Below are 60,948 nucleotides of genomic sequence, written 5' to 3'. Positions count from 1 at the left end.
GCATAGATGCTGGAACTGTGGATGCTGTCACACCTGTAGCCTTGAAGTGGTGGTCCAGCATATACAGGGTTTACAGTTTGGGTCAATGGCTCTCATAGTGTTCCAGCAACCCAGCCTCCAGGTGGTCAAGGTACATTGGTGACGAGGGCAAAGGTTAAGGAAAGCTCAGGCTGCTGCCAGCTATACTGTCCTACAGATAAATGAAGGGCTTCGGTTACCCGGGCTTTTGCTCTGGCAGCTTTCACATGGACTGAAATTCACCGTGACATTTCCTTTTTTTTAATTTAAAGAAGATCAGAGTCGGTGTTAAAAACACACACCCGAAACTAGACAGAGTTGAAAAATATACAGGATTTGTTTTTATTGAGCACCAAAGTAGGAGACCCTACGTTTCGAATGACAAGCAGCACAAAACAGGAGTGATAGTATTGAATGAGTCATTGGGCCAGATTCTCACGTTGTGGAGGTCAGAGCGGCTCCATTGAAGGCACCGATTGACACCAGCTGAGACCCTGGCAGCTCGCGAGCACTGTGAGCATATAACGTCACATGAACAGTTTATTGTAGCACCAGACAAGCCTTAAAATGAGACTAAACACACATATGATGTGTTATTTAAAAGCTAACATTACCAGTTTCCTACTGAGCTTTTACAATGTTGCCTTAAAACCATTTGTTTTCTGGGCAGCAGAAAGAACTCAGGAAAATTTGTCTTTCAATATATGGTGTTGTCAAAAGCAGTATGAATGTTTATATTGGAAACGTAGCCTTCAGATCTCCACTCCGGCTGATTTGTTTCTGAGTTTGACAATTTAAAAGAGCTTTTAAAAGAAAAATTAACACCTTAGCACCATTAGGTAGGCTGGATTTTCTACAGCATGCAGTAACCAGCAAACATTCAGCAGTACCTTATTTTATCAGTTTTCCTTCTTCTTCTTCTTTTTTTTTAAAGATTCATTTTGCAATGATTAAATTCCTGCTCTACAGCTCCTATCCAGGAAAGTACTCAGCCATGAGCTTAACTAGCATTGCAAAGCAAAATGCTCACCTCAAGTTAAGCATGTGTTTGAGTGTTTTGCTCAATGAGACCGGAGCCTAGGTGTCTGATCCTGCAAGGTCCTTAAAACACATAACATTGACTAAGGGCACTGAGCTCTGGAGCTGATTTAAAAATAGTAAAATATTTTGTACACATTTTTCACTGTTTGTTGGGGGGTGTGTGTCAGGAAGGAATTTCATTGGCAGAGACCCTGGTTGTTTTTTCTCTCCTTCCACTGCAGTGTGGGGCAGGGATCACTTGCTGGCTTAAACTAGAGTAAATGGTAGATTCTCTGTAACTTGAAGTCTTTAAACAATGGTTTGAGGACTTCAGTAACTCAGTCAGAGGTTAGGAGTCTATTTCAGGAGCGGGTGGGGTTCTGGGGCTTGCAATGTGCAGGAGGTCAGACTAGGTGATCACGATGGTCCCTTCTGGCCTCAAAGTCTCTGAGTCTAACACTGGAATGAAATTTTTTAAAACCTGACCATTTTTGCTGGTCAAACAAATAAACAGAAAGCAACTATGTAAAAAATGCTCAGTATTTTTAACTTTCCCTTTACCATATAGGGATTCCAAACTCTAGGGGAAGGATAAACATTTGCATATACTGTAGTACGTAAGGGAATATCAGACAGAGCACCATGGTAGACCATTTCCAGCCTCGTTGTTAAATACATAGATTACCTTGTAGACTAAGTCATAAAAGGATAGTTGTTCACTGGGGCAAATTCATCCTTGCTGTAGCTTCCACTGATTTCAATGGTGACACAATAGAGACACATTTGACCCATTTTCTTGAGTGAACATATTAAAGTCATTCATACTATTGTCATGCATAAGCTACCAGTCGATTCATTTCCTTATGGGTAAGAGACCTCTGAGTTCTGTTAATATGATGTACGTGCAGTATGAAAGTCACTGATTGTATTCAGCACACATATATTAGAAAAATCAAGCTGGTTGTTTATATCTAGGGCCTGATTCTAAACCCACGTGCACCATTTTTATACCAGTGTCACTCCTGAGTTACACCTACGTGAGCGAAATCAGACTCAGTCCCCTAATGTGCATTGTAGTGTGTACTGTGCTGATATAGATCTGAAATGAAATTGTGGATCAGACTGGTTATCTGTTCCAGTGGTAAAGGTGCTGCTCATAAACACTACAGCTGCCTTCAAAGGAATGGATTTCTTCCACTCTTCACAGGGCTGAGTTCTAGAATAGCTGCTCTTGCACCATGCAGGTCTTTTATCAACAACTTGCAGAGATCAGGAAGATGCTGAATAGCTGTATCTGGAGACTGAGGGCTGCAATTCATCTGAACCAGACAACTATTGGATATAGCTTTCTTTAAAAGCTCCTTAATAGTTAGGTCCCACTGAATGAAAATCAAATAATAAAAAAAAAGGAATTTAAATGTTTATCAGTGCTGTGGTGTTTGCATAGAACACATTCTTACCCAACCATGTAACCTCAGCAATTGGCCTCACATAGGCCGAATGAAAAGTTAACTGATTCATTTTGTCCCTGTTGTTTTAATGCAGCTGCATCTGATTCTGAAAGATAAAGACACCACCAGTGTGGGACAGATTGGCTGATAATGCAAATTCTTACATATGAGCCTGACCCAAAAACCGACTGAAGTCCCTGAAGGTCTTTTCACTGATTTCAGTGACGTTATTCCTGTGCCTAAGAGTTTGCAAGATTGGGTTCCAATGCAGTCTTCTTCTAAACTACCGGTCTCTGCGTTTTCTCATTCCGGATCAGATGTGGCTGCCTTAGACTTGGGCCCTAGATGGGCAGTATAAAACATTTGGGCATTTACTATAATTGTATACAATGCATGGACATGAATGTTAATCTTCGGCTCTATGCTGTTTTGAAATGTTTGAGAATCCCAAAATTCGGCTGCACGGTCCTGTTCTACATGGGAAAAGAAAACATACCAAATGTCAGAGGTTCTTCAGGAAACTGGCGAAATTTTGAGAAATCAAAACCAAATGAAAAAGAACCTGAGGAGAGGAATTTCACCAGGAATATTTTGCTGCGATCTCCCTGCAGCACAGACCAGCCTTGGGATGGTGAATACCATATCCCGTTTGTCAGCATATGCCTTTCAACTAAATTCACTTAGGGTACATCTACACGGCATTGTAACTCCAGGGCTGTGGGACCTGCGCTTGTGGACTTGATGTTTCCAAGCCCGTGCTTGAGCATCCACACTGCATTGTAAACCTGGGTTTACAATTGCTGGATCCAGGTCTCACAATCATGCTAAAGTGGCTACACTGCAGTGTGCAGCTCTTCTGACTGGAGTCTGCGGCTTCAGCTGCGTCCACACTGCAAACTGACCGGGTCTGGACTCAAGCCTCAACAGGGCTCAGGCTCGGACCCACCCCTCCAGCAGGGTCCACAGGCCTCAGTCCAGAGGAGGTGCTGACCTGAGTCAGACTGATGTATGTGTGGATGGAAGGGGGATTTGGATTCAAATCTGAGACTGAGCATGGGTTTATGGTGCAGTGTAGACATACCCCTAGAGTGAATTTCATCCCTGTGCAGAGGGCCAGTATAATTTGTTCATTCCCTCAGAAGCATCTGGGACTGGCCACTGTCAGAAGACAGGATACTGGGCTAGATGGACCTTTGGTCTGACCCAGTATGGCTGTTCTTATGGCCTCAGCACCACTAGGGCTTCAAGGACATCTAAGTGGAGCATATGCCTGATGCTACGGAGGGGTAATTTCACTCGTAAAAGACTATGTCTTTAAATCACTGTACATTGGGCAACCGTCATGCATTTTCACACATCCATCCCATCCATACCCATTCAGAGGGTACTTACCCAAGCTATCCTAAGTGCTTCTGCTGTTGTTTTATGTAGCCAAGTACGTTATTGGAATTACTCCCTGTAAAACAAAATTCTGCAAAATTAGGGTTTACGGCATGTCCTTTCAGTAATGAACGCTTCAGAAAGATTTCTAGCTGTATATTTTAAATGGTATGTGTCTTTGTCATAAACATACAGCTAAGGATAGCATAAAATCCCTCCTTTACCTGTAAAGGGTTAAGAAGCTCAGATAACCTGATTGGCACCTGACCAAAAGGACCAATAAGGGGAGAAGATACTTTCAAATCTGTGGGGGAAGGTTTTTGTTTTGGGCTTGTGTGTTCTCTCCAAGACAAAGAGAGAGACCAAGCAAGTAATCCAGCTCCTACTGAAATGATACATTTAATATTACAGAAATAGTAAGTAATAGCAAGGAATGCGTTAGATTACCTTTTGTTTTAGCTTGTGAATTTTCCCTGTGCTAAGAGGGAGGTTTATCCCCATTTTTTTAAAAAAAACCTCCCTGCTTTCCAAGCAGCCAAAAGAAAAAAATAAGTCCTTTTAATATCCTGAGATTTGTGCTTCTGGTTCAAAATGATCCCACCAATGCCACCATGTCAGGGTTCCCTCCCGACTCTGAACTCTAGGGTACAGATGTGGGGACCTGCATGAAAGACCCCCTAAGCTTATTTCTACTAGCTTAGGTTAAAAACTTCCCCAAGGCACAAATCCTTCCTTGTGCTTGGATTGGTACTGCTATCACCACCAAGTGAGTTAGACAAAGATTCAGGAAAAGAACCACTTGGAATTCCTGTTCCCTAAAATATCCCCCCATGTCCCTTCCCCCCTTTTCCTGGGGAGGCTTGAGAATAATCTACCAACCAAATAGGTAAACCAGATTTTTAAAAAACAGAACTTTATTATAAAGAAAAAAAAGTAAAAGAAGCACCTCTGTAAAATCAGGATGAAAGGTAACTTCACAGGGTAATCAGATTCAAAACACAGAGGATTCCCCTCTAGGCAAAACTTTAAAGTTACAAAAAAGACCAACCACCAGGGACAAACCTCCCTCTTAGCACAGGGAAAATTCACAAGCTAAAACAAAAGATAATCTAATGCATTCCTTGCTGTTACTTACTATTTCTGTAATATTAGATATATCATTTCAGTAGGAGCTGGAATACTTGCTTGGTCTCTTCTTTTGTCTCCTGAGAGAACAACAACAAAAGCCCAAAACCAAAGCCTTCCCCCACAAATTTGAAAGTATCTTCTCCCCCTGTTGGTCCTCTTGGTCAGGTGCCAACCAGGTTATCTGAGCTTCTTAACCCTTTACAGGTAAAGGAGGGATTTTATGCTACCCGTAGCTGTATGTTTATGACAGTCTTATTTTCCAGTTCTTTGGTGGGGCTGTTGTAGCAGTGGTAGGTTTAAATTACACCAGTGATTCTGCCTTTGGTTACTCCCAGGGCCTCAGTTAGGTCGCATAGGACTAACTGAAGGGAGATTGACCATTCCATTCTAGATCGAAGAGTGATCGTGATCTAACTAAGGTGTGGAAAACCAGCAAGGAAAAAAAAAAAAAGGTGCAAAGTAGTGGGTAGCTTTTCCTAGCTTTTCGCCTTCCAAGAACAGGATTCCTTTCCTGATTAAATCACAAGTGAAAATGAATTGAATTGGGTGTTTCCCATTCCAGAGGTGACTTCCATATCATAAACCCACCATACATTGCAGCACTGTTGGCAGTCTCAGCTCTGGAAGACGCTGTGGTAGGGGCTTTGCATATCTGCCCTGAGATGCACTGGCAAAGGTGTGCTGAGAAGCTTCTGACGAATGTCTCCCCACTGTGCCATTTCATAGGCAGCAAATTCCTTGTAAACTATGTGACCAGTGTAAAGCTCAGCAATACCAAAGACCCACAGAAGGTGTCTTACCAAAATACTCCTTGTAATATTTATGCCTTAGGTTGCGTCCATCTGCAAAACAATAAGATACATTATGATCAGGCTTGGCAGAATTTGATTTTTTAAAATAATTTTGACAGATGCTATCCATGTTTATTTTAAAGCATTTTTCTCTACTTTTTATTGATTTCAAATTGTTTACAGTTGTGCAAAATTATGGTTTTTAAGCAATTTTGTTGGCTATTTTCATCAATTCAAATTTTCACAGTCACTGGAAATTGGGATGTATGGGGGGGAGGGGTCAGACAACAATTATTTAATGACAGTAGGTGTTGAGATTCAAAAAGATAAAGCTTGATAACCATTAACACAAATTGTCAACGTCTCATGTCAAACTGTATACGGTAAATAGCTTTAAATCAAACTCTGACAGGTTCACAAGCAGGACTTTTCTTACTTCTCCTATCTGTAAATTTAGAATATTATTGACGGAAGTATTTTTCATCAGTTTTTGGGTGTATGGTGAAATCGAGATTTACTGATAAAAATAGAATCCGTCCAAGCCTAGTTATGATAACGTATCCAACCAGGCTTCGCTCTTAACTGCTTTCTTTGGATTAAATCCTGGTCCCTGTGCATAGCCTGAAAACTCTACAGGGAACTAGGGGGACCAAGATTCCTATCCTCAACAATTGGGCAGGGAACAGAGCATGCATCTTGCCTTCCCATGGCTGCAGCTGTGTTGTCTTGGTATCTGTAGGCCGCTATGTAGCTCCTACCAGTACCTTTTGGCCAGTGGATCCATGCAGTCACATCCTCCTCCTAAATACTCTGACCACTAAAAGTAGTCATGATCTAAATAATTAGTCTTTCTTAAACATAAAGCATTTATTAAAGAAAACATAGCTAGAATTTGAGACACTCTAACAGGCTTCCGCACAGTTCAAGTTCCAGCTTCCTCTCCTTTGTTTACCAGGGACCACACTGTGTCCGAAACTTTTACAGCTCAAAGAGACAGCGAGTGCATGAACACCATAAACACAGGTATATATCATTACATTAGTGACTAGAGGACATTTAAAAAGCCCTCAAAGACACAAGAAAGGCAAAGGAAGTTGAAATTCTGAAGCCTTTAGTCTTTATTACAGGAAAAAACCACAACAAAAGAGGGCTCTGGTTTGATACTTCTACTAGTTTTTATTGTGGTTACGTAGGAAAAGGGGCTGCTGATGTTTTTGGCCTGTGATGAGTTGCATCACAGAGTATATAGTCCATAAATCTTTTACAGAAGCTGCACACTCTTGTACAGATTGAAAACGGTCTCAGAAAACACATCAGCATGTGTGAGCTCCCTTATTGGCAAACACACCAGTGGAGAAAAAAAAAAGGATGATCTTTGTGATTGAAACAACAGGAGAAACTCTGGTCAGGTGACACAAAACAATTTCAATCTTGATTTTCTACTGTAGTTTAAGAACTTTACTGTTTGATATTTAAATAGAATGAGCTAAGGTTTACTATCGTCTGTAGATGGGAATAAATTCTTTCCTGTCCCAGCCAAAATGCAAATGCACAGACATTGATCAAATAAATTTACAGGGCCTATTCCCCAGCTTGTAAATTGGCTTAGCTCTATTGAAGTCAAGTAAATTAAAGAACTCAGTGGAGCTATGCTGAGAATTTGGCTTACAGTCCAGAATGTCATGTACTGCACACATGAAGAAAAAGAGAGAAAAGTGAATTGCTGCTCGGATTTATTTAGGGGCTGATCCCGAATGGTGCCGAACACTGAACTCCCTTTGGCTTCCCTGGAAATTGAGATCAGTCAGCACCTTTCCAGAAGCCCCGAAAGACCATGAGCTGTTTGTGTTGATTGTACCCTTGGGATTTTTCAAAGGCAGCAGTTTAATTTTCTCGTGTGATTTAAGGCGTTACACATAGACAGCTTTTAACTGTGCAGTGGTTCCCCCAATTAAATGGTGACCTATCCTGCATGCTCATAGTGCCTTATCCTTGAGTATCATACCAGTATGATCAAAAGAACACACAGTAAAGACGAGCCACAAAAACATATGCTCCAGATTCTGCCCCCAGTTAAGTAATGGCAACCCACTGTTCTCTCTGTGGGGTGGCTGATGTATAACTAGGTGCAGACATTAGCTCCCCCATGTTTATACAGGGTGTTCATCTCACTCGGAACTCCTTCCCCACCCCCACTTCCTCACCCCCTGAATTTAGCTCCCATATTTGGTCTTATGGCATTTTCTTTTAAGGCCAAAGCAATGACTTGATTGCCAGCACCATGTGCATGCGAGACTTGGGTTCCGAAGCATCCACTCAACTGAGACAGCAGGGAATGGAGAGGCTGCCGGGGGGTTGGGGTGGGGGGCAAGGGGGAGATGATGTTCAGTCTTGGGGGATAGCTGCCTGCAACGCAGCAGGAACATTTCCTTTGTCATATGGAAGTGTGATGGATACATGGTGGAAAGATCAGATACATCGCTGAAGAAACCCGGGATTAAAAGAGGGAGGAGGTGAAAACCCAGGAATGCTACTTAGCTTGACCTAACAAGCCCTTATCTGCCTCAGGGCAGGTGAGAGACCCCTCAGCATAGTCCCTACGTTGGACAGAGTAAGCGAGGATGGATGTTTTTGAATGAACTGACCGGGATTTCCTCGTAGCTTGATGCACTGACCCCTGTTGGGGATTCCTTCGGCTGTGTTGCCAGGATTGATGATGTGGCATTCGTATCCTGTAGGGCAATGCAGAGGCTCATCCCCATCCTCAGTGGTGCTGCAGGCCTCCGCTGGAAAACAAGCCTGCGTGTCATAAACCTAGATTTTATTAGGCCAGGATAACCGGAGAAGGATAATCCTGCTGTGTTCTTTGGAAGCCCCTCCCAGGAAAAGATCTCAAAGTGCTTTACAAACAGTAATATTGAATATTTAACACGTGTAGAGAGCTCGACACGGCTTTACTCCATTCAAAGAGAGGGGAGAATGACTGTTTCCACTAACTGGAGAGTCCCTAGCTAGCTGCCTTTCTGTTCTTCCTGCAGCCCTTTCTACGGGGTGTGTGCTGGGGCTGGAGACCGGTGGAAAAGAGGGGTGGCTGGCAGTGCTCTGAACAGTTGGTGGCCTCTCCAGGACTGTTACCAGCTGGCACAATTTAGAGCAGCCATCAAGCTGCTTTAACCAGCACCCGGGTTTAGATCAAGAACCAGGGAACTGTTACCAACTCCCTGGTAGTTCTCCCCTTCTTCTGTGCCCAGAGGTCAATGGGCACAGCAAGGAATGGTTCCAAAATATTCAAGATGCTCTACATCTATTAACTAATAAATTAATTCTCACACACGACTTCTGGAGCACTTCATGCTAACTGCTCCATTCAGCTGTAATCAAATAAAATAAGAGTCAAAAATAAATGGGGGGGCAGTATATTTTACTGACATTTGTACAACCCTAGTGAAGTCAGTGGAGTTGAAGGCAGAATTTTCTCATTAGGAATTGCCAGTCTGGATCAGAGCCGGCATCCATATATCCTGTCTCTGATAGTGGCCAGCCCCAGATGCTTCAGAGGAAGGTGGAAGGACCCCCACAGTAGGCAGATGTGGGATAATCTGCCCCATTTCTTAGATCTCATCCAGGTCTCTAATAATGACTGGCCGAAGCCTTGAAGCAAGACTGTCCGAGTACTTTAGAACCATTGATTAATAAATTAAACCTGCAAGGCAGGTCGTTTTATGCTCACTTTATACATCTGGAAATGGAGGCAATGAGGTTTAAGGCCTGATTTTCAGACTTCAGGCCTGCACTTACTTTAGGAACCTACTGTCTGCATGCTCAGCTGTGCATGCATGGGAAACACACATGGAACTGCATGAGCAACATCTGGAGTCTGCAAATCAGGTCCCCAAGAGACAGGCTTAAGGCCACCAAAGGTGTCAGGGCTGAGAATGACAATTCTCAAGTTCCTACTTTCCAGGCCTGTGCTCAGATCACACCTCCCTACTGAGGTGGGACTGGATAGCTCAGAGAATTTGTAATGGGATGTGATTTCATCTTTATTTAAGAGTTGACATGACCATGATCTAGAAGTTCCTACACAGGGAGAAGATTTCTGATAAGAGAGGGGTCTTTAATTTCAAAGACCAAGCCTAACAAAATCGAGTGGCTGGAAGCTGATACTATACAAATTCAGGCTAGCAATGATATAAAGATAATAGCATCTAGCTCTTACATAGAGCTTTTCATCAGTAGATCTCAAAGCACATTACAAAGGAGGTCAGTATCATTATCCCCATTTTACAGATAGGGAAACTGAGGGACAGATCAGGGACATGACTTGCTGAAGGGCTTGATGCAGGAATTTACTGTGTGAAATCCTCTGGCCTGTGTTATAGAGGAGATCAGGCTAGATGATCACAATAGTCCCTTCTGGCCTTGAAATCTATTAACCTAAAACTCATTTAAATAAAGTGCATCTCAAGCATCTGTTAGAAAACAGTGCAATGGACTGTGTTGGAGAAATGAATTATCTAAAGGGTAGAAAAATATAAAAGAATTTTTGCTTTTCTATGTGTCCCTGCTGATGCAACATTTCAGAGCTTAGTTATAACAGCTTAAGGATTGTGTAAACCATGAAACCTAGTTTGTGTGTCTTGCTTTGTAAAACCTTATCTATGTAAATAGCAGGGTGAAACAGAACATCATGAGGGAATTGTTAATTTCAGGTGCCCAGCAAGACAAGCAAACAAGCAAAAACCCAAAGTCACAAAAACTGACCAGTAAGATAAAATTAGATGGAGCCAGTAAAATAAACAGCAGAGAATACAAAGGAAATCAGTACAGAAGTAGACCAAAAAAAAGTTTTAACAGGGTAAGCAAAAATGTATTAGTTTAGGTTCGTTATGATTTATGCATAAAAATGTTTAGTCAGGTTGAGAATGGGTAGGTTCACAGATGAGGTAACTGAGCATGAGTTAAGACATGGAACAGGGTATAAAAGACAGTGGTAGACAACACGAGAGTGAAGAAGACACAGCGTAAGAACATAGCAGAGGCCAGAGATTTGCAAAAGAAGTCCTCCTGTCCCTTCTTCTTAGCGTTTACACAATGTTCCTCAGGTGGACCATGACCAGGATTCATCACTGGTTGGATCATTAGCTTCCAGGGCCCAGGCTGAGTACTGATAGGGAGTGTGCCAGGAGAGGTAACTTGATCAATTACTTTCCTGGTCTTATCTGTTTTTGCATGTATATGCAGCGTAGTTGTAGCCACGTCAGTCCCAGGATATTAGAGATACAAGGGGAATGATGTAATAGCTTTTATTGGACCAACTTCTGTTGGTGAGAGAGGCAAGATAAGATAAGAGCTCTGTGTGGCTTGAAAGCTCGTCTCTCCCACTAACAGAAGTTGAGCCAATAAAAGATATTACCTCACCCACCTTGTCTCTTTGAATGTATATGGCATTCATAGGTGGTAACAGCACGGTCTTAAAATGTACAAAATAAAGGTTACATGAAACTCTATAAGCTTGAATGGGAGTGGATCGCGTTGGTCACCAAATACAACACACAAACTAATCTCGCATTGAGTTATGTAAATCAGTTCTATGGAGTTGGGGTTATGTATTGGGAAGGAAATGACTCTCCCCTTTGCACTTGGTCCATCTAACCCAAACACCCATGCATGCAGAATGACATGCAATACTGTAGTGTCAGATTATGCTATCATGGCATACCCAGCTCTGAGGGCAAAATCTTCTTTTACAAGTTGCATTGGGTATATTCTTTGCTCATCCTGTTCACATCACTTTCCCTGACAATCAGATTTTCATGCACTAATGAGAACTGGTTATGCATCTGCATGGCAGATGGAAGAAGAGAATTTTGCCCCTACTAAAGAGGCTTTCAACAGAGCTGTATATTAAAAACAAATCTTTTGCTTTAGATTTGAAATACTGTTCACTTCACAAACCCTGGAGTCACCTTTCCACATGGGGTACGATCACAAATCTGTTATTATTTGGCCTTTTGCACTGTACATCTGTATCTCATTTAATGGACAATTAGTTTACAGGAAGTGTTCTTTCCACGCTAACACTGGGTCTGCAATGTAGATTAAGTGATGTTTCACAGGGGTCTGAGGCTCTGAACTGAAACCACAGTATTTACTATTCTCCCTTGAAAAAGGGCGGATTTATTGGCACTGAACTGCATCTGACTTGCATATTATTTTCCAAATCAGTGTCCTTCATCCAGCAGAATTCAACTACCCACAATGCCCAGGTGATTAAAATGCCGAGTTGCGCTCATTGTACCTTGTAAAACTTCCTCTGGTCCGTCTAACAACCAACCGTTTCCTCCAAGCCAACGTGGTTTCGGCTGCACCAACCAGTCTAAAACTATTAAAAAACCCACATTGTTAAGGATGAGCAGTCACAGGGCACATAATTACTTTCATGCCACTGATTTTCTCCAGTCCCTGATGATAAGGCAGGCGGAGTTCTTCAGGGAGGGTTTTACTGTGTGTGTTTCAGTGACGTATTTACGTTCGCAGTCATTCAAAATGTCCCAGCCGCAGCCTGATTGCAGCAGTCATAGCAAGGACCCCTGCAACATGGACGTACAAAGGGCCTAGGCCTGCAGAATGCTGAGCAACCTTTGAGACCCTGGTCCAAAATCCATTGACGTTAATGGAAGGACCCTCATTGACTTCCGTTGGCTTTGGACTGAGCCATGACTAGGCACCTTGTAAGATCTGGCCCAAACTGGATAGAGTTTCATTGAGTGCTGCTAAAAGTCAGAGCAAATCCCCCCCCACGGAGCATGCTCAGAAATTTCTTTCTTGCTCCCTGTGTAACCCAAGAGAAGTCAGAGTTCAATGAGAATGATGTCTGTGCCAAGTTTCAAGCCATTTTGACTGTCTCCCTGGCTATGTGTAAACTTATGTCGGCGTGTAGAGTACCGGCATTACATGTGTCACGACCCATGGCCTGGCAGACAGGCTGTGTCCATACATGCCACTGCAGTGTGTAGCTAAACATGGCAACGAATGTCTCTGGCAGCTGGGAGGCAACGGGAAAGGTTCTGGCAGTGGGGAGCTGATGGAGCTTTTCACCACTGCGGGAGCCTTTCACTGCAGTGGGGAAAGGCTCTTGCAACGAGACACTACATGGTTAAAAATAGCAATGTAGGCATGGTGGGTACTGCTTGGGTAAGTAGACAGCCATGTAGCGTGCGTACCCTGGGGGTTCAGGCATGTAGGGCACTTACTCTACGCTACTTACCTAAGCTGTGCCTCGCCAGCTACACTGTTATTTATACCTGTACTAGCTGGGCGTGCAGCATCTGTACATGCTGCCGTAAGTGTAGACCACCCATCTCTTTAAAAAGATGGTGTTAGAATTATTTCACAGTTGGAAAGGAATATCTTTCTGAACTCTCCCTTAACTTGGAAACAGAAGAAAGGATTTTGCTCAAACTTTTCAAATAAATTCATCTACAGGCAGAGACTAAATACATTGCAACACTAAGAGTATCCACTATAATAAAAGGAAAATGACTGTCCTAAAGCTAGTTCTCAACAATAATGAAAATCTCTGATTTTGGCAAGTAGCTGGTTAAAGCATCTTGGTTTTTCCTATAAAAAGGTTACTGGCAGAACTGGTTGAAAAATGCAGAAAACCTTTTACAAACATTTTTTGTCATAACTTTGAATTTTGGAAAAGTTCCAAACTGACTGAAGACCAGCAAAAAATGTACTCAGATTTTTTTTTTCAAAGTTTTGCAAAGTTTTCACTTAAATTTTGAAAATTCAAAAATTCTCCACTCTCTCTCATTACCTGCCATGCGGCCATGAACTTGGGTTAATGTATAATATAGCGAAAATAACTAATCTCGTGATTTCTGCCATTCAAGTTGGTGGAAATCTTGCCAAATCTTACAAATCTTGCAAGATCAACAGATGTGTGCAACTTCCTCTCTCTTGAGCCAAAAATCACACAAGGGCAGCTCTCAACTATTCGCCACAACGGAACCAAAGATTAGTTCTTGATTCAGGCTCAAACCCCAAGTCCTATTTTAGACCTAATTGTAGTGAGGCAGTGTAGGTCCCTGCCGCCCCAGAGAGAGACAAGCCCCTCTGGACACCAGAGTGGGTGGAGCCAGGGAGCTCTGAGCCCGCCACCCAGAGGGTCAGGTATGGCACAGGAAGTATAAAGGCCAGACCCAGAGCTCCTTGAGAGGAGCCGCCAGGGAGACCAGACTCATCTACCTACCTCCTGGTTGGGAAGCCCCAGCGACCTGCAGTGGACCCAAGGGCTGGCCGGCTACCCGGAGGAGTTGCTGAGCCTGCCCCAGGCCAGCTACCCGGAGGAGTTGCCGAGTCTACCCCTCGCCACCTATCCCGAAGAACCCATGGTGCTGGACCCCCCTGAGGACACCACCCTAACCCAGGTACCTCAAGAGGGGGAGTCTGGAAGTAGCCCGGGGCCCTGCTAGACCTCTTCCCGAACTTAGTGAGTCGGTGGGGGTCCCCGCCTCCCCAGAGAGAGACAAGCCCCGGCTAACCTCTCTACACTAATATATATGGGGATACACCCCCCATTTTACAGCCTACCATTGTTATTTCAGCTGTTTCTGTTTGTATCTGGGCAACATCTTGGACATTTCTTTCTGAGGCAGTTTGATCTCACAGCCTACCATACCTGGAGGTGGCTGTACTGATTCTAAGCAGGCATAGATGCACCCATTGTAGCAACAACGCTTGTGTCTTTCACATTCAGAATCTGAACGGCAGCTGGGCACCTCACATGCTCGCTCTGGTAAAGTCTGCGGGGGTGGAGGGCAGCGGTCATTCTTCTGGTAGTGGGCGCTGTGAGAATGAAGAGGGTACTCATAATCCTTGCAAAAAAAAGAAGAAAAGGGAAAACACAGATTTGGCATAAGGGAGAACATTTGGTCAACATTAAACATATTGCAAAGTGACATAGCTGGAGTGAGCATTAAGAAGTGACTGACTTCACGTATTCATCAAGGAAGTGATACCACCACCCTGTGCCTCAGTTTCCCCACCTGTAAAATGAAGATACTAATCTGTTGCTACCTTAGCAAAGTGCTTGGAGATCAGCTGATGAAATGTGTTACCTAAATACCAAGTACTACTATTTATTTCATTGTTTTAATGATGTAGAAGTGTTCAGGAGTTTAATTTTTAAATCCCTAAAATGTCCATTACACTTGTCTGAAAGAGTAAGAGAGAGAGGCAGTAGGCACTTCAGTAACCGGTGCCTTAAAAATACTCTAGCGAGAAAGAGAGGTAAGTTGAAATGAAGATGATGATAGAGAGGCCTTATTGTTCCTGTGTTTCATAATTATTCTGTGTTTGTTGTAAGTGATTAATGCCAGCAGCCTTTTACAAATTTAAAACCTTCCTGTAAAGTGAGATGGCCACTATGGATGTAGAAGCCCTCTGCACCGACATTCCACACAAAGATGGACTACAAGCCATCAGGAACAGTATCCCTGATAATGTCATGGCAAACCTGGTGGCTGACCTTTGTGACTTTGTCCTCACCCACAACTATTTCACGTTTGGGGACAATATATACTTTCAAGTCAGAGGCACTGCTATGGGTACCCGCATGGCCCCACTGTATGCCAACATTTTTATGGCTGACTTAGCTCTCGTCCCCTAACACCCCTACTTTACTTGCGCTACATTGATGACTTCTTCATCATCTGGACCCATGGAAAAGAAGCCCTTGAGGAATTCCACCATGATTTCAACAATTTCCACCCCACCACAACCTCAGCCTAGACCAATCCACACAAGCGGTCCATTTCCTGGACACTACTGTGCTAATAAGCGATGGTCACATAAACACCACCCTATACCGGAAACCTACTGACCGCTATACTTACCTACATGCCTCTAGCTTCCATCCAGGACTCACCACAAGATCCACTGTCTACAGTCAAGCTCTACGATACAACTCCAATCCCTCAGACAGAGACAAACACCTACAAGATCTCTATGAAGCATTCTTACAACTACAGTACCCACCTGCTGAAGTGAAAAAACAAATTGACAGCCAGAAGAGTACCCAGAAGTTACCTACTACAGGACAGGCCCAACAAAGAAAATAGAACACCACTAGCTGTCACCTTCAGCCCCCAACTAAAACCTCTCCAGCACACCATCACAGATTTACAAACTATCCTGAAAAACGATCCCTTACTCTCACAGATCTTGGGAGACAGACCAGTCCTCGCTTACAGACAGCCCCCCAACCTGAAGCAAATACTCTCCAGCAACCCCACACCACACAACAAAAACACTAACCCAGGAACCTATCCTTGCAACAAATCCTGACACCAAATCTGTCCATATATTTATTCAAGTGACACCATCATAGGACCTAATCACATTAGCCACGCCATCATGGGCTCGTTCACCTGCACATCTACCAATGTGATATATGCCATCATGTGCCAGCAATGCCCCTCTGCCATGCACATTGGCCAAACCGGACAGTCTCTACGCAAAAGAATAAATGGACACAAATCTGACATCAGGAATCATAACATTCAAAAAACGGTAGGAGAACACTTCATGCTCTCTGGTTACTCAGTAACAGACTTAAAGGTGGCAATTTTGCAACAGAAAAGCTTCAAAAACAGACTCCAGCGAGAAACTGCTGAGCTTGAATTAATATGCAAACTAGATACCATTAACTTGGGTTTGAATAGAGACTGGGAGTGGCTGGGTCATTACACATATTGAATCTATTTCCCCATGTTAAGTATCCTCACACCTTCTTGTCAACCGTCTAAATGGGCCATCTTGATTATCACTACAAAGTTTTTTTTCCTCCTGCTGATAATAGCTCATCTTAATTAATTAGCCTCTCACAGTTTGTATGGCAACTTCCAACTTATCTGTATGTGTATATATATATATATATATCTTCTTACTATATGTTCCATTCTATGCATCCGATGAAGTGGGCTGTAGCCCACGAAAGCTTATGCTCTAATAAATTTGTTAGCCTCTAAGGTGCCACAAGTACTCCTGTTCTTTTTGCAGATACAGACTAACACGGCTGCTACTCTGAAACCTCTGTATGAAATGTCCAGCTTTGTACCAGAAGCTGCAGAGGAGGACACGTGGCCATTTAATACTATGCCAAGTCAAACTGTATTTGGATATGGGGAAAATACGGCCTATTCTTAATCACACATAAACGATGAGGAAAACTCTCAAGTAGAATTAGCAGAGCGTGGTACTTTCCCTGACAAGCATAAGCAGCGGCATACAAAGTAACATGATTCACAAAGATGGCATTTGGATGAGAAGCCAACTCCCTGCGTTCCACAGAAATTGACAAGCGGCTCAAGCCTGATTCATACTCCCCATGGGCCAAAGCCTTCATCCCTGCGCTCAGACATGCAGTGTGAGGCAGGGGAGTTCTGTGGGAAAGGGGAAGGAACAAAATTTCCCCACCTCAGGCACTCTGCAGACACTACAGCTGACTCAGCTTCCACCTGCCCTGGTGGGGGGGGGCTGCATATGTGGATCAGCCCCACCCACCGGCCATGTTTCTCCTCCTGTGCTTCCCTCCTCATGGCAGTGCCTATGTGACCTTCTGAACATCAGCTGTCTGTGTGCCAGTCCCATGGTGTCAATTAGAGCAACCTGGCAGCTGCTATCATTTGCACTAGCTGCCAACTTCCTTAAGGAGCTAATATGGGGAGCCCCAGGCATGCCCTTTCCCCTTGATCACACCCCTTTTCCCAAGGGGAAAAGAATAGGATTGGGGTCCACCCTCTTCTCAGTGGCTGGGAAGCTATGCAGAGGGCTGGGAAGAGGGTAGCCAAGGATCAGATATAGTGACTCTAGGCCACAACAGGTGGCTCTGACAGATCACGGCAAGCATTCCCTGGCTAGCTACGTCAGCCTTAGGGCTGCTTTGTGTTGGTGGGACAATGCAAAGCATCTTCAGTGCAGGGGAAAATCAGACCCATTGTCTAAATAATACATCACTCCTTGGAGGAATGATTTTTGATTTCTGAATTTTTATGTTCCTCAGACACAAAGATTTCTTGTCTCTTTTGCTATCTAACTATTACCATGTGCTATCAGCAAAGTGTCTATTAATGCTCTGGAGTATAAAAAAAATAACTTTTGTTGGATTTGCAAAAGAATATGGTGTCAGTATGTGTGAGCACATGAGAGAGACAGAGAACCTGGGGAATGTAAGTGAAACTAAGCTAAACTGAAGAGAGCAAACTTCAGAAATAGAGATTAGAAAAGTTTGACTATAATCAAATATTGGGATCAAACTAGACTCAGCTCTCATGAACACAGGTGTAATGCCAAATAAACTCCACCAAAGCCAAAGGAGTTACTCTGGATTTACACCCTGTAACTGAGATCAGCATTCAGCCCAAAATGATAAAGCTGCAAATGGAGACAAGAAAAGAACTTGCTATCAGATTGTTTGGTTTAAGACTCTACCTACACTCTCGTAATGATGTCCAGCACCCTAGCATTTGCAAATCAGTCACAAAGGGGCAGATTCTCTACTGCATTGCACCACTCTAGTCAGGCCACTCTCAAGAGGGCATCATCAGATTACAGAGGAACTTGGATTAACACTGAGAGATTCTCCCCATGTCTGGGCACTGCTAAATCATCCCTGCCAGAGGTACCTTCTCCCTGGGACTCAACAACGCCTCTGGAAAGCAAATGTTTGTCTTTAGGGTACAGCTCATTGAACTAGATGTTGAAAAACAAACTTCCTGGGACAGGATACCGATAGGATCCCCTGCAAGACCTTGAACTCACAAGCTGGATACTCCCCTGTAGGAACAACACATCCAGTATATTTCTCAGGTACAATGTATAAGCATTTCCCATGATTTGCATCTAAGATAAGCCTGCTTGCCAAGAGTTTCTGCTTCTCTCCTTGGGCCTGGTAATGGTTATGTGTGGGAAACTGCTTTTCTTTAAATAAGAACGCAAATAGATTTTCCAATCACTCAGTCTTCTCCTTCCCAAATAAATGCACACAGCAGGCATAGGTTAAGGGGGGGAAAATTATGGGAGCCCTTCATTCAAATATTGTCATTACATCAATGTACAAGGAAACATTTAAGCAAGATTTTGAAGGCTTCACTGCAATGCTTTTAGATTCCTCCAGATGGCCTCAGTTTGCAACTATTGAGAGGCAGTGCACAAATAACTGGATTTATTAACTTTGGGACTGACTGCTCCTACTATGGCCTTGTTGTTATGAATGAGTGGATTGTAATCAGTTATTTTAAAATGTAATTAGGAATAACTAATAGTTCATTTCATAGGAAATTGATGCAATTCCGTTCAACGTGATAAGGGGAAAATGTTGTATATTATTTGTAATGCTGACATGATAGATTTTACCTCCACTTTCTCTGTAATGAATCATGCATAACATATAGTGACAACGATGTGATATTTCTTTATTTCAGCCAATCTCATACATTTGTGCAATGACAAGAACCAGCCTTAATAATAGGAAACATTCCCAGATGTCTGAAATGCCCTCTGATTGAGATGCATCCAATATATTATGTGGGAACTGTAGTGTAAACCCACCCAGGTTCTCAATTGTTCTAACAAACAATTGGAGCTTGTAGATCATGGGGTATGGTAGGGAAAATCCAGATGATGATTGGTTTTTAATTTGTTGAGAAGTGAGGGGAAAAAAGCCTAATTCACCAGTATTTCCACAAATGAAAGCACCAAGTTATATTCACACTGTCAGGTTCTAATATGCCTAATCATGTTGACAAGCACCTTATTCCACTAGCAGTCCATGTATTTAACAGGCACTTATGGAGTAAGGTGCTGCTCAAAGTAAGGAAGAGTATCAGAATTTCTTCCTATGCATTGATGAGTCACATTATTAATCATAAAAAGAAAAGGAGGACTTGTGACACCTTAGAGACTAACCAATTTATTTGAGCATAAGCTTTCGTGAGCTACAGCTCAGTTCACCGGATGCATACTGGCTGGATGCTGGCTGGATGCTGTAGCTCACAAAAGCTTATGCTCAAATAAATTGGTTAGTCTCTAAGGTGCCACAAGTACTCCTTTTCTTTTTGCGAATACAGACGAACACGACTGTTACTCTGAACCTGTCACTATTAATCATGAGAGCTCTTTGATTTTTTTTTAAGTTCAATATTTTGATTTCAAAATGTAAAACAACAACAGCAACAACAAAAAGAAAAATTTTGACAAAGATATTCCCAATTCCTCCCTTGGCCCCATTTTTAACCAGCGATAGAATTGGTCAGAACACTAACTTCCAATTTTTAACTTTTAATTTAAAAAAAATCAAAATTTTCAAATTTTCTTTTTGTGGAACCAGGTCTATCCATAATTCATAATCCAGTCCAAACACTGCATATCAGTGAAAATGTTCAGGAATCCCAAAAGTTCCATAGACTTTAGCAGGGACGATCATTCATCAAAGCATTCATTTTGGAAGTTCATTAGTTGTTATTCTCCTATTTAAAATGTTATTGTCACTCAACCCATAGTCTGAAATGTATTTACCCAAAATATTTAGCAAATACAGATGGGTAACTGATACTTAAAAGAAAACAAATATGATTGATTCACTAATTGAAAGGGCAAAATTCATAATGAACAGTTGACCATAATGAATGTGACTTCCCTTTTAGAACAATAAAAGTTCTAAGGCCAAGAATTCCCGGAGTAGCTGTTTCCCTACTAAGTTTTTGCCTTATTTTCTCAGTGTTCCTAGTGTTCTGATATCCCAGTACTTAAAAATTCACTGCTGTACAGCATGTTTGCAAAATTTAACTAATCAACATGCTGCCGCTGCTTTGGGTATCATAAGATTTTTAGGAAAAGGGGGGGAAAGTAATTCCCTCATTTACAAAGTCTTGTATTACTGCTGTCTTGGAATAATGATTTCCACGAGTGCCTATTTAATAGCTTGGTAGGATTTACATTTTGGCTGTGAGCATGACTTGGATTTTTAAATATTATGGACTCTGGCATGTCTTAACATTTCTGCACTTGAAGATATTTTTCAATCCTGGAGGCAAGTTGCAGTTTGTCTCAGGAGACTCATGAACTCATTTTAATGGCGATAGCTGCATTAAAGACTTCCAGAAACTAGTTAACAGCGGAAAGTTAAAAGTTCAGCTGAGGAACCTGGAAAGCCAAGTCCAGAGTCACTAGAAAAAAATGGAATGAAGCCTCATTACCCTAAATCACTCACTGTATTCCCAGACTTTCAGTAACATCTGAGGGATCTGGCCTGCCTCATAAAAATTCCATCCATCCTTAGATTTTTCATGTCTACAAATGAGAACCAGTTTGCCTCTAAGCACAATGCTCTGACACTTGTAATATCCTTATGTGCAGCAGAAATCTATTTAGATTTCCTTGGAGTTCAACACAGAATGGATCCGGTGAGACATATTTCTAGCTGGGGTTCCTGTTGAGAGAGATTTAGGGCCAGATTCTCATCTGGTGTAAATATGCACAGCATCATTGAAGTCAGTAATGCTACACCAATGTACATCAGATGAGGGTCAGATCCTTTAAGTTCGAGGCTGGCTTCCTTTCATTGTTCCAGATGCCTGCCTTCGTGAGACAATGCTTATGGCCCAGTCTTGGCCCACTATAAATCAATAGGAGTGTTGCCATTGATTTCAGTGTGTGCCGTGTGATTGGTGGGATTTGTTTAGTTAATGGCCACCAGTCATCTTTCCTCTGAAACAATAAAGAATAAACATCTTGTGCGTGATGTGCATATTCATAGAAATGGGGGATAAGGAATACCTGCTGGATCATCATCTACATTTTACTGCTACTGCTGGATCTTTGGAAACTTCTCCCACTCTCAGTAGAGGTTCCCACTGGGTTACATCCTTGGCCCTCGGCTGTCTCACTAGGCCCTATCCCTCGGGACTCCATCTGATTGCACTTCTACATTAATACCGCACAAATCTGCTGTTCCACTCCAACCTCTTCCCTTTTGGCCACTTTTGTATCACTGACATCCCTTCCATCAACTGAAATCTAACATGGCTAAACTGAACGTCCCAAATATTCCCACTCCTTCCTTTTGCTGCCAGAAGCAAGGGATCTGAAACACCATCCTGCATTCATTCTAAACACTGTTCTTGGTATAAGCAGGGGGCAACAAATACATTAGCTTGGGGGAGGTCAAACAACGGACTAAGAACAATGTCTCATTTGTTCCCCTCTTCTCCAACAAGACAGACCTGTCGGATGAGATGTGAGGGTCTAGGTGGAGAAAGAACAATGCTGATCACAGGAGCATTCCCCACTCTGCATGACTCGTGTGCATTCAGCAAGGCATGGACGATGCAGCACATTGGTGTGCAGAACCATACACGAGACGTAGAGAGAGCCCAGGACCAGTGCTCTGGAAAGGGAAACGTCAGACATTGGAACTCCGCTTCTTTAAGCGTGCAAGGGAAAGGACAGAGAAATGCAGCTTCCACCCCCTCCTAGAGAAAGTGATTACTCTTGAGCTTGACAGATCAGTAGCACCTGGATTAGCTGCTGCCAGAAAAACAATCCTTTGAAAAGCCTCTGGTTCAAGGAGGAGGGCATATCCCCAAGGGAAAGGATTCTGTGGCTTAGAACAAGCTATCTGAACATCAAAACATAGGATTCTATCTGTCTGAGTCTTTTGCTTCATAGTTTTTGTGGAAAGCAGAGGATTGCAGATTTTAACTTCACAATGGTTTTGCAACATGGCAGAATTATTATTGTTACTAATAATGGTATTTTTCCAGTGCAGTTATGGAGATTTAGCAGACCAGAACTGCTCTTTGCTCTATATTATTAAATAATTTGCAGCCTCACATGTTCACAAAAGAATGCTGAAATCCAGCGAATGTTCTTGAACTCCCCAAAGTGAGATAAATTTGACAGTGAAACATCCCATTGCCTTTTCATTGTCCTCACAATTTTGCTGCAAAAGGTTCATGAAGTGACAGGCAGAAATTTTGCACCCGTCTCCGATTACCCTCCCTCTGTTTATCAGGTGTGTGAACCTCACTTCACAAAACACCTGTCACGTGCACAGAGCAAATCTGTGACTGAACATGTCATTGTCAGCCTCATGGGCCATATCCCCTGGCATTTGTCTTCGGGGCCCTTGATTGTGCCTGCTAATGTGAGTTTCCAACCCCTCGGTGTCCACAACCCGTTCTCTGTGCTCCTCTGCAGTGGCTGGGTGCCTTCACCAACAGTGAACACGTAAACAAGTTTAGCATCAACTTTTGTGGGCCCAATCAAACCTGAGCATTTGGAAACAGATGCCAGCTTAACAATGGCTGAAATTTTGACCCAACATATTCAGGAGGCAAAAGGCATTGGCCAATGTTGGCTTTTAAAAGGACACGGTCAATCTGAATTTTTTTTAATTTGCTACTTTAAAAAACAACAACTGGTTTTCTGAGATCCCCTTTAACTAGCATGCCTTGAATTTTTAACTGTTATATTCACACTGTCAGGAATTTTCTTTTTACAAAAATATGTATACTTTTTACCTCCTACTTGTTGATGTCTAGAACAGTGTTGCCAACTCTTATGATTTTGTCATGAGTCTCATGATAATGATTGTTTTCCTTAAAGCCCCTGCTTCTGGAGTCAGGTGGATCTGTGATGATTTCAGCCTTCATGCTTAAAGAAAAAGTAAGTTTCTAGCCCTTGTGACTGTGGAGAAAGCTTCAAAATGTGACACCCCCCACCTCCAGTGCATCTAAACCACAAACCTAAAGACTCAAAAAGCAGAAGGCAAATGAAAAGAACCCCAAATCTATTGTTTTTACATAATCTTGTGATCTTAAAGCCTATCTCATGATTTTTGAACCTTTGGCAATACTGAGAAAAATCTTTTGGCCCCAGAATATTTTGAACTCCAGAAACATGCTCAGGCCCAATCCCTCCCCTTCTGTTCTGTGTACACAGAACAGTTGCAGCTTTTCTGCCACTGATCCTGACGGACAACCTCTCAGACCTGGGACACTGTGGTCATAGTGTCCACTACCACTTTGGAGACTAGGCTAGTTTTCTCTTTGCAACACACTAATTAGCCACAAAGGGTTTTCAAGCACATTGCAACTGGATTGCTGGGCAGAAGACCTTTGAGCCTTGCTAGAAAGGTGTGTTGTGCTTTTGCAGGAAGTTTCCTGCATTTCACTGGTTTGTTCTCAGCTATAATGGCCTGAAGGTAAGAGTGACGCTGGTCCTAGATGATGGCATGTCAGCCAGAAACCCACGCCAGCAAGCAGTGCTAATGAACACCTGTCAAAAGTCTGGGGAGGCAGAATGGAGGAGATACTTCCAGAGAATAGTCAAGAACAAATCATGTATGCAGTGTTGTTGTAGTCATGTTGGTCCCAGGATAATAGAGAGACAAGTTTTCGAGCTTACACAGAACTCTTCCTCAGGTCTGGGAAGTGTACTCAGAGTGTCACAGCTAAATGCAAGGTGGAGCAGATTGTTTAGCATGAGTTGTTAACACATATTTCAAGGGATCATTCAAGGTGAAGTGGCCCATTAACACCTCTCTAGTCATAGGGGGAAAAGGAAATTTGTCTTGCTCCCCAACAGAAGTTGGTCCAGTAAAAGATATTACATCACCCACTTTATCTCTGAAGAACAAATGAAGCCAAACCAATCTAATTTCCTTCGTTGATAGGGTTACTCTCCTAGTGGATAGCGGGCAAAGCTGTAGCTGTGATATATCTTGATTATAAGGCTTTGACACAGTTCCACATGACATTCTCATAAGCAAACTGGGGAAGTGTGAACTAGAGGAAATTTCTAAAAGGCAGTTGAAAGAACTATGCTCAAAGAGTAGTTATTAACAGTTCACTGTCAAACTGAGGGGAAGGGAGAGGCATATCTAATGGAGTCCTGCAGGTGTCTGTCCTGGGTCTGGTACTATTCAATATTGTCATTAGTGACTTGGATTATGGAGTGGATAGTACACTTATAAAATTTGCAGATGACACCAAGCTGGGAGGGTTTGCCAGCACTTTGGAGGACAGAATTAGAATTTAAAATGACCTTGAAAAATTGGAGAATTGGTCTGAAATCAATAAGCTGAAATTCACTAAAGACAAGTGCAAAGTACTACACTCAGGAAGGACCCGTCACATGTACAGCTACCAAATGGGGAATAACTGGCTAAGTGGTAGTACGGTAGAAAAGGCTTTGGGGATTATAGTGAATCACAAATTGGATGAGAGTCAACAATGTGATGCAGTTGCGAAAAAGGCTAATATCCTGGGGTATATTAACAGGAGCGCTGTATGTAGGCCACCAGAGGTAATTGCCCCAACTTTATTCGGCACTGGTGAGACCTCAGCTGGAGTACTGTGTCCTGTTCTGGGCAGCACACTAAGAAAGATGTGGACAAATTGCAGAGAGTCCAGAGGAGAGCAACAAAAAGGATAAAAGGTTTAGAAAACCTGACCTACGAGGAAAGGTTAAAAAAACCGGGCACGTTTAGTCTTGAGAAAAAAAAGACAGGGGCGGGGTGGGGGTTGGGGACCTGCTAACTGCCTCCAAATACATTAAAGGCTGTTATAAAGAGAACTGTGATCAATTGTTCTCCAAGTCCACCGAAGAAATGGGCTTAATCCGAAGCAATGGAGATTTCAGTTCAATACTGGGAGAAACTGTCTAACTCGAAGGATAGTTTAAAACTTCCAGTGATGGGGAGTCCACAACCTCCCTGGGAAGCCTATTCCAGTGCTTAAGACCAGGTTAGACAAACACCTGTTGTCAGGGATGGTTCTAGGTATATTTGGTCCTGCCTCAGCACAGGTGGCTGCACTAGATGACCTCTCCAGATCCCTTCCAGCCCTGAATTTCAATGATTCTATAAAAGGAGGCCAATCTGAGAATGGATTCTCCCTTGAACTACTTGCTCCAGGACAGGAACGACCTCTTTATATGTATATAGTACCTTTTCTGTATGGATCACAAGACACTATTGTTCATTAGCTAAATGTCACAAAACCCTTTTACATATTTATCCTCACTTTACAGTGGATGGGTAAAATGAGTCACAGAAAGATGAAGCGACTTGCGCTAGATCACACACACCAAGCCAGTGGTCGAGGTGGGCTTAGAACCCAGGAATTCTGACTCCCAGTTCCCCCACTCTATGCAGTGGACCATGGTACTTTCCTTTTGGTATTTTATGCTAGCACTTCTATGCACATTTATATGGGTTTTGCACTTGCAACCACAATCTCCTTTTCTTCATTCAGGTTTCCCTTCTCTAGGGTGACCAGATGTCCCAATTCTATAGGAACAGTCCCAATTTTGGGATCTTTTTCTTATATAGGCTCCTATTACCCCCCACCCCCTGTCCCAATATTTCACACTTGCTGTCTGGTCATGCTACCCTTCCCCAGCCTCTCCCAGTGCAGAGCACCTCCTTGGGCTGTGGCTATGGCATGACAAATTTATTTTTCAATGTATAAAGTGTGCCCTTATCTGTATGTCTCATGTTGCAGAAAATAGGTGGTAAAAGTTTAACACAGCCTAGCAAGCTTAAATGAGCCCTCTTACAAACAGCAAAAGCGTAGGATTCAAATCCTGATCATTCTCAAAGGACACACTGGACACACCATTACATACGCCTGCCTCCTGCTAGTTCACATGCGATGTCCCCCCTCAGCTAGGTACTCACATCATACTTCTCGGCCAGTTTCAGGTGGAGGGCACGTTTCCAAAGATTCTTTGCCAAGCCGGATTCTGCGAGTAAGACTGAGACACACAAGGCTGTAGTGAAGATCTTTTTGCAGAAATGCAGCTTGGGCCCCAGGCTATTGCTGCTGGAGTCCATGTTCCTGATGAGAAATAAGAAAATACGGATCCCAGCTTTCAAGGCGCCAGACAAATCAGAGGGAGGGAGAGAGCTGACTGCTGAAGCAAACGACTCTTTGCTGAACAGCTTCTGGGAGGCAAAAAATAAACAAACAAAAAAAGTTTTGGAGCCCAGAATCAGGAGCCAGGAGCTGCTGTTGAACTTTCTTGTTCAAAGACAGATCAGGTTCTCCCATCTCGTGTACCCACGAGGCACATATTCCCCTTGAATGATCACTGGATAGATTATTTTTAGACCTTTGTTCACAACATCTGGCATTCTCAGGGCGCTCCATTCAAAGCCAAAGCATGGGATCAAATGGCAGCTGCTACAGGGGGGAAGAAAGGTCTTGGAGGAGTGCCCCGAGCAGCTTCTAGCTGCAAACTTTCCAAGAAAACAAGTACGCTCATTGTGCACCCTCCCCCACCCCCCCAAGTAGATGCCCTGATCTGTGGGTTTGTACCCTATTTCTACAAGGTGGTTTATTCTCTGAGGGAGGCTTCGTTTCCAGAAGGAAATTATTTAAAAACACACGGATGTGGTCATTAAAACAAGTTGACTTTAGCTGTCATTCGAAGGTTGATTTAAATTAGAGGAAGAGGGGGCTACTGGGGGAAGAGGAGCCCGCAAGCGCTGGGAACGAGTTGGAAATGCTGGGCCAGGGGAAAGGAGTTTATTTAAGGAAAATGGGATGAATAGCTGGCTTGCAGTGCCATGCAATGCGTGGAATTGAGCAGGGACTGGATTTGAGACTGTTATCTAGGATAACAAGATAGGGCCCTATTTTCAAACTTGATTGAAGAAATCACTATTTAGGCACCTAAATTCCTGTTTTTAGCCACTTAAATCCAACCCTAGGTGCCTCCAGAGAAGCAGGTAGCTGCTGGTACCTGAATTTAGGCCCCAATCCTGATGCACCTGCATTTGAAGACTGGATTCACAGATGACAGTGGAAATCCATGTTTTATGCACTCTGTGGTTTGGGTGCCACACAATAATTATGGAACATTAAAATGATTTCAAGTGTTTGCCACAGTCCATGCACTTAGGGGCCAGTCCTGGTCCACACTCTCCCAACAAGCACAGAACAAGTGCAATTCCATTGCCCCAGGTGTGGGGACAGGATTTGGGGGAGCTCTCAGGGCTATGTGGAACCCTGCACTTTATGCAGCCCAGCTCTGCAGGGGATACCTGCACAGCAGTGTCCAGGGAGTATTTGAAGGTGAGGCCTGGGCAGAGGATCCCGTGCTGTATAACGCCTCCCCACCTTGGAGTGCGTGAGTTAGCGTCACAGAGTCTAATCAGGCCATTAGGCTACTGTGTTGGTGGATCAGTTTTACTGCCATAGCTTGGCTTTGGTGGGGGGGACTCACTCTTCCCTCTGCAGATCTTCCCAGAACCCAGCTAAGATTCTAGGCCTGGGCCCTGCCTGGCTCTGCCCCTTAGGGACAAATTCTGAACTCTTTACTCAGTCTTAACTCAGGCCAAATCTCCAGTGAATTCAGTGGAGCAGGAGTTACAAAGGGCACAGATGGGGCCGGTATGTACGCCCCATGATACGCCTGCCCGATCTGTGCTGCTCGTGCACCACCGTGAGCTGTTGATATGCAGGACACTTGTTTTGCCTGGTCTGTGACCAATGAAAGTGAAACAGTGGAGTTTTCAGCCAGAGGGGGGACGGACCTCTTGTTACCCCTCTCCTCAGGAGAATGACCGTAACCACCTGCCTACAGAGGCCAGGGTGAATGGGTGAGTGGTCCAGGGGAGGAGACATTATTGTTTTAACACCGGTCTATCTCCGGAGGTGAAAAGCAGAATGCCAGCAGTGGACACTGTGAGCAGGCCTCCCTGGTTGTAGATCGTGATAGTGGGACCCCATGGAGCAGCTCCCCTCCCAGCATCTCGGGAGACGTGCTCCTTCTCTGTCCAAGAGGCTTGAAAAGTATTTGGAAACAGATCCCCAATATCGCGCTGCTCCTAGACACAGGCCCGTTCCTATTGTGTCACTTCCAGGCCTGCCTTATCTTACGCTGGGCACAGGCCCGCCAAAAGCAATTCTGGGCCCCGAGGCCAGGGCCATCCCTAGCGGGGTGCGGGGCCCAGGGCGGAAGTGATGAATCCTTCACTGCTGGGACTGACTGCGCTGGCCAATCATGTCGGCCCTTGGGGCCCCCCAAAGCGTGGGGCCTGGAGCAGTCACGCGCACCTCGGAGCCCTGCGTCCCTCCCGGGTGATTTAAAAGGCCCCGGGGCTCCCGGCCACCAATGCCGCTACCATGGCAGTGGGGCCCCCGGGCCCTTTTAAATCACCTGGGCCCCTGAGCAATTCCCACCCCCTGCCCATCCCCGTCAGCGGGCCTGGCTGGGCCTGCTGTTGGCCTAGGATCATGAGAATGCAAAGGTGCCTTAACCCCTGTTCTCCCACCTTCCTAGTTGTGATGTATGCATCTTAGCCACAGCCGAGGATCTGGGCCCTTCTTTTCCATGGTTCATGGGAGGCTCAGTCTTACTGCTCTGATGAGTCTTTAGGGCTACGCTGGTACGGATGTACACTGTTGTTGTAGCCGGGTTGGTTCCAGGATATTAGAGAGACAAGGTGGGTGAGGTCATATCTTTTATTGGACCAACTTCTGCTGGTGAGAGAGACAAGCTTGTATAGCTCGGAAGCTTGTCTCTCTCACCAACAGAAGGTAGTCCAATAAAAGATATGACCTCACCCACCTTGTCTCTCCAATGTGCTCTGTTAGACCCTTCTAGAGAGCTCTTCCTTCTCTTTGGGAAGCAGAGGCATTACCACCTAGGTGGTGCTGAGCACCTAAGGGCTGGCCAAACTGGTTTTCCTTGAAGGAAGCTATTTGCCACAAAAGCCTTCACTGCTTCCTCTGTGTTTAATAAGGCCCATCTCACGGCTGAGGTTTTGTCTAGCAGGTTACTTTCAGTTACCCCACTGATGGCAAAGGCATCAGGCCCATATTCCATGTCTTTATTGTCAGTGAGGGCCTTGAACTGACCCGCTTCCTTCCCTGGGAAATTGAGCTCCACCCTGGGCAGTTCCAATACCAAAGTTCAAGCTCATGATCTTATGTCTCTTTACAAATCACCATCACCTCTGCCCCTGAATCCTAAATTTCGACTGAAATCAATCACCAGCATAAATTGGTAGTAGTGCCGTGATGGCTCAGATATCTCAGTACCTCCAAAGACACATTCATCCCTCATATAAATCCATCAATCGTCTTCTTGTGGCTGGCTTTAGTTTCTGTTGTTGCTTGGAAAGCTCGAATAGCAAGATCTGTCTTGAGCAGACATGATTATATGCCTCAAACTGTTTTCATTCTTTTTAGAATGTGGTTCCTCCTTTTGGTCCTGTTAATAATAAAGAACACTTTGATAAAGCTTTGATCATACAGAATTGCTAGCATCTGAGTATTCTGCCTATTGTGTGTTGCGTGATAAATGACAGGACCGAATGCTTTAAACTGATTTTCATTAAAGTATTCCCACTTCATCTAGATGCTTGAGTAGCTATTTCTCTTCATCTCTGAAACCAAAAACTGCATTGCATGACAGTTGTTCACTATAAATCTCCCTGATTTCATTTTTTTGTTGAATGCATGCACATGCCAGATTTGGAGCTACTAATTCTAGAGATTAATGGTCAGGGTAGAAACCATTTGCTGGCCCTTTTCTTGGCAGATATGCAGCTTTGACACATACCCACTAGAAGTAAGGGCACATGTGCTACAGTTTATAGAATGCACACTAGGGAAGTAAGAATTTCCTTGCATTACTAAATATTTAGAGGTGGTTAAGGGCTCAGTTTAAAGCTGTCCATGTCATTGGCCAACACATGAGGTCTAAGAAATCTTAACACTTATCTGCTTGGTAGTTTTCATCCTAAATTTGCAAAGCATCTTACAAAGCTGTGGGGAGCATTATTAACCCCACTTTACAGATGGGAAAACTGAGTCAAAGAGAGGGGGTTGCTTTGGCTTTTATTTAAAGTGACTTGCTGAATGTCACAGGGTAGGTTAGTAACAGAACTGGGCATGGAGCTCAGATTCCTGACTCCTCCCCCCCATGCCTTAGCCACTTAAATTGCTAAACACTGGCCTAGTGCGTGAACACAGTTCCACCTATTTTAATCAGTTATACTGTACTCTCTCTCAGCTGCGAATGCCTCACACCAGTCCCACCTCACTCCTCATATGACATGGCTTCTATTCTTTGCAATAAGTTCTAGCAGAGCCAGAAAATCCCCCAAGGACTCAGAGGACCCAGCCCCTTCATGCTAATTATTTTAGAATCTCAGAAGTCAGAGATGGAAGAAAACCACTCGGGCAGATTCACCCTGGCTGGGGCAGGGTGGGACAAATTATCCTCTGAGAGGGTTCACTCAAGGGTAGTTTGCACTTTCTTCCTGCCTTGGAAACTGTGGCTTTAATTCTGCTGTAGACTCAAGAAGAACACACTAGCTGGTGCAGCTTTGTTCCCCGTTGCCATGTTTTGTCAAGTTCACTTTTACACTTGGATTTAAACAACCCATTCAAAAAAAAGGAGCTTTGACTTGCTGAAGAACCTCTAGTTTAACAAAGTAGTTCACAGCAGGTTTATGGCTCCCACAATTGGTCTAAAGGATTTTGGCAGGCTGTGATGTAATTATCGGAATCAGGCACAAATCCTTAGCAAAGAGAGGCCCTGGCAATCATTAGAAGTTTAAAAGGAATATCCTCTAACCTTCTTTATGATTTGTTGAAATCTTTAGTTTAACTGTCTTTACTTCTCAGCAGAGTTCTGAACTGTATGACTTTAACGGCTAAGTATTTAAGAAAGTATTAAAACAGAGACTGCAACATTGGGATTATGTTAAACACTTGTTCTGTTGAATTAGGGTTTATCTGCACACAAAAGTTGTACCACTTTAGCTCTACGGGTATAGTTAAGCAGTTCTTGTGCTCAGCTTGTGGCTGGCCTCTAGAAGGGATGGGAAACAAGGGCAAAGAGAAAGCTGGCTGTAGTCACTTGTGGAGATCCCACGCTTTCATACTCTGGGGGGTTCATGCATTAATGCAACTTTACTGGTATATTTAAAGTGTTACAATCTTCCTTGGGGGGACGCAGTTCAGAGGCACCAATTCAGATATTTCCTGGGGCGGCGGTGGAGGGCGGGCAAAATCTGGTTCCCACCAGTTTCCATGTGCCAAATCACATCATTATTCATGGAAATCTGGCCCAGACATCTGTCTGTACAGAGGAGATGCTGGATCAAAGTTCAGTGGTGTTGTGATCACACAGCTGGAGAGATGCTCCGGACCATTTTGTTAGCATCTGTAGTAATTGAGTATGGAATCACTGCTTAAAAATGGCTGGACTCTGACCCCCGCTGGCTCGGCAACCTATGGAATTTTGAGAAACTGCAAAAACCTTTGGGGGAGGGGAGCAGGGGGCTACTCCCCCAGGAAGCCCCCAGTTGGTGCCATTCATGCAGTTATACCATTATAAAGATGCTTATATCAGTATAGTCATTCCCACATGGGAAAGGGAGTCAGCTATCTTGGTATAAGCCACCTTTATACGAGTATAATTGCGTGCACATAAATATTTACACCAGTATAACCCCAAAGTAAAAAATCACCCTCCTAAACAGAAAGTTATACCATAAAAAAGAGGTGTAGACCATGTCTTAGACATATTTGATAAAGCCAAAGACTGTCTTGGGCTCATTTGTAAAAGATCTTTCCCGTAATAACATATTTTATTCCATATTCTTCTTATTTGTCAAGGGACAAAACATGGGTATATGCCATTCTGCAATGACTCCAGTTTCCCACACTCACAACATGTATAAAAACCATGGGACAGCTGTGGGGCTTGGCCCTTATGTCTTCATGGCACAAAACTCCTATTGACTTCAAAACTGTCAGATGAGGAAGTTTCATCACCCTGGCTGAGTATCCCGAAACATGGAGAGTCACATTCCTCCATGCATAGGTCAGTGTAATTCTACAATCGACAAATGTATAAACAAAGTGATGGGCCAGATCCCACAGTGGTGGAAATTGGTGTAGTTTCATTGTGGTCATGATGATACACAGCAGCTGAAGCTTTGCCCCCATGATGGGACGTAGAATCTATCCAATGACACAAGCTTGCATCTAGTCCCAAGACCTGCGAGACATGACTAGGAGCTCCTGCTGCATTATTCATTATAGAGAAGCACAGGGTGATGGATCAGGTTAGCAGCATCTGGATGGGAAGACAACTTCGTAGGGCTTGGAGAACAAAATCGCACTTGGAGGCAGACTCTCACTGTTGAACCAGAATAAATTAATTAAATAACAAGAAAAAAATGTTCTCAGTGAGGCTCCAAATAGAACTCAGAGGGTGGTTTGTGCAGCCACGGAAAAAATGCCATTGCTCAGCCAAAAACAGACTAGGTTGGCTATGCAATGCCAAGATTTCCCCCTGTCCCAGAGGAAAGATCTGGCTGTTAGGGAAAGGTTAAGTCAGGCTGAGTGTTTCCTCAGAATACATGGTTCTCATTCCATTCTGGAGGATAGGGTAACTCACTCTGGCCAGACTCAGTCACAGTTCCTTCATGCCAGGGCTCTCGCAAATTCCCTGCACTGAGAGCTTGCAGCCCTTCTGTTTTCTCTGCCAGCTGCTGGATGAAGTCTATATGATGAGTTAAGGGGCAGTAGTGAGGCTGGGGGTTAAGTGAGTTTGTTATGCTACATTGCTGATGACCAGGGAGGTGGTCAAGTTGTCTGTAAAAAAATAGGCCATTTATTTGTGGGATAACTTGCTCATTAGGGATCTAATGCTTTTAGTTAGTCATATATGGCCTAATCCAAATTCCCTTTACGGCTTTTTATATCAGAGAATACAGGCGTAAGTGCACTTACTGAACTATGAGTGGAGAGGATTCTTCAACTCACAGAAACACATATGGATTTCAGTAAAAACTGTTTGTGTCACATGATAAAGTATGCAGCTGGTGGGGTATTCTTACAGGAAAACATAACCAAGAAGTTAGCCACGCTGACAAAAGACTAACTGAATATTATGGAAAAAGTCACAACCACACAAAATTCCCTCTTGCTTGGTCACTTTGAGACATCTTCCGATGACAAAAGAACAGCCTTCAATATTATCATCCAGCTCTAGGTTCTGTTCTATTAGAGCAAGGAGATAGGCACACAGAGAAGAATGGATGGGAGGAAATTGAGCTAAAATCTACCATTATTATTTCTTCTTTTCTTCTTCTTCTTCTTCTTCCTGGCAGACGAAGCCTTATGATCACAGCATGCAAATCTGTACACCTGATCCTGCTTTCCTTTGTCACCTAGCAATGCCCCTGAAGTTCTGTTGAAGTCAATTGGAAATTTGGACCCTGCTCCTGGGATGCAAGACAGGTCGTCTGAGCTTGTAGAATAAAAAAGCCACTACATCATATCCATCACTCCACTTAACTATTATTAGCGTTATTATTTATTTCTATTATGGCAACTTCTAGGTGGTCAAACAGGTGAGTGAATCTGACAAATGGGGGAATGAGATCACAATAAAAAATTATAATCAGTTTGGCCCCTGGTGGAAAACTGCCCACTAAGAACAGAGCTAAACATTGCTCATTTCACAGAGTCCAGATGACACCTCTCTCCTCTGAGGTGGTGGTTTTAGGCTCAGTACCATCAGAAGATAATTAATCTTGCTTTTGAATATAGATTCCTTCTATGAGTGCAGAAAGCTGGCTGCTGGGTTCTGTGCCAGATGTTTGTTACCAATGGGTGCAGGGAATTTATTGCATGGAATAAAAGATGAAAGGGAATGTAAAATGCAGGTAGGTGATTCTGTTTAAGCATCTAGCCTCAGGCATCACAAAGCCTCGCAAAGGTCAAATATAAGTGGCCCCATCCCTTTGGAAAGCACTGTAAATGGCATATAAAGTGTTTGTTCCTCTTAGCTAGTTTTATGGTGCATAAGATATACATTAGGCAACTGAATTTGATTACGGAAACACTGTGTCCTGCTAACAAAATTAGAAGGAAGCGTCGACATTTGTGTTCAAAACATTTTACCACTTACAAGGGGGAAGTTTACAGAGACAAGGTGGGTGACGTAGTATGTTCTCTTGGACCAACTTCTGTTGGAGAGAGAGGCAAGCTTCCGAACCACATTTACTCAGTCTGGAGAATAATTTTGCTTTTTTCGCTACAATGAGTAGCTTTCATTATTTCAATAGGCCCTTGGAAGAACTTTTGGGAAGCCAAAATAGCTCCTGTGGGCGGGACTGTCCCCTGCAGAACTGTGGGTTTCCCTCCCCTTGGGTCCATTTCCTCTGTGGCAGTCTCCCCCACCTCTCCATACCTCCCAGGAGAACTTTCTGAGCATTCAAAATCTGCAAAGGGGAAGGAGGCGAAGACTAGGTAGGCTGGTGGAGCCAGTCTGACACTCTGTGCCCTCCTCCTGCCCTGTGGAGACTGCTATAATCTTGGGAGAGCACGATCTTTACCCTAGAGCCCTCACCATGTTGTGGGTAGTCAGAGCTCCACAGGGACAGTGGGGGATAGAACACGGAGCCGCCCCCTGCTCTGGAAGCCCAGAGGCCTGGATCCTGGGTCGGCTGAGTCACAAACAGGACTGAGTTGGGCAGTTTTCTGCATGGACGTTTTAAAGGGCATCACCCCGAGAGCTTGAATGGTGCCTACGTGTAATTCAGGAGACAAATGATTCCCTGCTATGAGAGTGCTCTATGGCTGTATAGATGTTAAACAGTTATTAGATAAGGGGCTGGGAGAAGAGCTGCGGCTCCCAGGGTGGGGGTGGCGCAGACAGGGGTAAGGGGGTCTCAGCTGGAGGTGGGTCTGGGGCAGGAGCAGGGCCAGGGCTGGGGCTGGGAATGAGGGCATGGGCGGAGCCATGGCCAGGCCGCGGTTGGGGGCTGAGGCTGGGGGTGGGGCCAGAGCAAAGCTGGGAGTGGAGTGGGGCTGGATGGCATTCCCTTCCCATCTCCTGTGGGGACTGGCCGGGGCCCTGCTGCACCCCCCTTCCCCCCGAATGTTCCTCTGTGCCCCCCTAGGGGGGCATGCCCCACAGTTTGGGTATCTCTGCAATAGTTTGTTGTTCACTGCACTTGGCTTCCTTTGTGCAGCTCTTTACACCAGCTCGCAACAAAGTAACCACCTCAAAACAGTGTTTGCGTCTTTCGTTTTTTGTTGTGTCCGATGAGAGGCACTGGGTCACTTTGGCAGTGGCTGTGAGCAACGTGCCAGTCCCCTCTTGCAATGCAAATGCATGAGGATGTCTGTGAAAATGGGAGCTTTTTGCCTCAGCCCGTCACACTCTCTCCACAGCAGTGGTGGCTAAATCATTGCCCTGGAAGCTGGCAATACAGAACTTGAGCCATGCTCCTGACATACTGTGGCCCCCGTGCACTGAAAGAAGCATGTAAGGGGGCTGTTAGGGACTGACACCACGGCAGCCAGTCACCCTTGCAGGGGAATAACGGCTGTCCGGCAAGGATGCTTGTCGAGGATTTGTTAAAAAACACCTAAGCATTGTGGGCCCTGCGAGTCATATCCAGCTGTATCATCCTATTGGTTAGATGAGGAGTTAGCTGATCTGTCTTCTCTTCTCGTACCTTGGAACAAAGATAACGAAAGTCTCTTTCTTGCCTTTGACCTTCATTTAACACTTTCAGAGAAGGCCGTATCTAAACCTGGTTGATGACCTCTCATGGTAAGTGCATAACTTGTCCCTCGGGCTGTGGTATTTTGAACTGTTTGTGCCTGGACTTATATCCTCCAGTGCCTCTTTATGGCTTGAAGCAGGACGCTAGCATTGCTAACCCTCCGGGATTGTCCTGGACACTCCAGGAATTAAAGATGAATCTTTAATTAAAGATTATGTCATGTGATGAATCCTCAGGAATATGTCCAACCAAATCTGGCAACCCTAAGGGGACCTGGAAACCAGAAACTGTTACATCACATATATTTCCTTTATCCAGCTGTTCCTTTCAGTCCTTGGGTTCTCAGTTATGTCACGGTTTTGTTGGAATCTGCTAATGCATGCAGAACTCCTGGATCTGATTCTGATATCATTCTCCATTGACTTCAGTGGACTTACTCCAATTTTACGCTAGTGTAACTGAGATCAGAATCTGGCCCCCGTCTTTGCAGTCTCACTATGCAGTTACTCTATTTGGCACATGCAGCAATCAACAGGTGCCATCACATAAAAAGAAACCTGGCAACAATACAGCAATGGTGGAAAAGCTTCCTGAAGAAGTACTATGGCTTCCAAACATTATGCAGCTAGTCCGCTTTAACCCATACTGCTGAGCACTGGTGGAATAGCTTTCCTAAACAAGTGGGGAATGGGCAGAAGGCCATCTAGCTGCAGAGACTTGAATGTAGGCAGCTAGCAGACCTTTTATGAACATCAAATGAGGTGGGCTAATGCAAGATCCCCCAACCAGTGCCCATTTTGAATCTGTGAACCGATAATTAAGGGGATGAGTCATTGCTAATCTGGCTGTTGGCTGATATAACTTCCTCAGCTGCTTTCAAGTCACTTTTTTTCGGCCCTCTCAGTCATAGCTTAGTTTTGTGCAGGTTTTGGAAGAAGCATAAATATTAGGGTCTCAATCCCATCAGTATCTCAGTGTGAGGTCTCTGTGTCACTGGCTAGAACAGAAAGGTTTAGTACTCCCGCTGAATTTCTTATGAAAGTTCTGCAGGCCCGGAAGTGTATATTGACGATTTCCACCATTTTATCTGTGTGTGATGGGCGGGGCCTTGCTGGTCAAGCTGGAGTGCCCCCGTCAGTCCAGTATGGGGGTGGCCCGCTCCGCCACTCGGCCGTGGGCTTCCCTGGTAAGTGGGTGATTTCTGCCAAGTGTGGCCCGGCCCCGGGACGGGGTCACCTAAATGGTTAATCCATGGATTCTGAGAGGGAAAACTATCAAACAGTCTGTGGCCCTGCAGCCTCCTGGCGAGGGGCAGGCGATAGTTATTGGCAGCAATCAGGCTGCTGCCCCAGGGCGGGGCGCGATAAGCAACAGTCTGTAGCTCTGCAGCCCCCGGTTGGGGCGGCAAAACAGTCTGGGGAATTAGCCCCCTGGTCAGGGCTAAGCAGCAAGCAGGCTGCGGCCCCTGGGTGGGACAAAATAAGCAAGCAGTCTATAGCCTGGCAGCCTCCTGGCTTGGGAAGCAAACAATCCAACCGTCTGGGGAATTAGCCCCCTGGGCAGGGCAAAGCAGGGCAACCCCAGGGCGGGGCAAGGCAAGCAAACAATCAGTCTATAGGCCTCATGTCTCTCTGGGCTGGGATGTAGTTTCAGAAGGCGGCGGCTCGGCTTCCACGGTGGTCTCTGCAGCCGGCGGGTCATCTGGCGGGCAGTCTAGGTCCCTGGGCTTTACCACCAGGGGTGCTGCAGGTACCGCTGCAGGAGCCAGCAGCGTACTCCCTTCCTCCTCTGTTCCCCCCACCCCACTCCCTCCGACTGGCCTGGGCTGCCTCCTTTTGTCGGAGTTCTCCACTTGGAGCATGTGCAGTAGGGAAGAGGAGGCGTGGCCTCCTGGGCCAAGAATGATTGGTCCACCCCGGCAGCCCAGCGCAGGGCTGGAACACCCCGTCACACTGAGCACAAAACTTTCCAGCTGAATGGAGTCCCGTGGTATAACTTCCCTACTGAAGTGCAGTGTCCCCGGCAAGTCACAGCTTTTAAGCATGGCAGACCTTGAATTTTCCATAGGTGCTGTCTATTGGAGATCTTCCTATTCCAGAGATAAAGGGGAAACATGGAAATACTTTGGACGTACTGTGCTGTAGCCGCACTAGTTGATGTTTTGCACTCTCAGTCACGTTCAGTTCCCTTTTGTGCGTCTGCTGCGAAATATTTCAGAGACAAAGGCTTTGGCTACATGTGCACGTTATACCGCAATCAAGCCTCCCGGAGCGCTCTACCTTTCTCACTGTCCACACTGGCAAGGCATGTAGAGTGCTCGGACTCCTTGGCTGGAGCGCTCCTGGTACTCCACCTCCCCGAGGGGATTAACAGCTGTTGCGCATGGGCTGAGATGCTCCAGCTCCAGTGTAAACGGGGAGTAACGTTATTACGCCCTGATTGACCTCCGGAAACTCCCCATAAGCCTTTTAACTGAAGCGTCCTCTCTTGTTTGGTTGTGAACTCCGGACGCGGCAGTGCCTTTTCAAAGTTCCGCTTCGGGGGCTGCTTATTCAAAAAACAAACACATCCACTGTTGGCTTTGACTGAGCAAGAGGCAGGCAGGGGGCTCCGTTTGGAGTGCCGACAGCTAACGTTTGCTTGAAGAGAGGGGCGGCGGGGTGTGGCGGGGGGGATTGGGGTACGTTTCAGTGAGCGGCTGCTTATCTCGTCTATGAGGAAAAAAAGAAACAGCTGCCATTGCTTTCAGTGAGTGAGAGAGAGGCAGGGGAAGGAGGGGGGCCTGTACTTTCAGGACAGCGTGTTGACATACTCTCTGCCCCGCAAAAACCCACTCTCTCTCCCCCCACATACACACGACACACTCCACCCCACCGCCCCATTGGAAAAGCACGTTGCAGCCACTTGAATGCTGGGATAGCTGCCCATAATGCACCACTCCGAATGCAGCTGCAAATGTGGCCACCACAGTGCGCTGGCAGCTGTCAGTGTGGACAGACTGCAGCGCTTTCCCTACTCAGCTGCACGAAGGCCGGTTTAACTCATAGCGGTGTACATCTGTAAGTGTAGCCAAGGCCAAAGGAAGATTTGGAAGAATCAGGGAACTGTTTACATCATAGGAAATAACAAGAAAAATGACTATATCTGTATTGTAAAGCCTGAATGAGAGTATATTGTATATTACACAGAGGGATTAACAGTGGACGTTACTGCTTCAGCAGGAAAACAATCTGGTTATCATTTGCTGAACACAAAATGAAAAAAACCAAGGATATCCTACTGGATCTGAGCTTGGATTAGGAGCAATGCTCAAAATCAGATTGCATTACAGATCTGTGTAATGCCATTTCCTTCCGAACTGATGAATTTGTACAAGCTCTGGAATGCAGTCGCAGCTGTAACTCTGAGGAGAGTACACCCCCAACTCTCTGTGGAGTAGTTTCTCCTGGCATGTGTCATGTGAATTTAATGCACTGCAAAGTATGTAGTTCAGTTTTATTTCAATGTATTTGGTTTAAAAAAAAAAAAGACATTCATCCCTAACACATTCCTGATTCCTTCTCCTTTCCTGAACAAAATTCACAGAGAAACCTCCTAACGTCTCTGTATTTGGAGGACACTTAACTTAAGTAAAAAAGGAAATATAAGCTAAATACATCATGTAAATTATATGTTGTCCTGGGTGATCTCCGTGGAAACGTTGGGGGATCATATTGCTCCTACCTGCCCTCAGTCAATTCCTGCCTCTCCTCCCGTACACATTCCTACCATGGAGACCACCATCTGCAGAGTACGAGGAAGAAGGGGACAGTTCTGTTCTATATAGGTTCTTATACTATACCAGTGTTTCCCAAACGTGGGACGTCGCTTGTTCAGGGATAGCCCCTGGCAGGCTGGGCCGGTTTGTTTACCTGCTGCATCTGCAGATTTGGCCAATCGCGGCTCCCACTGGCTGCGGTTCGCTGTGCCTGGCCAACGGGGGCTGCGGGAAGCGGCGCAGGCCGAGGGACCTACTGGCCGCTGCTTCCCGCAGCCCCCATTGGCCGGGCACAGCGAACCGCGGCTAGTGGGAGCCGCGATCAGCTGAACCTGTGGACGTGGCAGGTAAACAAACCGGCCTGGCCCGCCAGGGGCTTTCCCTGAACAAGTGGCGTCCCAAGTTTGGGAAACACTGTACTATACTTATCACTATAATATCTGTAATGCTGTGGCCATGGATACCCTCATCACCTACTGGGAGGGGACATATCCAGCACCCATCTGGTCCTACATAGCAAAAGTCTGCTGCAGTTTCCACGGTATGCATCCGATGAAGTGAGCTGTAGCTCACGAAAGCTCATGCTCAAATAAATTGGTTAGTCTCTAAGGTGCCACAAGTACTCCTTTTCTTATAGCAAAAGTTATAGGGAAAGTTAGAGAAGTCCAGGTTTAGTGGATCATATTTTAGCTGGTTTCTTAAGACTGGATGAGACAAACACAGGCTGACTTTGCATGAGTTTCTGATCCCATTCCATGGCTCGCTACTTTGAGGGTCTGCCAGAAGCTAATTCTTTTGTGCCACTTCAATTCCAAATGATCATTCTTCTCTGCCCAGCCCTCCTGTAATTTCTGCAGTACTTTTTTTATGTGAATTACTTATGTGGCTACAGAGGTAATTGGAGAACACAATAAAATTCTCTCATCTTCTCTGGAAAGACTTTATTGAATCTGATTTTGTCCCAACCTAAATCCAGCAGGCTGGAGATTTTTGCCAAACCAGAATCCCAGATGAGGCCTGATTTTTTAATTGCATTATTGGCAGCCTGGAGCATTCCTTTGTAACGTACTTGGTCTCAGTCCCCCAAAGAGTTGGAAAAAAGGGAGGACAGTGGAATAACTAAATCATAGCTTCTTGTGTGGTTAAATTCCAAGTCCCATCTTGTCCCCTCATGAGCCATGGATGGAGAGGGCAATGCCTTACATAATCGCCCCACCTACGCTAAAGTGGGGACTCAGCCACTTTCACAATCAGTTTTCTTTCTTCAGACCCCCATGGAAAGTGTTTGATTGGCCTGAGGTCCACGTGTGGGAAGGGGGTGCAGACTGAGCCAGCTGAGAGAGTAGTGGGTGAGGGGCTGCGTAGCTAAGACAAAAAGGATCACACAGCTTGGGGCTGGATTATGTTTTCTGTGGAACAACTTCCATTGCAGGATGTCCTTAGTAGCGCAGTCACAATGGACCTGCTAGAGCTGGTGCAGATGCACTGGGGCTTAAATAGATCTCTGGGTTTGGGGGAAGCCCCCACAGTCTTTTCTGCAAGATGTATGTGTGGGGGAGCAATCCCCACCTCTCAATGAGATAATGGAGAAGGGATCTTTGTTATGTTTTTAGTTTTAGATTTTTCAAGAGAACCTGCAGTTATGCAAACTTTCTCTCTGAATTCAATAGGCACTTCAGTCAAAGAATTGTGTGTACATTGGGTAGATTTAGTGTATTGGATAGATCCATGCTACTGCTGCACACAATGAAAATACATTTAATTTTCCGAAAGCCAAATTTTCCAGATTCTCAACTAAAGAGCTGCCAGCACTGGTAGCCCTTGTCACAGTTACAGGGTTAGCTGCCCCGCTGGCTCCTTCTCTGTTTTCTCTGAGTGAAACCCCAAAATTATGAGGTCTTGTGCCATTACCTCCCAGGGATGGAATCATACAGTTCTCCCCATTTAGACTGGATTTCATGCTACAGCACCCTGGGAGTCGCCTGTGCTTACCCCAACAGGTCTGAATGGGGTTGAGTATCTGTGGATACTCTGCGAGCTTGTGACCAACGGTAAATACAGTGACCCAAAGGACCTTTCTGAAATCAAAGTATTGTTTACTCTGAACAGTAGGAACAAAGCAGAATATAAGAGAAAGAGGGTTTTAACAATAAAAGAGCTATACATGCCTGTCTTGCTAAAGGTTCACCATCCCCTGAAGCCTAGGAAAGCCTATCTTTGGCAGCCCCCCAAACAGCTGTCTGTGGGTCAGTCTATGCCTTTGCAACTGCCTGACCTCTAGCCAGAGTCCTTTTAACTCTTTCTGGTCCTTTTGATCTTTTGGTTCTCAGCATTGGCGAACCAAGCTGTGTAACTTGGCTGGAGACAAGGAAGTGCGATCTTCCCAGTTAATGGCTCAGGCATTGTCTTTGAGCCCCGAGGTGTCTTAACTGGAGCCATTGTCTTGTGTTCCCACTTGTTTTTCCAACAGCCTGCTATTAAACTAAACCAACATATTCATACAGGTTTCAGAGTAACAGCCGTGTTAGTCTGTATTCGCAAAAAGAAAAGGAGGACTTGTGGCACCTTAGAGACTAACCAATTTATTAGAGCATAAGCTTTCGTGAGCTGTAGCTCACGAAAGCTTATGCTCTAATAAATTGGTTAGTCTCTAAGGTGCCACAAGTCCTCCTTTTCTTTTTGCATATTCATACAGTAAACATTCACTGTCCAGGTTGTTAGGGGGCTTATTCCTTCACCCATTTCCTTCCCTGGTCCTTCTCGCATGAACAGAGAGCAACAATACCCGAAGTCCAAAGGTGCAAACAATTCGATGTTTATTGGGGTGAACTTCCAGCAAGCTTGATTCCAGTTTCCTTCCTTAGTGTCCCCCTTCCCAGCTCTGACACCACAGAGCCTTACACCTGTGTCCTTGTTCCCATTCCTGCCCTTAGCCAAACATGATTCCAATTTCCTTACCCACATTCTCTGTTCCCATTTCCCCCTTTAGCAAAACATGATTCCAATTTCCTTACCCCCATTCCCTGTTCCCATTTCCCCCACCCGCATGCCAACCCCCACCCCCCTACTTCCTGATTGACTGCAGTTTATATAGTAAAACTTGAGTTCTGCTTTGCTATACCTTAACCAATCATGTTCCTGAAATTTAACTAACCAATCCTAACATATTGTAACATGATTATGTAACCAATTATATCCCACCATCTTAATTAGTTTACACCCAGCAAAATTAATTATACAGCAGAGAGAAACAATCACAGAACCAGACAGAGATTATATAGACAAACAATAGCAAAGTGGGAACTATAATGACAAAACAATACAGAAGTGAGGATTTCACATCCCAGCTATTGATAAGTGAGTTCTTGCCAGACAGGATGCTATCAAACTAAGTTTCCTTTTACATTTTCGAGGCACTTCCCTTTCTCTGGAGGCGATAGGCACTATCAGGACAGGATTGTATTCCTAACAGCCCAATAGCACCTTCTTTCAATGTGACTAGTTTGGAATGTGAGTATATGACCGTTCGCTTCCTAGCTTATGGCTGCCTCTGTCGCTTAGCCAAAGGCCTTAGCCTAAGAACAGGGCCTCAGACTGTCACAATAAGAGAAGACCCTTACACCGGCAGACAGTGATTTTGATTCTTTCTTTTATACCTCTAGAACTAGCCAAATGATAAGAATACACCTAGATTCTTAAAGTACAGGCCTTTGCAGACAGGCCTGAATATCTATATCCTAACACAGGTCACATACAGTATTAATAAGTCATTACAGATACCTCCACCCGGTCCTATCAAGGGAAAGTGAATTTGAACCCAACTTCCAAATCCATAGCAGGAAAATTAGTGTGAAGACTGCTTACTCCTACACACTGCTCTGCACAGATGGACCCCTGCATCAATGCAAAGCCGTTTGCAGAATCAGATCAGAATCAGATACATCTGTTTGTATCCACTTCTTCTAAAGCTTCTTGTCAACCAGCATTCGAGTTCTCAGTCTGCGCGTCATCACGGATGCCAGGTTAATTTAAAATTGGGTGCACCATTATATCACACTTTGCAAATTACTCTTTTGCTAACGGCCTGATCCTGCTAACACTTAAGAATGTGAGTAATTGTTTACAGAACCAGGCCCTTTATTCTGAGAGCTTGTTAGTGAAACGTATGTTCCCTCTGGGCTGATGAGCCAAATGCAGATTCAGGAATGCATACACTAAAGCATTAGGCACAGTCTACCCAGTGAAGCAGGTTAAACAAAACATTTAAACAAAACTGTCACTTCAAGAGATGTACAGGAGTATGGAGACATGGTGCTCAACTAGGTGGCTACCCAAAAGTAGGGTGGTTTATTATTAGTCTCACTTCTACCCAGTAATGTCACAGGAGGCTCCCTTAAAAAATGTCCATCTCACGCTATGTCTAGAGTTAGCGCGGAGATGTGATTCCCAGCTTGCATAGACACAGGTGCTAGCTCTCATCCAGCTAGGATGCTAAAAATAGTAGTGTAGCGGGGGTAGCATGGGCAGCAGCGAGCAGTGGCATGGGCGAGCGGTGCAGAATACAAACCTAACTGAACCCTGCGGGTACCTGCTGCCACTTGCCATGGCCTGTGCTGTCCTGGCTTCACTACTATTTTTAGTGCAGTAGCTCAATGAGAGCTAGTGTGAGCATGTCTGTGCGAGCTGGGAACCACGCCCCTAGCTCCAAGTGTGGGCATAGCCTAAGATGGTGGTACGTGGCACATTCCCAGGATAAAATTCTTCTCTTCCCTGCCCAATACTAATACGTTCCATCAGTTCCATAGCTCCAAAAGCCATCAGTTCCCCCTACCCGAAGTTTTTACCCAGTGCCTTTCATTCAATTTAGACACTGGAAATGGATTGGTCGGCTTCACTTTTCAGCAGGGATGGGGGTGGGATTTCTAGTCAGTTTCACTATCTCATCCTCATGCACTAGTCCAGTGCTGTCTGGGCTCACAGTTTGAGAGGAGAATATTTACACATAAAAGCATAGATTAGATAGATAGATTAGACAGATCGTTTCACTGAACCATAAGCAGTGAATTTTTTATTCAGAATTTTGTAAACCAGCTCTTTGCAAACTTGACGTTTTGAGTCTATGGGAAAAAACCCACAAAAGAGGGGAAAGGGCTCATAAAACACTAAGTGGGTGTCCTAATTATTGTCCTCCAGGCTCAGTTACTGGCCGAACCACAGGGAAGTGAAAAGGGCAGGAGGTGCTGCCTAGAAACAAACTGGGCATGAGTTTCCACTTGGATTCTTGGCTCCATCCCTGCATATCCTGGGACATGTGTCATGTCTGCACTCTGCTTCCTGTTCTGGCCCCACAGCTGCCAGGCAGCATGGCCAGCTCACCACCCCTCCCTTTCTCCCTCCCTCCCTCAAGGGTCTGATCCATCTCCCATCAATGACAATTGGCATCTTTCCATTGAACTCAATGAGAATTGGATTGGCCCAACATGCTCCCATTGGCTATCCTTTCATACTCTCCCTCAGACTCCTACTTTGAAAGGGGGTAAAAACCAAATATCAGGACATCCAGCTGAATCCTGAAATCTTCACTGACTCCTGACACAGGCAGAACTCGTTGTTAAAGCAAGGGAGTAAACACTGAGTAGCAACTGATTGAGGTCCTGCATGCTGCAAGAAGCAACATTCATGTTAAGTGGTAGTTTGTTGTGTAAAACACAAGCCGTTGATTTTTGCATTTCTATCATCTTGGGCCATGAAAATCAATGAAGGCCAATTTCAAGGGACATCCAGAGACTTTAAACTGCCACTTCTGCCTGAAAACGTTTTACTGCCTGTTGTTGAAAGTATTATTATTTATATTGCCACAGGGCCCTGGAAGTCTAGTCAGGATCCCATTGTGCCCAGTGCTGTTCAAACAGAGCACAAAAGATAGTCGCTGCCTCAAAAAGCAAGTGTCACCCAAGATCTCTGGAACTGATCAGGAGTGAAATCCTGGCCCTTGAAACCAACAGGAGTGTTCCCATTTACTTCAATGGGGCCAGGATTTCACCCTATATTGAAATAGAGTTCCCTATCTTTTCAATTTACTTTGTGCTCAGGACAGCACATTGGGCCTGATTCTCATTGATGCGTCTTTACATGGCTCTGGTAACATAAAGGTACCTTAAGGAGTCAGTGTAGTGTCTTGGAATAACTGTGTGTGTCTAGTAGTCTAGTAGTCAGTTACCCCTGCTGTCCATGTGAGTCTTTTACAAAATAAACAGGAAAAGAAAAACATTTTTCTTTAAAAGGGAAATGTGATTGTAAAATGAGAACATTTGGCAATGGGAACTCAAGATCCTGAAATGACTTTTCACTCCTCGTTTGAAACAGGCTAGGTTTTCAAGTCGTGACTTTTAGTTACGGTCAATTTCACAGTAAGGGGGTCGATCCTCAGCTGGTATAAATTGTCATAGGCTCATAGAACTGTATAGTGAAATCCTGTCCCCCCTCAAATTAACGGCAAAACTCCCATAGACTCAAGTAAGGCAAGAATTACAGACTCAGTGCTGAGATATGTGGGTTTTAAGCGCTACAGGGGAGTGAATACTGGCTTTCAGCTAAGTTTTCATTGGGAAGTTTGTGCATGGAAACATTCTCATTAGTCTGAGGGGGCATAGAATCTCCTTTCAACAAAATTTTAATTCAGAGCCAAGTTTAAGTTGGTGCTTTCCCTTTCATCATGTAGATTGTATGATGTAATAAATAAAGGGCATTTTATTAAAAGCTTCAAAGTGATCTCACAAGGGTTAAGACAATCAGAAATATGTGAAAATCCTGACTGTATTGTATTATATCTTTGCAGTTTATGTATAAACATTAAATTTGCTTTGTTAGACCCTTGAATCTGGAAGAGATTACAGAATAAAAGCAGTAACTGCTGATGAGAGATGAGGAGCAGTCTCAGATTAGAAAACACTACAGAGAATTGACACTCCTTTCATCCCAATACAGCTGAGACACTGAGGGCCTTTTGTTTTTAGATGAACTGCCCCCAGAGATTAGAAGGCTAAATAGTTGACCCAAAAAACAAAAGTAAAGATGGTGTGTTATTTTTTTAAATTACTGCAAATATAAAGCCCACACACAGAATGCAGACTTCCATGGCCTTCTCTAGGGGAAGACATCATGCAGAAGCTGGGGCTATGCCAAACAGTGTATACAGTCCATTGATGTGCTGCTGAAGACCACCACAGAGCTGTTTGGAGTTGGGGCCAACATATGCAGTGACTTGAATGCAAGTGTTTGAAGTAGAAGGCAGGGGGGCGAAGCAAATGAAAATATCCTTCCCATCCCCACAAGGATGGTGATTAGCTCCAAGATTCTTCCCACCCCTCTATATTTTTTTAAACTTCTCTCAACATTTTTCTGATCCCCTCCCCTGAAACTTTTAAAAACTTTCCCCCAACTTCTAAAAAAAAGCTAGTTATCCCTCACCCTCACTCTTGGCAAGCTTTATAGTTTGTTGGCTATCATAGGAGGATGGCTTAGGCACCGGTGCTATAAACTTTAAAGCAGAGACCCCTTAACTTAGGCACTGATCCTGCTATGACTTACATGTGCATAACTTTAAGCACATGTGTACACTGATCGAATTCTTCGGAGGATCGGTGAAAGAAAAGTTCTCAGGCTGTTTCTTTTAAGGAGCAAATGAAAACAAGCTGCTTGCGGATGGCCAATTAGCATTCCTTGCAAATAAAACCCTTTGTAACCAGGCCAGCCAGCTCCCAAGTACCTCTTGTGGCCAGAGATCAGTCTGCAGCAGCCCTACCTCAGTTTCTCCAATCTCCTTCAACTCAGGGCCCCTTAAATCAACCTCCAAAAACAAAGACATTTTGGTTTTGCCAAACCCTTTCCTGGGGCTGGATTTATCAAGTAAAGTACCCAAATCAATCCCAAAACAGAGTTCTCAAATCTCCCACAAGTCCACTCGTGTAATCCTTCACGTTGGGGCCTCCAAGGCCTTCTCTGCCTGGAGTCTTTTCCCAAAGACTGCAGTCTGCTCCCTCGCAGCAGTTAGTGTATAGTCTCTAGAGTCTCTCAGTTCCCACCTAATACCTCAGAGCCCCCAGCAGAAGCCTATTTACTCCTAGCAGCCATTCCCTGCCTTAGCAGACTTCATCTGAACCCTCTCACCCCCCAGCTTAACTCTTGTTGTTCCTCTCCCTAAACATCCCCGGTCCCACTGTTCTTTCTCAGAGCATCATCTCCTTTAGACCCAGCTGGTTCTATTAACTAAACCCCACCCGCTTTCCAGGTGTGGCAGGTAGGGCTAATTGTACAGATCTGGCTGGTCGCCTCCAGGCTTCTAGCCCTTAAATGGGGTGGCCACCCCACTTCACTCATCATTTGTTCCTAGTCTCTCCAGTTTCTATTGTGTGGGATTCTAATTAAACTAAATTGGACATCTACCATGAATGCAACAGCAGCTTATTTCTTTTACCGACCAATCAACCCTGCATGCTGTCCAATAAGAAATACTATTCCATAGTAATCAAGCAATATTATTCCATAGAAATCAAGCAGAATAGAATATTGCACAGGAAATAAGTAACTTGTAGGGGTCATTGGGAAAAATGGGGCAAAACATGAGTTTTAAAAAAACAAGTTTAAATTTGCCAAAATTTCATCCTTATTTTTAAATTTTCTGACCAGTTCGAGTGATTGTGTTTTGATCAGCCATGTGTCCTGTGTTCTAAGGGTTTCTCTCACAGATTCTGCCTCCCAAAACAGTAGGAAATATGGAAGATTGTCTGAAAGGAAAGTTTCCTTCTGACATTGACACCAAACATCTTATTGATCTGTAATCACAATGGCTTGATCCAGAGAGGTGCTGACGTGCTGTGACTTCAGTAGGAGTTGCAAGTGCTCAACATTTACCAGGAGCTTCTCAGTCTCTGGCTGGCTCAGCCCTTTGTTGCTTTCATATTTCACTGTCATCAACCCAGTTTCTGAAGGGGAGGAACTTTACAGCGTCTTTCCTATCGCTGCTTAGCACACATTTTCTAGTTCATTAAAGCCCTGATAGATTAATGGCTGTGCGTGATTTCAGAGACTGGTGCATTGAACTCCTGCAGTTCAGGCCTCGATCTTGTTAGCATAATTTCCTAAAGATTAGCAAGCCCTGCTTCCATTGGAAAGCCTTGGGGAAATGTTGTTAGTCCCCTTAATTTCTTTTGACTGGAGCAACAGTGCATGATTGTGGAAGCTGCCTGCTGGGTGGAGATGGGATTCCAAGGAAAGGTTTTTCCTTTAGAAAAACTGCATCAATTGTGATTCAAACCCATTAGCAGGTTTTGCTAATGCGCCACGGAGTCAGACCCTTCATTTTTCGAAGCATGTTGGAACGCTTGGGAGGTTTTCAGAATAAAAGCATCTCCTTCAGCCCACCTCGGGCTCACTTCAGCTATCAGCTACACTTGTAAAAAGAACAAGGAGTACTTGTGGCACCTTAGAGATGAACAAATTTATTTGGGCATAAGCTTTCGTGGGCTAAAGCCCACTTCATCAGATGCATACAGTGGAAAATACAGTAGGCAGATATATATATACATACACAGAGAGAACATGAAAAAATGGGTGTTGCCATACCAACTGTAGTGAGAGTAATCAATTAAGGTGGGCTATTATCAGCAGGAGAAAAAAAACACTCGTGTAACCCCATATTAACTTCAACAGGCTTGCCCAGTTCTGAATCAGAGTGGAATGTGATTCAGCCAGGGGAAGGACAGACTGTATATTGTAATACAGACGAGCTATATATTATAATACAGTGGAAAAAATTAACTACATCATTCAACCTCCTAGCTACCAGGTGGAATGTTCCAAGCATACTGAACCAATTCCAGAACCAAAATTTACATAGAGAATCATATACCGTAGCTCTGCAGTGGAAATTCCTTAGAAAGAACAATGACAATTTTGTGTAAACTCTTGTCCCAAAGGGGAGTTACTCCAGATTTATGCTGTTTTACTTCAGTTGAAATAATACAGCACCAAGAATAATACAAGGGTCAAAATTGGTGACAAAGAGCCTAATGCTGCTCTCGTCTACACTGGTGTAAATCCATAGTAATTCCACTGATTAACATGCAGTTACTCCAGATTTATGCTGTTGTAAGCAAAGGCGAATCTCAGAGGCAGTTAATCAGCCGCAGCTTGTATGTAAAGGGCCCTTCTAAGTGACCAGAGAACACATTTTTTGCATTATGCTATTTTTTTTTGGTTTAAGGTACCGAATGACAGGGATCATGAAAGCTCGAAAACTGGCAGCAAAGAATCCCCAATGCAGAGGAAGAAAATGTAGCTGCTGTGCGTACTGCCCTTCTACTGACCTCAGCCTCTCACTAGGATTCAGTGAGGGAGAAAGATATTTCAGTGCCCATGCAGGCTCAGACGGCAAGGTCACAGATTGCAACTTAATAGAGTATCAGGGATACATGAGGACAGGATTTCCCACCGTTTCAAAGGCTTGTCAGTACCAAGAGTAAGTAAAGACCATGCCAGCTGTTTATGGATGAAGGATGTTTTATTTTCAAGGGGGAAATGCAACCCACCCTGAAATTTTCCCTTTTGTGTTCTCAACTTTACAATGGATCCTTCAGACATCTTGGATTAGATTCCGTTTGCTCTAATTTTGGGTAAGACTATACATAGCTACAACGTGACGTCTTTTGAAAACAAACTATCCACATGTGAATGAATTACGCTTCTTTTCAAACCAGTTTTTTTTTTTTAAATCACTTCACGTTTTTGTTTCCAAAAATCAGCTGGTGTTTCACTGTGTAATCTTCAGCAGGCTGTAATTTGAGGTCCATTTTAGATCCAGGAACTGTTGGGTGTTACGGCAAAGGAAGGGTTTATAAATTATAATGCACAGACAGCAATTGTAGTTCTGAGCAGAGGGCACCAGTAGCATATTGTTTAGGCATGGGCTGTTAAGGTGGCTGTGACGGGTGATGCCCCTTAGGAAGCCACCTGATGTGCTGAGATACAACTGAGTCTACCTGTTCTGCCAGCTTGGGCCCCCTTTAACCCGTCTTGCTGAGCCAGGCAATTGAAACTCCTCTCTCACACAGGGCCATACCCAGCTGCAGATCAGCTCTGGGTAGACTCAGCTTAAGGGACTTGCTCCAACACTCTGGTGCTCACTCCTTTTAAGGGGTACAAACCCTAAGGGTTTATGAAATTTGCCCCCTCCCTCAACATGGAGAGAGGCATGCACACTTCTTGCCCCCCAGTTAGAAATGACAGAAACTGGGTTTAATAATAAACAAAAAATTTATTAACTATAAGAGTCAGATTGTAAGTGGTAAAAGGAGTAACAAACAGAACAAAGCAGATTGATTTCATTTGGTCAGTAAACATGCAAACTAAGCTAGTTTCACTAAAGAAATTGGTTACAAATAGTATTTCTCACCCTAGATGTTGTTGCAGGCAGGTTGCAAAGTTTCTGTGGTTCAGCGTTCCAGTTATATTCCTTTTCAGACTGGACCCCCGTCTCAGTCTGGACTCCCTCCTTGCCTTCCCTTCAGGTGGCTTTGACAGTCTTTCTCGTTGGGCAGGCAGCCGTGGAGAGGAGGAGTCCAGTTTGCCTTCCTCCCCACCCTTAAATAGGATTGACATAAGGCGGGAATCCTTTGTTTCCCAAACTTGACCCCCCCTTCCCTTACCATGGAAAGTTACAAGAAGTTCCAGGTAATGTTTTAATATCAGGAGACAAGACCACCTGACTCTGTAGTATCACAGAGTCTATGAGTCATTGGCAGTATGGAGCGTCCACAGGAGGGCCGAGCTTTTCCCGGTCCATTGTCCATTGTTGTACCTGAAGTGTTAGCAGTGGGCGTCACCCAAAGTAGCATAGTTGAAATACAGATCCAGGTCCTAACTTCAGATACAGAAATGACACAGGCATACAAATTGGATCATCGCATTCAGTAAATTATACCCTTTGCAATGATATCTACATGAGCCATCCTGCATAAAGTATATCTCAGTTATGTCACATTCATATCATAAGCATATTTTCATAAAGAATATGGAATGACACGTCACAGTGACATCCTTTTAAAGACTGAACGGTAAATGCTAAATCTAGCCTTGGTGTCAGCACAAATCCATTAATTTCCATAGAGCTGCACTGCCTGATACCAGTGGTCCCCAACCTTTCTGTGAGAATAGCATATTCCTATTCCCAGAAAACTGTGGTGGGCGCCCGACACCCCGCTGCTGAAATGCTGCTGAGAAACGGCAACGCTTGTCTGTGGCATTTCGGCGGCGTGGTGTCCTGTGGGTGCACACAACTGCCCCAGCGGGCGCCATTGTGCCTGTGGGCACCACGTTGGGGACCCCTGGCCTTAAACCATGGTACAGTATCATAGCTTTGCAAAAATATGTTATTATGGGGACATTATACCTGCCTTTGAAGCACCTGTGATTGGGTCACTGCTGGAGGCCAGATATTAGATTAGGTGGACCATCAGTCTGTTTCACTACAGCAGTTAGAATCACTGATGCAGGATATCAGGATGGCTTTCTTATAACTACATGAGATGAAACTCAGTGTTAAAGCTAATATAAAATCTGTTTATTCCAAGACCATCAATGCCTTTAGAGTCCTTTATCTCTATAGTGCTTATAGACGTTGGTGGTTTTGATCAATGAAGACCCACATGGATTTAATTTCTTAATGTCCCCAGATCATACGTTCCACAAATAAAACCTGACTGATTTCTTTTTAAATTCATTTTAGATTCCTCCTTTCTTGTTCAAATCAAACTTTTCTGGCGAGCTGAAAACATTAAAAAAGCTAGTTCATCTTTTAGAAGAAATGTTATACTGTAATACCCCGTGGTCAAGAAACTAAGCACTGTTCTGCATTATGGACTTTTATTAGCAGCTGCAGCGTGGATGCCGTTCTTTCCCCTCAAATAAATAACTTCAGAGCGAGCCGGACCCGAGCTTCTCATGAGAAACCGTAAGTAAGAAACCACTGTTTGTTCTGAGGATATAAAGTTTGGTTAGAAAGCAATTTCAAGTTTCCAAACAGTTATAAAGAGAAAGACAGACAGACAGAAAGAAAAAGATTTAAAGTCTCCTCTTAAACAATTTTTTCTCCTTTAAAACATTTTATCTTCTGATACTGCATTTAATAGATGAATACTTTCACATCAAGATTGGCATATTTCAGTTGAACTGGATGGATATTCACAGCCCATGGAAACACCAAAAATTTTTGTCAAGAATTATAACATTCATAAACCAGTTGGAGAACACTTCAATCTCTCTGGTCACTTGATTTCAGACCTAAAGGTCACAATATTAGAACAAAAAGACTTCAAAAACAGACTCCAATGAGAGACTGCTGAATTGGAATTAATTTGCAAACTGGATACAATTAACTTAGGCTTGAATAGAGACTGGGAGTGGATGTGTCATTACACAAAGTAAAACTATTTCCCCATGTTTATTTCCCACCCACCACTGCTCCTCGGACGTTCCTGTTGACTGCTGGAAATGGCCCACCTTGATTATCACTACAAAAGGTTTTCTCCTCCCAGGCCCCCCGCTCTCATGCTGGTAATAGCTCATCTTAAGTGATCACTCTCCTTACAGTGTGTATGATAACACCCATTTTTTTCATGTTCTGTGTGTATATAAATCTCCTCACTGTATTTTCCACTGAATGCATCCAATGAAGTGAGCTGTAGCTCACGAAAGCTTATGCTCAAATAAATTGGTTAGTCTCTAAGGTGCCACTAGTACTCCTTTTCTTTCATTGGGAAAGTTTCTCAAATCCAGAATGGAATTTCTGGTCAAAGCCAGAGAAGGGGAGAGAGATAACCCTACTCCAAATAGCCAATTGGTTAGGACACTCACTTGCAATGTGGGAGACCCTGATTCAAATTGCTGCTCTCCGAGGGACTTGAACCTGGGTCTGTGAGGTGACTATCCTAACTACTGGGCTGTTCTGGGGTGGGTGGCTCTTTCTGGTTTTCCATGAAAAACTTCAAAAGGTCCATTCTAGATTATTGTTCAGCTCTCTTCTCTCTCCTTTCCACACTTCACTGCTGGAATCTTTTCAGAGATTACACCCAATGCTGATTTCAGCAGGAGATGTAGAGATGTCACAGGGAGTTTTAGGAGGAACCTTTCTGAAGTGCATTATTTCAACTTTAACTCATTACCTTGTGCTCAGATGAACTGTCCCTTTTGTTCTCTATTGTGACACTGGCAATAAGCTCCAATTAGGAACAACAGATGTGGCCCAGAAACCAGGCATAAATTATGTCATACTGAGCTCCAAAGCAAACTGAATAGATTAAGCAAAACATATGGCCTGCCACTGTGCATGACTTGATTTGCTGGAAGGTATGTGATGTGGGTCGGGCATGAAGTTTACGTGTCAAACACTTTGTGGAGTTGCAATGAAACATGAACAGACACAAAGCAAACCCCCCTGCTTTGTGCAAGTGCAGACTCTATCTTAAAGGGAAACTGAGGCAGCGCTGTGAAACCGGCTTGCCCAATGGAAAACAGCTGCATCCTCCCCTCCAACCCCTGTCACAATAATTTCCTCGCCTCAAGCCTTGCTGGACATTGTTATTATGGGAGCTGTTTAATGACAACAGGTACCACAGAAAGCATTTATTTGTTCAAAGCATCAGGGGATATGAAAGCAAGTTGCCACCCTGCACGGAGATGATACAATGAATTATTCCTGCTGGTGTCTGAATACGCTCAAAGTGGTTTCACTTTAGGGGAAGATGATACATAATAAAGTACATTTTACAGAACTGTTTTTATCTTCTTTGGACTGTGCTTTTTACAGGTCAATCTACATTTAACACTTAGAATGCTAGCAATTTCCAGATTGCCAGCCAGAAAGAGATTTATGTCTGCAACCTCCTGAAGACTAAATTACAGTAAATTGCTTTAACTAATACACAGGCTTTACTCGTGGTTTGTCTTGACACCTTCCCTAAGATCTCACCCCAGGAATAACTAAAGGATTCCTTCTCTGATTTCTTTCTTTTTCTCTGACTTGCTCTTTTGGGGCTCAGTCCTGCAAGGTTCTGAGAGCTCTGGCCTCAATCCAACATGGCACATAAACACGTGCTTACTTTAAGAACATGAGTAATCCCACTGACTTTACTGGTCTGGGGCCAGAATACTCAGTATCTTACAGGATAGAGCCCAATTATTTTTATTTGTATAGTGGCAACATAAGAACATAAGAATGGCCATACTGGGTCAGACCAAAGGTCCATCTAGCCCAGGATCCTGTCTTCCGACAGTGGCCAGTGCTGTAGTTCATGAAAGCTTATGCTTAAATAAATTGGTTAGTCTCTAAGGTGCCACAAGTACTCCTTTTCTTTTTGCGAATACAGACGAACACGGCTGCTACTCTGAAACCTGCCCCCAAATAGTTTCTAGTTTAGAGCTTTGATTTGACAAATGCTTCTACAGACACTATAAGTAACTTCATGCATGTGAGCAGTTGCATTGCCGTCACGGGCCTAGTCAATGGAGCAAAGTTAAACATGTGCAACAGGGTTTTCAAGATTTTCCCCTAAGATGTATAGGAGGCTGTTACAGGTGCTGGTATCTGCTAGAGACGAAGGAAATTTACAAGAGGAACATGGAACTTGATAGTGTCAAGAAGCACTCTTTGGAAAACAGCAAACCGAGCCCTGCCCACCTGCTTGAGTTCCTCTTTCACAGTTGGTTTCTTCATTTCAAGAGGGCTGGAGGAGGAAAAGCCTTAGCTCTTGTAGGATAAGTATAAAATTAAAGAATTAAAGTTAGCTTAAGTTTGGTTCAGGATAAATATATGTGTTGTAAAGAAGGCCCCAATCATCAAGTAAAAGAGGACGTGAGAATAATAAGAAGTATTACTTGTTGTGCGCGAAGGATGTATGGTTTCAAAAGTAACTAAGAAAATAAAGAGATGCAGTAACAAGACAAAGAAAAACAGTCTTAAAAGAAACAAGCCCAAACCTTCCCATGTTCTGCTGGTAAGCAAGGAGTGGGGAAGAAGATAAGAAAGGAAAGGCCTTGGGAAGAAAAGAGACTGTAAATTTTATCTGAATTAAGACTGGAAATAAGGGTGAATGGTCTCAAATTCATTTGTAACTGGAGTCAATAATTGGCAATGATATCACTTATGCTCAAATAAATTGGTTAGTCTCTCAGGTACCACAAGTACTCCTTTTCTTTTTGCGAATACAGACTAACACGGCTGCTACTCTGAAAAATGATATCACTTGTTTGTTAAAGGGTATAAAAAGTAAACTCTTAAAAGGTTCATTGTTAATACCTGCCTGACCACGTTGGAGCAACCAATATGGGACTGAGCCCTGGGTTTAGCCCATTTGTAAGTATATTGATCAAATGCTTATAAATATTTTGTTACTGTTTGGATGTATTAAATTGTTTATTAGTTAGGCTTTTTTGGCATGTTTAGAGAAATGGCGTAAAGTACCCTGTGGCCTTTGGATTTAATAAAGGAATTTAGGACTAAATCGGTGTTTCAAATATTAATGGGAATTATTTCCCATATTAATAATTTCAAATATTATTATTAATTCCAACAGCTCTGTTTACAATTTCCTCACTGACAACATAAATTAAATAGAAAGAATGGGAAACAGCCTGGCTTTCACATGACCTTTGACTTTTGTTGCCAGTGAAATCAACCTTAAAGAAAGAAAATCATGCTGGCATTATAACTAGAAACTGCTCTATCCTGAGAGGTAGGTATAGAAAATTTCTCAGCTGGAGAGCAAAAGGAGTTCCCTACCATGGGGAAGTGCAAGGATAGATGCAATGACCTCCACCATGGGTTTTTAGCAAGGATGGAAGCAGGGACCTTCAGCACCAGTCTTTGCTCTACCCTGCCCCACCTCTTCCTGTCCCATTCTGCCCCCTCCCCCAAGCATGCCATGTCCTCACTTCTCCCCCACCATTTTTTCCCCGTGGGTGCTCCAGCCCCAGAAAACCCATGGGGTCGGTGCCCCTGGTAATAATAGATTCTTAACCTTCTTGTGGACTAGAACTAGCTAATAGAGAGGGATCCAAACACACTTATCCACTAAGTCACACAGTGCACAAACCTGGGAAGCATGAGATCAAAAGTTCTAGTCTTATCTTTTCCATCTCTTCTTTGGTTCAGCAGTTCAACAGTATAACCTTTACCCACCAGGAGCGGCAGGTTTGTATAATTTTTGGTGGTGCCCAGAATAGGTCCAAGTCCTCCCCCCGACACACATCTGCCTTGTAAGCTGATATATATATATATATATATATATATATATATATATATATATATATATATATTTAAACAATGTAAAAATGTGAGGGCTGTGGGGTGGGGCCATGGATGAGGGGTTTGGGGTGTGGGAGGGGCTCAGGCAGAGGGTTGGGGTGCAGGGTGAGGGCTGTGGGGTGGGGCTGGGGATAAGGGGTTCACAATGCAGGAGGGGGCTCAGGGCTGGGGCAGAGGGTCAGGGTACGAGGGGATGAGGGGTTTGTGAGGGGCTCAGGGCTAGCGTAGAGGGTTGGGGTGCAGGGAGTGAGGGCTCTGGGGTGGGCCAGGAATGAGGAGTTTGGGGTGCAGGCAGGTTGCCCTGGGTCTGGGGCCAGAGAGGAGACTCGCCCCAGCCCTCTCCCCAGTGACAGCAGCGAGCTCCAGGGGAGGCCTCCCCCCATGGCACCACACCCACTCCTAGGGCCTCTCTAGGTCAAGGAAGCCCCCTCGCCTCCCCTGTGGTGGGTGCCGGGAGGGGGGCAGGGGCTGTCATCACATGTGCGCCTCCTCCCCTGCTGCTGCCCCTCACTGTAGCCTCACTGGGGGGTGAGGGTGTGGGGCTGCCCCTTGCTCGGTGTGGGGCAGGAGCGGTGACTGCAGTGGGGAGGGGGAGGGGCTGTGCTGGTGGAGGCGGCAACTGATGCCAGGAACCAGCAGACCGGAGCCACTGGCTTGAGGCAGGAACACTCCGGGGCCCGGGAGAGGCGTGTGGGGGCAGCAAGTAGAGGTTGGGGGACACTGGGGGGGAGGCGCACCGGGGCAGCAGGTGGGGCTGGTGGAGCCGGGCTCCCAGGCCCTGAATATTGCTGGAGCCTGGGCACCACGGGCCCATATAACTCGCCGCCCCTGATACCCACATAGGGTTCTCACTGCAATTTCAGAGCTGATGCTCAGTAAGAGGACATCTAAATTGCAATTAAAAACCCTCAGCTGGCCCAAGCTGGCTGACTTGGGCTCAGGCTAAGGGACTGTTTAACTGCAGTGTAGACATTTGGACTCGGTCTAGTGCCCAGGCTCTAGGATCCTGTGGGGAAGGAGGGTCCCAGAGCTTTGGCTGTGGCCCGAGCCCCTACATGGCAATTAAACAGCCCCTTAGCCTGAGCCCTGCAAGCCTTAGTCAGCTGATATGGGCTAGCCATGAGTGTCTAATTGCAGTGTAGACATACCTGAACAGGACCAGGACCTGAGTCTACAAGATGAACTCACTGCGTTATTGCTATGGAGGGGAAATGTCTCTTTCCTCTTCTCTTCCTATCTTGGTACCAAATTCCAGATCACGTGGTGAGCTATTATTTTCCAGCCCAACTCCCAACTATTGCATAGCTGAAACATTCCTGTTACTGGAGACACCTTAGCCTTCAGTGTCAGCAACATCTTTATCAGAATGTAGAAAGGCTATGGCCAAATTATTTTATTATTTCATTTAAGGGTTCCCCCCCTTCAGGAAGACACTTATTTAGTAAAGAATTCTGTTGAAAAGAGGGACTTTTTATTGTCATAGATTTAATTAGTTTCACATTTCCGTAGCAGGAAATGGGAGACCATTAAAATTACTGCATTAAAAATAACCATCAATGACTGTTCTTTTTCACACAGGATTTTAATTGCGTTCATCCTGCCTTTTTCTCTTATTGTTCTCAGCATACATATTCTAGAGGGCTCCAAAATGAAATGACTTGACCAGTTAAAAGAGTAGAGGTTCACTAGCCCAGATGGCCATAAATAAGAGCTTGTGATGCTAAATAGAAATGTGGGATGGAGGGTTTACTCCTTTGGTTCAGTGCAGCACAATTAGCAGCGATAGAAAAAAAGGACAGGAGAGAAAAGAAAGTAGCTCTTCAAAGGGCTGAGAGTGTTAAGAAAAGCTGAATATTCCATGAATTCTCCAAGCTCAACCATTCCAGCCTCAGAAATGCAGGAAGTGCATGAGTCATATGATTCAAAGAGAACGGAGTAATGGGATTCATATTGTTCTCTACCAGAGACCTTCTTGAGAGACAGTATCCCTCTTCCAGACATTGACTTGTTACTGGAGACACCTTAGTCTTCAATGTCAGCAACATCTTTATCTAGGCTGTTCTCAATGGGAGCTGATGACAGAACAAGAAGTAATGGTCTCAAGTTGCAGTGGGGAAGGTTTAGGTTGGATATTAGGAAAAACTTTTTCACTAGGAGGGTGGTGAAACACTGGAATGCGTTACCTAGGGAGGTGGTGGAATCTCCTTCCTTAGATATTTGACAAATATCTTGACAAAGCCCTGGCTGGGATGATTTAGTCGGGGATTGGTCCTGCTTTGAGCAGGGGGTTGGACTAGATGACCTCCTGAGGTCCCTTCCAACCCTGATATTCTATGATTCTATGACCTTCCAGTGACAGAGTAAGAATGAATTTTCACTCCTTTCAGCAACAGAAATAGCATGAGAAACCAAGTCCACTGCTAAATTTTGGTGGCCAGGGGACTGCACCTCCTTCTGACCATGTCAGTATGGTGCATTACGGTAGATCATTGTATCTAGGAATGAAAATGATGGTCTTAAAAGATGCTTGATATGGTCCATAATGTGTCCACATATCTTAGCAACACAGCCTACCAAGAGCACATCACTAGCTCATTACACTGCCTCCTCACAGAATACCAGGTCAGATTCAAAGTTTCCATATGAATCTTCAAAGCCCTCCATGGAAATGACCCAAGAGATTGCCTCTTCTCTGTAACAGTGATCTCCCTCAACAGTGACATTCCTTGGAACTACTGATCTGTCAATCACAAGGGTGAAATTCATGAGAGACAGCATTGTGAACAGCTGAACGAGCACGGGGGAACTCACTTCCATGGGATATTAAAATAAGCACAGATCTTCGGAAGAAAATGTAAAGTTCACTCTTCCTTTCCCATGACAACAGCAAAGAAAGATGGTAGTAGAAAGAGGTTTGGTAGCCAGAGGAGAGGGGAGAAAGAAGAGTATTTTAATGATTGTCAGTTTAAAGCAATGCACTCTGGTGGATAACACGTAAAATACATCATTCATTTCACTTGAGTTCTGTGTTCAAACACCTTTGGCAGTTTAGGTAGCGAATATATTTAAAACAAGGAATACATGTTGAACAATTTCACTAAAAAGGACACTACTTTAATTGATGCTGCAAATACAAACTGATCATTCTGCCTGGAACTGTAGCGTTGAGCTAACAATAATCGTTCTGCAATGATTTTTGCAAACACGCTTTTCCCCAAGATCATCCGCCCCATTATAGACTTTGGATTTGATTGTAGCTCCCTCTCCTGGAAACCATGCTGCATGTTAAATAAAGACTTGTGAGACCTAACAGAGAGGTGAAAAGTTTAGAAATACCATTTAGCCTATAAAATGGAGTGTGACTGATTGTCCTGTTTGGAATAGCTGACTGGGAAAGGATCTTAGTCTGAACTTGAACTGGA

At 44.3% G+C, this 60,948-nt stretch overlaps 1 protein-coding gene across 1 annotated transcript; it reads right to left on the bottom strand.

Moving 5' to 3' along the window:
• Positions 1–353: 353 nt before the first annotated feature.
• WFDC1 (WAP four-disulfide core domain 1) lies at positions 354–26,997 on the bottom strand. Its single transcript, XM_073308475.2, has 7 exons — positions 26,541–26,997; positions 14,478–14,673; positions 12,090–12,173; positions 8,434–8,574; positions 5,798–5,839; positions 3,882–3,945; positions 354–2,962 (listed from the first exon to the last, which is right to left on the bottom strand). The coding sequence occupies exons 1-6, from the start codon at positions 26,694–26,696 to the stop codon at positions 3,887–3,889; spliced, it is 678 nt and encodes a 225-aa protein (XP_073164576.2). The 5' UTR covers positions 26,697–26,997; the 3' UTR covers positions 354–2,962; positions 3,882–3,886.
• Between the last annotated feature and the right edge of the window lie 33,951 nt (positions 26,998–60,948).

This window comes from Lepidochelys kempii, chromosome 12, assembly GCF_965140285.1.
Source record: "Lepidochelys kempii isolate rLepKem1 chromosome 12, rLepKem1.hap1, whole genome shotgun sequence".
Classification (NCBI taxonomy): domain Eukaryota; kingdom Metazoa; phylum Chordata; order Testudines; family Cheloniidae; genus Lepidochelys; species Lepidochelys kempii.
Note: the sequence above shows the minus strand (reverse complement) of the source record. Positions and strands in the feature narration are given on the sequence as shown.

Coding starts and splice junctions, on each gene's coding strand:
- WFDC1 (XM_073308475.2), bottom strand. CDS start 26,696: ATGGACTCCAGCAGCAATAGCCTGGGGCCCAAGCTGCATTTCTGCAAA. Junction 14,674..26,540: donor AACTGGCCGAGAAGTATGAT/GTGAGTACCTAG, acceptor TTTTTTTGCAAG/GATTATGAGTACCCTCTTCA. Junction 3,946..5,797: donor ATATTACAAGGAGTATTTTG/GTAAGACACCTT, acceptor TTTGTTTTACAG/GGAGTAATTCCAATAACGTA.